The sequence below is a fragment of the Melospiza melodia genome, chromosome 1 (genome assembly GCF_035770615.1).
Source record: "Melospiza melodia melodia isolate bMelMel2 chromosome 1, bMelMel2.pri, whole genome shotgun sequence".
NCBI classification, from domain to species: Eukaryota; Metazoa; Chordata; class Aves; order Passeriformes; family Passerellidae; genus Melospiza; species Melospiza melodia.
In genome coordinates, this window is record NC_086194.1 from 149,277,610 (window position 1) to 149,348,388 (window position 70,779).

Sequence of the window (70,779 nt, forward strand, 5' to 3'; positions counted from 1 at the left end):
AAACAGCCTTCAATTTCTAAGGGAAAAATGTATATGTCACAAAAAATTCAAATGCAGAGGGAAGTGAATAGTGCTACATGCTGCTCATCTTCCTCCTGCTAACATAACAACTCTAATCATGCAAGCAAAGTAAACAAGATTACAGGATTTATATTAAATGGGTCAATTTTTCTTTTCAAATGTGTTGTTACTTGCTTTTAAAATAGCAGAGGAGTTTGCTAGAGTTTTGTGTAAGAGTCCTGCTCCTTTCATGCTAGTGGGAAAATCCTCTGCCTTGACTTGTGGTTCTCTCAACCCCAAAATGTGTGAGACAACATTGTCAGTGAGAGAGAAAATGCAGGCACACATTTGGCAGCATCTCCAATGGCACTGGAGTGCAATCTCAAGAGACCACTTCCCTTCTTGCTGCTCTTGGATAACAAGGGGGAGATCATCACCACCTCTCAGAGCTAGGAAGGTGATGAAAGACATTGACAAGTAGAAAGTGCTTCTCCAGGGGTTAGCTGGATATCTTTCCTTTGAAGACTGTGAGTCTTCACTCTTGACAAAATGCCCTAGCAGCCTGGGGAAGCTCAGCAAAACTATCAGGGGATGCTGTTACTAGAAATCATGAGACAAACATGTGCATGTTCAGAAAGCTGAAATGTGACTGTCACTGAAACTAGGAAGCCAAACAGCCTGAAAAAAACCTCTTAATCATTGCACAAAGCTAGGATCACATTTGAGGAAGACTGCTTACACAAGAAGTACAGGGCTGAGAATAAACATCTGGGAACAAAAACTTCTTGCAAATGCTGCCAATGATGACAGAGAGAGTATTCATTCCAAAAGAAGTTAATAAGAAGAGCCTCCCCATTCAGTAACCATCACTCACAGCACATGATATGCATACTTTTGACCTCCTTGCATGGTATACAGACCACTTCATCCTGCTTTAGTGTTTGGACTGTTGTGTTTTAAAGTTGATTTATTGCTGCTGTTCACTCTTCTGGGAACCAGTGCCTCCTGTTTATCTGCACAGGGCAACTCCATGCCACTTCTCCAATTCAGAGATACTTGCAATGAGAAATGATAAATTCCACAAAGGCATAACCTTTGGTCTTCAGCTGACCCTTCAGGTATTAGTGATGATCCATTGCACCTGGATAACAGGAACTGGAATGGGTGTGATTAATAGCTCAAAATCTACCACATCATGAACCAAAGGAACCTAATGAACCCTAATTTCTAACCTGATTTCAACTTGGGCACATTTCCTACAGTAAAAAGTCCATATCATGTTGCAGATACTTAAAACTTTCAAGTTTCCTTTACTACTTAAAGTGGAGTAGGCATGAAGGTGGCTAGACTTTCAAGTAATGCTCATATCTGAATATTCTCTTAAATAGGCCTCATTTAGTAGCTTGGATTGTGCTGTTTTGGCTGAGGTAGAGTTAGTTTTCTTCACCATGGCTGATGTGGGGCTATGATCTGGATTTTTGCTGAACACAGGGCTTCAAATATAGTGATGTTTTTGTTATTGCTGAACAGGGCTTACACAGAGCCAAGGGCTTTTCTGCTTTTCATGCTGCCATGCTGGCAGGGAGGCTGGGAGATTGAGAGAAGACACAGCCAGAACAGGTGACTCAAACTGACCAAAGGGACAGTCCAGACTACATGATATCATGCTCAGTAAAAAAAAAGTGGGGGGAAGAAAGAGGAAGGATTTGGAGTGACAGCATTTGTCTTCCCAAGTAACAGTTATATCTGATGGAGCTTTGCTGTCCTGGACATGGCTGAACACCTGTCTGCCCCCGGGAAGCAGTGATTCATTATTTTCTTGTTTTGCTTTACTTGTGTGAGTGGCTTTTGCTTTACCAAGTAAACTGTCTTTATCTCAACCCAGGAGTTCTCCAGCTTTTACCCTTCTGATTCTCTCCCAGTCCCACTGGTGAGAGAGTGAGTGATGTGATGTGATGTGATGTGATGTGATGTGATGTGATGTGATGTGATGTGATGTGATGTGATGTGATGTGATGTGATGTGATACTCAGTTTCTGGCTGGTTCTTTTCTCTCAGTTTCTGCCCATCCAGTCAATATTTTTTGGTGCTGACATTGTTCTAGCATTGAACTGCAATCAGCTTATGGTAAATCACTGAATACTTCTAAACTGAGACTGACTTTTCTCTTGCTCTTTCCCTCTTTTTATTTGACCTTGTAAAACAACACAAATTTAATTTTAATTGCTTGTGATGTCTCTGTGTAGTCCTTTGAGCTGATGTTTCCATTAACTTTGTGTAAACAACTTGGTTTGAGTATGAGATCTATTCTGTATCTCTTCTCCATGGAAATTACACTCTTCTGAAACCAATGGAAAGGTGGAACCCTATTTTTGCCCCAGTTGTTTTGATTCAGAAAAACAGTCAGTAAATATAGGTGAAAGGTGACTGTCCCTGTGAGTTAAGGCAGAGATGTCTTTCCTCCCATTGCCTCTGAGCTTTTAATAATTATGAATCATCCTCCAACTGGTTATCAGCATTCTGTCAGCTGGCTGGAACACTAATAGCTCCAAAGTATGCAGTATCAAAAGAGGTCTGAAGATCAGAGTATCAATTGGTACTATTTCTACAAGGTCCTATTTATACAGATTATTTTACTAAAAAGGGGAACTACTGAAGTTCTAGTGTTTCTATGTCATTGCTGCTGTGAGGGATCCAGAGCTATCACAGCCTTCATTTTCTTTTTCTTGTAACTCTTCCCTTTGCACGGGCCTGAGCAGCTCAGACAAAAACGCACTTTGGACTGATTCTTTCCTCCCACCCCAAGAGCTGAGTGCTCCAGCTGGATGGCAACAGATTTTTAACTATACCCAGTGTCAACCACACCGAGTGACACCACATGTAAAAGGAGATGGAAGAGGGAACAGACTCTCAAGTCCAAGCATTCAGAAATTGAAGCAACCTTTTCCCTAGTTTGGGAGGTGGATCATTATTTGTATTTGTCTTCTGTTGCACTGAGTTTGCAGTAGCTAGGAACATTTTATTTTCAGTGGAAGATGAAATTCCTGCATAATCACGTAATTCCTGCACCTGAGGCTTTAAGAAAAAACACTGACCGCTGCAGGAGTTGGCAGCAGTGGGGGAAGAGGAAGAGGAGATGGAGGAGGAAATAATCTCATTCTCTCACTGCAGGAGTGGAATCCAACCCTGCTGCTGATGAGTGGCGATAGAGGGAGAGGAAATGGGAGAAACAGAGCAGAAAAGAGCCCTTAGGAAGACATCCTTAAGAGAAGGAAATACCTGGGATTAGCAGGGAAGGTCATCAGGCTGGGCAGCCCTCAGACATCTGTCCAAACCAATCTGGAGCTCCTGGCCACTGGGTTGCCTCATTAGTGAGTATTTTTTGCACTCCAAAAGATGAGGAGGGGAAGGATGTCTTTCCTGCTCTGGTTTATCTGCGTCATAGGGATAACACCTCATTTTGTCTACATCCAACTGTGAACCATACTCAAAAAATAGTGTGGAGGCAAAAAAACCTCCAAAAATGGTAGAAGTGCCTCACAGTTGGAAGTAAGGGAAACTTAGAGCCAGAGATGCATTTTGTGCTTTGTTCACTTTCTCTCTTTGGAGCAGAAAATGTAAATTTTTACTCTACTTAACCTATGAAATGTGGATATGGAGCCATACAATGTTAGGAATCCAAGTATTAAAACTGAATGCAGAGAAATGAGGTGGAAGGAAATTTTATGTATGCTTTTTTTTATATTTTGCCTCTCCAGACAAAACAGGACAGCTAAAATATGTACATATACATTGAGCTGTGCCATCAGTTTTCTAGTTCTGCATTAATATTATCTGTAGTAGCAGAAGCACTGTATAAAGCATTCATCCATCATTTTTTCTCATTTTGTGTAAGGTGACTACACAGTTCAATCTTGTACTCTCCCTAATAGTGTGCCACTCTTCTTTGTCCAGTAGATTTGAGAGGATGAAGTTTATGTTTCTGTTTTCAAGTGTTGCTTCCTTCATGAGCAGGAAATCCTCCCTCCCTCCATGCATTTTTAAAATAGTTGACAGATCCCCCAATTAATTGCATATCAAACTGAAGTTCTTTTTCCAGTCCTACGTGACTATGCACTCCTCTTAAATAGTCTGTCTGTTTTCTTACTCCCAATAAGAATATTAAAAACATCCCCTACCTACCAAAACAAAAACTCTCCTGGGAAGATGAATGTGGCAGTAACATGTGCCAATAAGATCACTCATATCTCACTGGAATATCTTTGAGTATTACCAACGGGAGACTCTAACAACATATATAAAATACATAGTAATATCTCCAAACTAGTCAAGTCCTTTTCCTAGTTTATATCCCTTCCAAAGATGTGTTTTGAAAAATCTACCTTTCTAATGAATGCAGCTTTCTGGGTTGCTCTTCTGTATATATCACTATAACCTTTGTCCTCCCCTCTATCCCTTCCTCCTTTCTTTGCCTGTTAATAATTCACAATTACTGTACCATAACCAAGCTCTGCTCAAATTTCTCTTCCTGTCTGTCTATAGCTTTTTCTGGTTTGGTTTTTTTTGTTTGTTTGTTGGTTGGTTGGTTTTGTTTTGTTTTTTAATATAATCTGATCCCTCATCCTGCACTTGCATTCTGGAATGGGAACTCAAAATACAAGTAAGTCACTGATGAAGGGTGTAATACAGAACACACCTGAATAAACAGCTGTAAAGCTGAATTTTTGGTCTTCAATACAGGGTTTGTTGCAAGTGTATGTAAGAGGTTTTCTGACTTTCTAATCAATGTTCCTGCTTTAACTAACTTCATCTATAACATACTAGTGCTTTTATCACAAAAAAGGAGACATGATAATGAGACTGCATATATTTCTCAGTTCTCTTCCCTCCTCATTTAAAATTATTTGCAAAACAGAACATGGTAACAGATGAAAAGAGTAAACAAACTCCATCTCTGTGCTGTGGAACCTCAATCCCATTCTTTTACTTCAGATATGACAGGTGTGTATCTATTCACTCCTTTTCTAAATTCTCTCTGCTATATAACTAAACAAACCCAAATTTGCTTTGGGAAAAAATGCAAACTGTACTAACATACCTTTTAAAAAGAACATAAATATGCCCTGAGAGGAAGAAGTACTTTTGGGAACAAGTGTATCTTTTGGTAGGTTTCAGTGAACTGCATCCCTACATATTTTAGTATCTGGGAAAAATTGTGATTGTTGGAATGAATTTTTTTAAAAGCAGCTCTCTGAGGTTTAGTAAAATTGACATAGCAGAGCCAGTCTGGTAGATAAGGGTTCATCCACAGCTCCAACATGAAACAGTTTTGTGACTTTTAACTGAGGCACCTCATCTCTGGGTGGCTCTTTTCTACTTGCAGCTGAGCAACGTCCCCTCATAAGGGCCTTGAGAGAGAACTAAAGGCTTTGAGGTGTGCTGAAGATGTCCCAGAGCTTCAGTGAAACTCTGTGTGAATTCTATGGGACAGCTAAAGGCTTCAATTCATGTATTTACTTACACGATTCTTGAAGGCCTGAAATTGCTGGGAGACTGAGGCTGCCAGCTATGCAGTGTAATTAGTTTCCTCTGCTGAGCATTATGAGCAGCTTATCAATGCCCAGGGAATCAGGGTGAGCTGTCAGGCTGTTATTAACTCGGTGAACGAGGCCTCTGGCTGAACATTGAACCCTGCGTTCTTTTTTCACCTTCTCAAAGCTGTAGTGACACAGAATAGGTCTCGAGTTAGCGGAAGCCATGACAGAAGCACAGATCCCAGATGCCGTGTGAAGACACGTATGGTAACCACCTGCCCGGGATCGCGGGGGGATGGTGACGGTGTCCCTGCCCTGGCTTGTGTCAGGAACTACCAAAGACCTGACCGCTCCTGCAGCGCTCTCGGTGCCAGCCAGGGCGGGCGGCCCGCCGCGGACACGCCATCCCCGCCGGGGGGACACAGAAGCCTCGCTACCCCGGCCCAGCGCGCCCCGGCCGCCGCGGCGGGGGAAGGCGGCGGATCCCGCCCCCGGTGCGGTGACGACGGCCCGGGTCCCGCCCTCCCCCCCGCCCGCTCTATAAAAGTGCTGCCGGCGACAGCCCCTTCTTCTTGCTCCGTGACTCCGCTCTCTCGCTCGCAGCTCATCAGCCGCGCTCCCGTCTCCGCTCGCCGCTACCGCAGCCCCCGGCCCGCTCCGGCTCTGTCTCTCTTCGCCTGTGCCCTCTGGTCCCAGCGCTGCGCTGCGCTTTCCCCGCCGGCCGCCCCCGCAGCCTATGGCCCTGGAAGGCGCTGCTGCCGCCGCCTGTATTTCTGCTGTAGGTTCCCACATCCCTCTTTAAAAATTCCGCCTAAAAAGAGAAGACGATTTACCAAATCTTTCGGGCCGTTATCTCACGTGAGTACCGGAGCGGGAGTCCTGGGGCTCTCGTCGCCCGTGGGGGTGGTGGTGGGAGTGAGGGAGGGAAGCAGTGGCGACGCCCACCCCGAGCTCCGAACCGGGCCGGAGGGTCCGTGGTCGCCGGCGGCGGGTGGTAGCGTTAGGGGCTTCCCTCTGCCCAGGCCTGGGGCTCGGGGCGGCGCAGGGACGGACGGGCAGCAGTGGTCGTGGTGCCCGGAAAGGGCGGAGGGGCAGCTGGCGGGCAGTACCGTGGCGGTGACTGCCGGGGAGGTTTGGGGTTGGGGCCAGTTCCTCCCGCTGCCCTTTCTCCGCCCGCCGGCGTGGGGCGAGAGCGGCTGCCACCGGCAGCGGCATATGGAGAACGGCGGAATGAGTCAGAGCCGGAGCTCCCCCCGTCCCCCGGCGCGCCGGGCGGTGCGGGGCCGCAGTGCGGGGACCGAGCTGGCGGGCAGCGGGACCCCCGTGCCCGGGAGGTGTCGGCGGCGGCGGGCGGAGGGTCAACGGCCGCCGCGCTAACATGGCGGACAGCGCTGCGTGCGAGCGGTGACGGGGCGGGAGCGGAGGCCGGGCACCGGGGTGAACGCTGCGGCGGTGCCGCCAATACATCTCTCCCGCAGTCCTCGGGACGCGGAAGGGCGGCGGGACCGCCGGCTTCGCGGCCGGCGGGGGCTCGGCGACCGCCCTAACATGGCGGATTCCTGCGGAGGGGGGCTGTACGGTGTCTTCCCCCTCGCAGCTGGGGCAGTGCCCGCGGCTGGAGACCCGCGCCCACCGGGCGCTGCTGCCTCTCGCAGGGCGCCCCTGCCTGGGAGTGGGGGCCGAGGGGCGTCCTCACCTGGATCCCTCAGGGCGAGGGGCTGCCCGATGCCCTGTGGCAGCAGCCCGGGCTGGCAGTACGGGCTGCGGTGCGGGTGCTGCAGGCTCCCTTCACGCGTGTGACCCACACGCCGTGCGCTCCCCCGAGCCCCCGGGGGCAGCCGTGTGTGACAGGCTTCAGCGCGGGCAGCCTGACGCGGGCAGAGGCAGAAGTGCTGGTGGCATGGCCGCGGCGTCTCCTCGCCTGCTTCTCAGGGGCCATGTTGTGCTTCTGTGAGCGTGATTATCCATCCGGGCTCCCGCTGCCATGCTCCACTTTTCCCCTCACCTGAGCTGCACGAGGCCTCCTCACCTGTCCCCTCGGCATGGTCAGCAGGGGCCACGCCGAGGAGCGGGGCGGCAGCGCCGGCTGTCAGAGCAACGCCCGAGCCGTAATGGCATTGCACAAGTGACGCTTTCCGGGACTGCCTGCACGCTGAAGGGCCGTGCGGTCACCCGGCATGTGGAAGGGGAAGCCTTCCCTCCCGGTAGCAGTCCCCTCCCTTTGCCCGGGGAGTAGTTCTCTGGTCATTTCACGGGTACACCCTTTACCCTTCCCCTTGGTCCGACCCTTAGTGTAGCAGTAGCAGGTTTGGTGCCGCTGGTCCTTTTGGAGGTCTCTTGGTTGAGCTCAACCTTCTTGGCTTGGCTGTCTCTGCCAATGTATTTTGGTCCATTTGGCCACTGGTGTACTAGTGGCTTTTGGAAAGTATGGAGAAGAGATGCTGTTTCAGCTACCAGCTGAATTCTTGTGTGTCAAGTGTGTGCACCTGAATGTTCGGGTAGCCAAAGTGTGTGCATGTTGCCTGCAGTGCTGTTCCCTGTTTGATAGGAGATCAGCAGAGTTATTACAGTGGTGGGAGATCAGTAGAGGTGTCTGTTGTGGTGGTAGGGGAGCTGAAGGCATGGTGAGCAAGCGGGCTCATGCATGCAGAAGTGGAACGGTGCAAGTGCAGGGTTGTGATGTGGCTGAAGAGGATGCTGGTATGGCTGAGTACTGGACAGCACTGCAGATCTTATCCAGTCATCAGTCTGAGCCCATGAAGATGCCTGTGTGTGCTGAGGGTTACCTCGTTGTGGTGAAGAGGCAAGAAAGTGAGCTTAAACCTTTTGAGCCTTTCTGAAGGCATCCCCTGCAGTACTAAATCCTGCACGGCTGCCTTGTGCCTGTAGGCAGGAGAAGCGCTGCATTTCAGACCTCTGCAGCAGTCTCTGGTGACTAACCAGGATACAATTGTGTAGTCCCAGTCGGTTGTAGCCACCCTGAATGAAAACACGGTGTAAAGGCCAATAAAACAGTGTAGAAATGCCTACCATCTAGTCAGATGCGTGATTGGGTCTCTTGTGTGTGAGTGGATTGGGGGGTAGTCCTGCCCTACTTCTTCTGCCCTCCCCGGCTGCCGGATTTTTGTCTCTGAAGACGCTGCACTTGCCCATTATTCTTCCTTGGATAAACGTGGGAGGCAGTGGTGCTGGGGGGGAGGTGGGGGTTGTGAATAATGGTGATGGTAGGAGGGGTTTGTTCCAGTCTGGACTGGTCCAGTCTAGTTCTTTCCTTCCTGTCACCGTGTGAACAATGCTGCTGATGCCTGTGACAAGGCAGCCCCTTCCCCGCGTGCCTCTGGCTGTGGCAAGCTCCCTTCTCAGCCTCCTCTAGGCCGAGATCCCCGGCCTGCTCCCCCCCATCCCTCCCGCTGGGCATTGAGCTCCAGGGGAAGCTGTTAAACCCCAGAAAAAGGAGGCTCTTTGGGAGGGGGAGGGTGTTGTTTGCTGGTGAGCAGCTGTGGGAATGTTTCTCCTGTGGGCACAGTTTTACTGGAGGCCAGAGGCAGGATTACTGCCTTTCAGCACTGCAGGCGGCCCCTGGACCCGCAGTTCGTGCCTCTCTCTGCTCCCTGGAAGGCTGCTGCAGGTGTGTGATGGCAGCAGTGCTGCTGGAAACGATTCCAGCTCTCCAAATTAAAGGGGAGACAGAGTGCTCTGGGAGAGAATTAAGACTGTCCTTCCCTAGAAGCGAGGCTTAATCGTGTAGTGCGCTAATTGAGGTATAATGGTAGATTTCAGCTCTAGATGCTGTTGATGTATCACAGGAGCAAGAGTGTGGTTCATGGAGAACTCCTCAGGGACCTGTGCTTCCTTCAGGACCTGCTTCCCCCCAGGGATCCCCTTGCCACAGTGTCCTCTCCCTGCTCTGGAAGAGGCTTACTGTAACTCAGAAATACCTAGGTTTTTCTGGGAACCAGAGTAAGTTGGTGCCTTGGAGTCTGTCACTTGGTATAAATGTGCAAGGTCATTGTAATTCTAGATTTTTAGGGTTTGGTTAATGGATATTTTTGCTCAAGCCACTAAAGGGTCTCTTCTCAGAAACAGATGCAGTGGATTTTATTTTTTTTTTCAAGAAAATGGATTGATGCTTGGTTTTGTAGGCCTGTTGTTATCACACATAGGGAGGTGAGAGGGGCCGGTGAACTGGAAAAAGCCCAGCCCTGCTGGACACTTTTGGGCTTTCTGCAGGGGTGCAGGTGTTCTGCCAGCTGGGGGGTGATTTGGGTCCTCAGGTGAGTTGTGACTGTTGTTGCTTGAGCTGTAGTCAAACCTCAGGAACCTGCTAGTAGAGTATACCAACAGATGAGAGATAAACACGTGCATATAGGTGCCACTTGAATATTAAAAGGCAGATCTACCTTGCTAACTATTCCCACAACTCAAAGCTCACTGCTTAGCAAAGAATACTTTTATACCCGCTTTAAAACCCTTAAACATGGAATGTTTCATTGTGGTTGATAACACATGCAATTTTTTGTAAAACTGGGTTTGCCCATAGGGGTTATGGACATCTAACACACTTGTACTTAAAGTGGTAGCCCAGCTCTGCCACTCAACAGCAAAATCCCTTTCTGCTGGTTAAAATAGACTAAAGTGACTGCAATTGGAAAGGCTCAAATTGTTCCATTTTCCTCTGAATGTTTAGAAGTGGCAAAGCTGCACAGAAAGAGCAGTCAGACTATTTTGCTTGTGGAGATCCTTTACGTAAATATAATTTAGGAGAAGTTCTGAAAGACAGTTAGAACTTGGCACAACTCAAAGTTAACTATTGCTACAGAAAATTGTTGGGTTTCATTCCTGCTCCACAGGAATTTTCACTGTAAACTTTCCTCCTTGAGACATGGGAGAATATTTATTGGCATAATATTGCAGATGTTATTTGGCTGAAGCATTGCATTTTAAGTTTTGCACTGAAGGTTGTGTGGTCTACCTAGAAGCACTTGTGTTTAATGACTTGTTTGGCTAGGAAGGTAAACTTAATTCCTGTCACTGGAAAATTTGTATGTATCAGAATAGCAATAGGAAGTAGTGTAACTACCAGTTAATTTTAAATGTTGGCCACACCTTCCTGTTGTGTGCAGAACTAAATGTTACTAACTTCTTGCTTTAGTGAAAGAAAAGGATAAGCTTAAATGTAATACATATGCATTAATTCTAGCTGGCAAAATTCCGTAATATCTCAATTTTGAAGCATTGAGGTTTGTTTTTAATGTTGCATGCTAGTAAATGCTAATTTATGTGGTAAAGCTGCAGGGATTGCTCGGTGGGAGTTGCTGTGAAACAGTTACCCTCAAGTTGCATTACTTCTGTGTGTTATGCAGTGCTTCATGGAGTGCACTAGTTTAGTTTTCCAGTAGCAAGAATTAAGTGGAAAAGTGTATTTCAGGAGTTTAACCAACATGGCCATGATCTTTTGTGTTGGGTGATTCCCAAAAGTCAGGCTTTTGTAGTGAGCCCATGCAGTATTACTTAAATGATGAAGGTAGCAAAGGTTCATTTTTACAATAGGTTGGTATGTTCTGTGTTTCATGCCATATGTCACAGTGAATTTGTAGAAACTTTATTGTATGTTGGGCTTACATGTGATCAGTTCGGTAGTGTATTTAATTGAATGAAAATTATTGTTGCTTTTAGGAGGAATAACTTCTCAACAGGCATAATAAATGTTTCCTTGACTGCTTTTATGCTCATTGTTCTGTTTGTGTGAGTGCTTTACCTTGAGTAAGCTAGCGTTGTACTTTAAAATGCTGCTTTGCTGATGTGTGTAATAGCCCTTAAGGGCCAGCTGAAATGTTTCCTCATTCCTAAAGGCAAGCATAAGTTACTTTGTTTTTACTGTCTTGCTCATTTCTGGGTTTGTCTGTGTGGTGTTCAGTTTCACTATATAAAGCACTATTTTTCACCCACATAGCTTTTTCACCCACATGCCATGTTCATTCACAGCAGAGGGAGTAGGAACGTGGCAAGGGAATTCTAAAATAGAAAGGAAGTGGGGAGGGGAAGAATGCAGTGGTTACAGGGTTAAAAACACTTCTGGGAGAGTAATCCAGTCTTAAGGCATGCTTACCCTACAGTAGGATCATGTAGAGATCTTTGCCATTAGTTTTGAAAATCTTCTCATTCAGACTGTGAAAGATAGGTAAAATAAGCAGTCTCATGTGTTTTAGCAGTTCTTTGTACGTCTGCCTTGTTCTGGCTCAGAGTTTATATTAACTCTTGAAAACTGGGTGTTTGATGTGATTATAAACTTTCATGGTGGGGTGTTACAAGCCTCCTTAAAAGCACTACTGAAAAGGCATTTGTTACATGTTTTATGATAAAGATTTTATTCTGTTCTGGCTATGAAATTTATTTTTGTGTGCATTTTTCTCCCTACAGGGCAAAATCTCTGATCAAGTTTACAACTATCCAGAGGGCTTAGGAGAAGTGCTTTATAGAGAGCAGTTCGACTTCAACGCTGAGCCACCTTGGGAACCTAGCTGATGATAGTAGGGTTCCATCTCCTAACTTGTCCATGTAAGTCTCTCTTCATCTGTATGCAGGAGGATAAGCACTTGCAAAAACACAGCTTGTTTTTTGATAAGCAAGGTCTGGGTGTAGATTAACAAAATTACATAGGACTTTCATTCAGGATGGCGAGGGGGACTAAACTAAACATTTTACTCACCTAACACATTTCTCAGTGCAATTATCTGATGAAATTCTGCAGTAAACTTGGTAAATAAAGCTACTTTTCTGAATTAGGGGTGTTGGCTGCAGAAATCCTGAAATAAAATGCTGTAACTTCAGTCTCAGTGATAATTCTGAAGTCAAGAATTGGTCTGCATGATCGTTAACATCAACTCATGACTTGCTAAGTACAGTATAGTTTAAGTAGTTTATACTGAAATAGTTAAGATTTGCTATTGTGAACAGTAACTCAGGCTGATCATGAAGGGTGTGCCTTCCCAAATGCCTGTCTCCATTATTTGTTAATTACTATCCATTTCCACTAATAGTTGTAGTGGGGTTACAGTAGAAGGTGGAATTTAATGTTGGATGGAAAATGTGTACAGTTATAAATGCCTTTATATTTTGAAGTGGCAAATAGGTATTAAAGGAAAACAGGACCATGATAATGGAAAACAAATGAATGCACTTAGCTGATCTTAAGGAGCACAGAAAACTCTGAAATGTATGTGGTTTTCATGTTCTGTTAACTTGAAATAGTTTTATGTGGTTTTTAACAATAGTCTTAACTCAGATATTACAAATGCATTCAAGCTGACTTTATACAGTATTTGTACAGTATTACTTTTTTTCCTGTCTAGCTGAAGGCATTTTTGTTTGGCTTACTACCTATAAATTATGGAATGCTTTTTAATGTAGAACTTGCAAGTGGTTAAGTACATCTTAGTGAGCCAGGTACTTTTTAAAGACCACAAAGATTCCAAATGCCAGTTGTGTTAGTATGCATCCTAATAAGGTACTTAATGTAGATAAACTCGTTCTTTGAAAATACCACAATTGCTGAGGCACAGGATGAGCTTGGTTTATCCTGACTTTTGGCTCTATCTCCTGAGGTTATGTTCTTTGTTTTGTTTGAAACTTACTGAATTAACTCATATATCTGGTTCTTTGTTCTAGTCAAGTAAATTCAATTAACACTGAGAATTTTCTGAATATCACTGTTATGTTTAAGGTGTGGTTTTTATAAGCAAAATAGCTGAAAAAATTGCCTCTCCTGTTCAGTTTAAGTTTTGGTTTGCTCTTGTATGTGGCTAAAACTCTTGCATGACATTTTGCATTTGAACAGGAATAAGTAAAGTAGTAAAAAGCTAGGAAAGGCAGAAGAAGTGTTAGAAGGAGTGAATAAAGTATACAATCTTAACGTACTATACATGCATCTTAATTTCTAAAACTGTTCTAAAACTGAAGAGAATTTTGGCTGTGTCAGAAGTTCTTACTCTTGAGATGAAGGCTGTTATGGTACCTTCTTTGAAATATTCCTTCTCTAACTGGTAGACTCCTGTGCTGTGACAAATGATACAAGGTGTAAGTTGCCCTAGAATGGAAATGCCACTGAATTTGCTTCATTTGCAGCTGAATGTTCAGATAATGTGTATTTATTTTGAGGTTGGATCTATTTAGTGTTCAGCAATTATGTACTGTACACAAATAGAAGTGATTCAGTACTGAATGTAGTGGTGATGTAAGTAGCAGTGGTGTTTGCCAGGAAGTCTGCACCTGTTTTGGTGTGCTGAAGCACAGGTCATTGCCTCAAATCACAGAATCACACAGAAATTCAAGGTTGGAAGAGACCTGTAAGATCATCAAGTCCAACCCATGTTCTAACAATTCAACTAGATCATGGCAGCAAGTGCCACATCCAGTCTTTTTTTGAACTCTTCGAGGGATGATGACTCCACCACCTCACTGGGTAGATGATTCCAGTATCTGACCACTCTTTCTGTAAAATACTTCCTTCTTAATTCTAACTTACATCTCCCTTGACGCAGCTAATGCAGCTAGCATGCAAGTTAAAGAGCTAATTGGTACTTTGTCTTGTTCAACTTGCAAAGTGATTTAATGGGAAAAAGGTCAAGTGAGCTTTTAAATATAACTGTAATGTTATATGTTAATGTTCCAGTGGAATTAAATAAAAATCTTCTGTCTGAAGGTGTACTTACATTTCCATTAAACTCACTTCCTTTTTATCATTTTCTCATCTCACTTTTTTCTTGTGTTGCACTGGCAGGGGAAGACTTGGGGTTTAGTTCTGTCTGCTCTTCAAGCTCTCACTCCCTGAGCAGTCCAGCAACTGTGGCCTGAAGTCTTGCTCCTTTAAAACCTCTTCTATTTATTCCCCCATCTGATTGGCCAGAAATGCTGGAAGTCTGATGTATTAGCAAGCCCTGTCTATGCCAAGTGGAAGCAGTAGCTATCTGGAGTCACTAATTGCCAGTCCAGGACACTAATTTTGAAAGCCTTAGTAACTTAGTGTAGATGGAGCTGGTGGCAGCTGGGGAGCAGGAGGGCTGGGAGTTCATAGCTTAGTGTAGATGGAGCTGGTGGCAGCTGGGGAGCAGGAGGGCTGGGAGTCATGGAGGCAGTGGGGAGGCCAAGCACTAACACTGGCTGAGCAAGTAAGGAGCTGGAATAGGGAAGTGAGTGTTTGCACTGTTATAAAAGAGAAGTGCTGGTCTGCTGCCACGGAAGTATATGTGCACTCAGAAGAGTAACCATTCTTTTGTAAGCTCTGTGAGCTTCTTGGGTCTGAATAATGTATTCAGACTTGAGGAATGCAGAAGGAGGTTTTTGTTCCTGTACAAGATGCTGGATGGGCCATTGTTTTTTCAGTTTCTATCCCAGTTGCTTGCTTCAGCAGAATTGTTCTTTCTACACTGCTCACTTAACTGTGTGCAATGCTGCTGAGAGAACAGAGTAGGCTGCAACTGACCTAAGCTGTGCAGGTATCCTACTTACAACCTTCAGTGGATTTGTGCTGAGAGGTAACTTGAGTAATGCAAAAAAAGACACCTGTTTCAGCATTTCCATCAGCTGGTTAGTGGTGGTGTTCAGATAACTCAATTACAGTTGGTGAAATGGTGTCTTGGATTTTTTTTAAAAGATACTCCCATTATAAGTAGGTATTCCCTGCACTGAAAGCAGAGGGCTCATGTATAGGGAGTATATATATGTAATATATATACTTTTCTACTATACCTGAATTGCTGGTGACTGTACTGAATTGCTGGTGACAGTGACAAAATTTCTTTTTTTGATTTGTTACCCCTGAAGAACCACTATTGCAAGGAATGAGAAAATAATTTGGTTTTAGCCCTTTTTGATTTTTGCATCAGCGTAATTTTTATTGGTCATAAATACTTTTGTTTTATAAGATGTGGTTGAGAGGCATTATTTGGAGCCCATTTCATTTGCAGAGACCTTTTTTTGCAGAGGAAGTTTTTAATGAAAGACCCAAACCTATAGGTGTTTGGAGTTTTTAAAGTTCTTTTCTTAGGCCAAACAATACATAGTTTGGACAATGTAAAGAAAAGAAAATTGTGTGTGTTTGGATGCTTATATGTGACAAGCATGTGTTTAGACTCTGTTCAGAGAATTTTAATTTTCTTTTATTCCAGATGTCTGCAGTAATTGCAGTGTTTAAATATGTACACTTTTATCTTTGAGTTCTTCATCTGGGAAGCCATTGTGTTAAAGAGCCTGAGGATGTAATGCTTACTTCAAAGAAAGCAATTACATGCCTATGTAGAAGTCTCATACCACTTGACAGCTTTTGTTTGACTTAAAATATATGTCCTGGAGCATTGTGCAGACTAACATTTCAGGTGTGAGAATGGGTGGTGTTACCACACCAAGTCTGTCAAATAATGACTTGCAGTAAGTCAGCATTTCCAGCAAGGAGTGAGCTCTGTGCTCTAATGAGTTCTGGCTCATCTTACAGACATCAAAAAAGTCCTAAACCATCATTTAGATTTCCTTCTGCAAATTTTATCATTGATTCTCCTCATCCCCCTCAGGAGGGAACCAGTCAAGACAGAATAAGGTGACAGCAGAGTCCCAAATCCTACTGTGAGATATTAACCCCTTAAAGAATTGTTTCTCTAGCCACTGTCTTGTAGTGGTGCTGTAGCAGTGCTTCTAGGAATTTGTTTTTTCTTTGCAGAATATTCTTCCTTTCAAGACTGAAGAGATGTAATTTAGTCCAAAAAGGGGACATTGGACAGTAGTCAAACATTAGCTTTTTTCCTACTAGATTAATTTTGTTAAAAGGAGAAGCTTCCATGTCTTGGATGTGCTTAGAAAAAGCAATCACTGTTTAGCATGCTGGGAGAGAGGATATATCAGGTTGTTTATGGTTTGTTGCAGTTGTCATTGGATCTGTACTGGCATATATTCCTTTTGGTACCTGCCTCTTGGCCATAAAATGCTTTTTGATGAATGAGCAGGAGACAAGTCTTGTTTAGGAAATAACCTTTATCAAAACTAACTTACTAGATAATTGTTCTTTTTGTTGGTGGTGGCTTTGGGAGTTGGTGTTAAAGAATCCTCCCCCCATGCTTTACTTGAACTGAGTCTCCCCAAAATTAAAGGGGCAGCTTTTGAAGGAAAGTATACTTCTACACCATCTGTCTGAAAGCTGTGGACACCACAGTCATTAACTATGGGAAAAAAAGCCTCTCTTTTAAGACTACTAACAATTAGCTTAAATCTACTCCACTGTAACTCAGATGAACATCCACACTCAGAGAGGAAAAGTGTGTAGTTGGTTAGATTGGGCTGCTTCATTTGAAATACAAGGTACAAGCAATTAGCTATGTGTGTCTGGTGAGTGTAAAAATCATTCAGGGCTGTGACTGGTTCCACTGGGTGTGCTGAGACCTTCCAGTAGGGTAGATCTGGGGTGGAAGGGACTCTGGACTGTCTGCAAGAGTGTAGGCAGTGGCTTGTAGCATGAAAAAAACTTCAACCACAATTTAAAAATCTAGCTAAGTAGCACCCTTATATATACAGTAATTCCTTAAAATGTTTCAGTAAAAAGCTGATGCCAGCATTTCTTTCTGGGGGGAGAAAAGATAACTCAGCTTTTTGGTCCTCTGCCTCTGAAAACCATGGATATTTTATGAAGATGACTGTAGTGTCCATCTTTGTTGGACTGATTCTAAGGCAAACTTAGTTCACAAGCTTCTTTTGTTCAGTGGTGGTATTTTTTTAAGGAGGTTTAGCTATTAGTCTCATAGTATATATATATAATATATATATAATATCTTCTGAGATATGACTGACTAAAGACTTTTCTGGTTATTATAGTCTACCACCTAGTCATTGTTTTTATAACTCATTAAGTCCTTACATCAATGTGATAATTATCTTGCTCTTCTGTGATTTGGATCTTCAGGATTCCCTTAAATAATCATAGGACTCACTATATATGTGTGAGACAACTATTTCTTATCTGCTCTACTTGTCTTTATCATTCAGCTTCTGAACAGACCTGAATATTCTTGCTGCCCCTGACTTAGCTCACCTGGCAGTAAATGCCTCTTGTAACAAACATAGGGGGCATGTTTGAGTTGTGCAGAAAGCATATAAAAAACCCTGCTGGCTCCTTTCCCATTATTTGGCATAATGACAAGCAGGAGCAACTGCTGCTTAGTTGTGGTAGTATTGAACTACAGCAAAGTAACTTTGTTCCTATTGTTAACAACATTAACCAAACCTGTGTTGCAAATTGTGAAGTTTTTTTTACTGTATGGAGGTGGTGGATGAAACATGAGACTGAGTTAATACCATGGCCCTGTGACAATTTGAAGCCAAAATTATCTTAATTTATATAGTCTTAATGAAGTATTTTTGGCTTTCAGCTACAATGGTTGTGGTTTCTATAAATACTTTTAATTAGAAAAGTCATTCTGCTATTGTAAATCTAAGTGCAGGTGGCTTTAGAAAACAACCATCACTTTTTTTACAAGTACTATGCAACTTCTGTTGAGATATTAAAAAGCCTTAGGTCTTCATATAGAGAAGGAATCTAGTTAGCTAGCTGGTTTTGATCAATCTTGTGTTAGTCATAAAGATGACAGTTGAAACAAAAATGTGGTCAGTGGGTTGATGTAAGCTAAGAAGCTGTTTTTAAACAAGACCCACAACTCTAATGGAATGTGAACTGCAGATTGTTCTATTCATCAAGTAAAGCAAATGAAGGTATATAGTCAGCTGTTGGTAATTGTCTGCTGATTTTTACTTGAGATTAGTCAATCTGCATTCTAAGACTATATTTAACAGTATTTTCAGTGTTTTGACTTTGTTGATTTAGATTCTTTTGGAAAACACTGTATAAACTACTAACTACCAAGCTAATTTGCAGTGAAGAGCTGAGGATAAGCAAGATGCAAATAAAGTTAGACTGTAACTATTACTTTATTTTAATAACAATTTTACATGCTAAGATTATCACTTTTTAAATTACTTCTAGCCTAGTGGCTTCTTTATGTTAACCTCTGTTTTGCAATTAACAGTTTGAAATGTTGTAACCAATGTTATAAACAGAACAACAAAATAAATGTCTAATAAATACAATATGTAAATGAAGTGCTTATAAATTAGCATCAAAAGAACTAGAACATTAGTACAAATATATCACTGCTAACATTTCATCAACAAGGTACAAGTTTTCTATAACAAATTCAGGAATGTTCTGTTACAGGCAGTCTTCCAGTTGCACATTTGAATGCTAGCATTGCTTAAGATGCTTTACTTGAAGAGAACTGAGCTGAGGCATTTGTACAATTATGCTGCACTTGCAGTATTTTCATTGTTTGCATAAACTCAGTGCAGATCAGTGTGCATATAGTGTCAGATTTAAAGTGCCCAGCTTCTGTTTTATTCTTGGCTTCAGTGGAATTGTTCTATCCATATCTCTGACAAAAAACGCAGGGTGAGCACAGTAAAAACATCTTTGGTCTTTGTAGAGGGTGTGTTACTGTTTGTAGGACATCAGGTGTAGAAAGCTGATTTTTAAGCAGCAGCATGGTGTGCTTTGTGCCTCTTTTTCCATTGACACATGTCTTCTTTCTGCAGTTTGTTGCATAATTTAAGGACCCGGATTTAAGGCTTGGAAGCCCATCCCTTGTGTTTCTTGGTTTATGACTGTCGGCTTTGTGGAATACGGCTGAGATGAAAGGATTTATTGAGGATGCAAATTACTCCATTGGTCTGTTGGATGAAGGAGCAACTCTTGCAGATGTTATTGACAACTGTATTTATGAACATACTCATGTAAGTTTGCTTTCCAGATCTTTTGATTTAGTTCCCTAAGTCTTCAAACTAGGTCAAAGTATTATAGAGCTGATGAGCTGACAGCAACAGAGAAAGTCAGCTAAGCCTCACTCACCTTATTTATAAAGTAGTTTCCTCTTCTAATTCTGCTGCTTTGCTGTTTTCTTGCTTTGGGCAGAATTCTGTTGGGGAAATTTGGGCATCAGCTCTTACTGCCCTGAGTGTCACTATCAGGAAAGTAGTCTGGCCGATGTAATTAAATACAGGTTCCCATCTCACTGTTTGAAGAGATTTTATTAGCAATGGGGTTCAGAACAAGCACCTAAAATTATCCAAGTGGATATATTCAGTTAGAACCTTTTTGTTATTTCCTTGAAAATATGGTGGAGTTCTGAAAAACATTTATGCTGAGCCTGTTTAAAGCCATGTTTAAATTTTTTGAGGGCCATCATGGTTAATATTCATACATCTTCCTGTTACCCTTCTCCCCTGTGGAAACTCTGGTACAAGTACATTGTGAGGTTCTCTCAAGAAAAACTGTAAAAGCTACTGAAGTTTAGCAGCCAACTGGAAAGAAAGTTGAATAATTCTGTGTATACAGTAGTCATTTTTTGAATAAGGCTTCACTCATTTCTTAGGAGGCAGGAAGATGTAGCTTTTGTTCTGTAGACAAAATTGTAGAAAGAGCAAACTTTAAAAATGTTTCATTAAGCAAATCCTGTGTTCTTCATATGCCATACCTGTGAGTTGCTCACTCTTCCCTTGGTTTATCAGAACTAATATTCATGTGCAAGTGGTCAACTATAGTACATCAAATAGCTAAATTCCATGGCCTTCTGAACTCAGGTGTAGGATTCCCAAATCCTGATTCCTAATATTCTTTTTCTGTCTAGCAAATAAATAGGTAAACTACTGGCAACATGTCATGTCTCCAACCACTGGCTGGCTCACAGAGGATAGCTGCCTCCTGCTGCTTTCATTTACTCCTTTAGCTCAAGGGGTAGAGGCCTGTGCCATGGATCTAAAGCTCCAGATCCCAATCCTGCTGGTGACCCGTACAGGGGGTCAGTATGCTTCCACCCGATGGAATTTCTATTTGTGTTTTTTAAACAGAAATAAAGACTTTGTATAAAATAAGCCACAACATGTAGAGTTTCAGATCTGCAAAAGTCAAGTGCTAGAATTGACATTTGATGTACAGTCTTGATTCAGATCCATCATGTGTATGTGATGGTCTTTAATTGATTTACAGTAGGGCATTCACCTACAGTACTTTTACTGAGTGCACATTATGGACAAATCTGGAATGATCTGTTTGCAGTTTGATCCACTACACCTGCATCATGACTCCATAGTGAGAAAGACTATATTGTAACAGATGTGCAGAACATAACATTCCAGAAAAGTCTGTGCATTTTCTTAAAGATTGTGTACTTGATTCTGTCACCTTTAACATGAAGTCTAGTTCTTAAAATTCCTTTTGAACTTCATTCTTCACAAGATGTGGAGAACAGTCTCAAACTTGACTGCCTGAACAGACAAATTTTCAGTAAAACAAACTATTAGATGTTAAAATAATGTTAGTGCATCAGATTTTATTCCATTTATAATAAGATATAAATTCATTGAGACTGTGGAAGCTTTCATCCCAGTGGATCTTCTTCCTATAAATAGCTGCAGACTTCTGAAAATAAAAAGTTGAAAAAAGTGTGTAACTTGATCTGTGTTTTTTATAAAATCAGCATTTGGCATTTAAGTAGAATCTTTTATTCAGGAATCTCAGAATATTGTCAATAGCATTCATAATATCTCTGAAGTGGTAGGTATTCCCTTTGGTTTTTTTAAACTAGTTCAAATTGCTAGTTGAACAGAAAAACATTATTCAAGGTCAAGTCTAAAACTTAAGAGCAGGGTAAAAAAAAGGTACATAGTTCTTTAAGACTTGGGGTTGTTTGTCTTGACAGCAAACCTACAGGTTCAGACATTTTATTTTCCTATTCTTCCTTTTGCAGACTGGAAAAAAGGCATTTTATGTTGGAGATCTTGGAAAGCTTGTAAGGAATAACATGCAATGGCAGAACGTGATGGCACCAATAAAGCCATTTTACCCTGTAAAATGCAATTCTACTCCAGGTGTACTCGAAATTCTGGGGACCCTTGGTGTTGGTTTTGCATGTTCCAGTAAAGTAAGTTTTCCTTGCCTGTGTGCCTTATTTTCTTTCATATGTCTGCTGGTGTAAATTCATCTTTTTGGTGCCAGGTGCCATGTTTATAAATAAAATTTGAACTGTGAATTCATTTGTAACTGGCTGTTGAAAATCTGTACTTCTGCCCTAGAAGCAGTAGGTAGTTTTCACTTTAGTGGGGTAATAGAGCACATCTAATAAAAATTCAGAAAAGATGATGCTGTGCACTTTGTCAAACTCTGGTATGCTCCTGCTTTTCAGTCTGAAATGGCATTGGTACAAGACCTGGGCATTTCTCCTGAAAACATCATCTACACAAACCCTTGCAAGCAAGCCTCTCAGATCAAGTATGCAGCAAAAGCTGGGATAAACATCATGACTTGTGACAATGACATTGAGCTGAAGAAAATTTCACGTAACCATCCAAATGCCAAGTAAGTGTCAAAATCCTAGTTTTGCTTTTATTGTGGGGGGAACTTTTTGCCTGTATTCTGGGTGGCTTGAGTTGCAAGCAAAGTACATGGCTTCTTTAGTACAAATCACTTGTATCTGTTCTTCTTCTGTCTCCTTGAAAATAGCTTTTTTGCATCTTTTCCTACTGAGTCTTGGCTTCCTAATACAATGGCCCTTGGTTTGGGAGAAATCTTGGAAGAAAGTTATTTTTTAGGGCAATCTTCATGTAAAGGTTTCAGGGATTAAAGTTCAGAAGGCTAGTATTTCATCACCTGCAAATAACATCTTCCTCCTGCTCTGTTTTGGCTTCAGTGTTATCTTCCAGGGAGTTGTATGTGGATATTAGTGGCTCTGGCTGAAGTCAGGGCTGAGCTACCAGCAAATGACTGTGTGCATTGGATCCCAACTGGGGTTTGGGCACACTCTGCAGGTCTATTAAATACACCTACAGGCATTTCCACATAATTAAGACAGTGAGAATTTTTTTCAGTCACTTTGGTATTAATTCAGCTGCTCTGTAGAAAAGTGGTCAAAGCTGATAATCTGGCTGTTAAATATGGCTACTTTATTGCTGGCAATGTATAATGGTCTCTTGGACTGACTGGCACTCCTGTCATTTCACATCACATCTCTCACATATGAATGCTTTAGCTTTGGGCCATGCCTTTAAGAAATATGGAGCCAGAGTGAAGTGGATGTTACAGTGAGCCTAAGTGAATGTTACAGTGCTTTGCAGTGATTGAAGATACAGCTTTCCATAAATGTCATTGGAGAAACTGAATTCCTGATATCCTTAACAAATTCCTTGGTTCTGAACAGTCATGATTATTGTGTCGTCTCCCAAAACTGTGACTTGTTTTGGTGCTTTTTTTGGGGGGTGGTGGTATTTGAGAGAGTTTTTTTCTTTGTTCAAGACTCAAGATTTAATATTGTTGTTGCTGGTGATTATACTTCATCCTCATGGAAGTCTGTCTGTGCTTTGCATACTGGAGAGAAATTTCTGTGCAAAAATGTTATGCATGATAAGTAAACGTTTCTGTAACTGCTGGCCCTGGTATACTTAATGGATTCGAAAGCCTTGGCAATGCTAAAACTGACTGTTGAACCATTAGTGTTTTACCAGTTATTCACTGGTGCCTTTAGAGTTCTGTTAGTTTTTATGTTGATTTATTTCCATGATTCTAACAAACTCTTAGATTTCTAGAAGTCAGATTTAGTGGGTTTTGCTTGAAAATACCTTGATTCACATAAATGCTGCTATAACAATTTGTCAATTTAACATTGGATGTCTTAAGGAGGGGTTTTGACTAATCTTAATATGAGGTTACAAATCATAGTATGGATTTGAAATTTTCTACTACATTTTAAAGAGTTTGACTTGTAACAGTTTTTTGCTTCAGTTAGCACATTTTTCCAAATGCTTCACAGACTATTGTTTGACTGCAGATTTTTTGAACACAGTTTTCTGTGCTAGTGAGAAGCGGGAAAGGAAATGCTCATCAGTTTCTCAAGATGAAATGGTATAAATTAACAAGGATTGCAGGGCAACCTGTTTGAGAACTTAGGACCTTTTGCTCTTTAGAAAATGCATGTTAAACACACCAGGAAACATTTGGAAAGTACTTGTAGAAGTCATGGTAGATGTTAGGCCAGCTGTAGTGGCCAGGCTGAGTTCTGTTTGTTGCCTGTCTTGTTTCACTCCATGTGCAGAGTTTCTTCCACTCATTTACACTTCCCATCCTGGTTATCTGCAATGTGCTCTGCCCAGTCTGCATGTATGCCATGACACCACCTCTGTTTAGTTTACTGGATGACTAAATTACTTGATCTTATGGGGGTGTGGCTTTCTCAGTGAACAGCAGTTTGAATTTGGATGGTTTGGGGGTATGTCTCTAGAGGTTTGGATGTGACCATGCCTTTGCCCCTCAAATGTTACTTTAACTTAGAGACAGGTCAGCATTGGCACTGCAGTTTGCCAAACCTACCCAAAATGAGGCTTTGACCAGACAGAGGAAGGTGTTGCACTGCATAAGAATGTAAGAAATGGTACCTGCTGCCTCTGTGCCCCACAGTGTCCTGGAAGAAGGAGCAGGGAATGGTCTGATCACCCTACCCCCTCATCCTGAGTCCATGTGCTCAGCCACAAGGGGAGGTTATGTGATATGGCCAGGGTGCGCTTGCTTTCAGCCTGGATGCTGAGTTTAACTAAATCTGATACATGTCTGACTGAAGGGGAACCTCTGGGCTGGGGAGGGGTACAGAGATGGGAAAAATCATCTTAGTCTTACTGATGTTATGAGGAACTATGCTTTATTAGAAGGTAACATTATTTTTTATTACAGCACTCAACAGACTCTTGCTGCTGCAAGAGTCTTAGTTGCTGCATTTCGAAATCCCTTGTCCTTGTTGGCTCCATGTTTTAGCCCCTAATTGCTAGTTTTTTCTCTGTACAGGATTGTTATTATTAGGTTGCCTTGATTCATCCATCGATGGAGCTGGAGTACTGACAACATAATCAACACACTTCTGACAATCTTCAGGCTTCACATGTGCTGATGATGTAAACCAACTGCCCCAATCATCTTCCCCTTCTCTTAGGCTCTTACTGCACATTGCCACAGAAGACATTACTGCTGGTGAGGAGATGAATATGAAGTTTGGCACCACCCTGAAGAACTGTAGGCACCTTATGGAATGTGCTAAGGAGCTGGGAGTCCAAATAGTTGGTGTCAAGTGAGTAACTTCATTGTCCTCTGCTGGCTGAGTAGATATTTGTATGAGGTACTTAAGATGTAAAAGAGAAAAGGATTTTTCCCTGGTGATACTATTTTACAGGGTTTTAAAAAAATCAACAAAAACCCCAGACAAACAATATCATATTGATTTAGAATCATGAGCTTTTGCTTGCAAGCACAAACTAGTATGAAACAAAGTAACTATTACAGGCATCAAAGCAATAGGAAATGAAGTCTCATAAATCCTTCTGTCAGCATGAAAATTAAGTTTAGAAGCCTCTCCTATTCTCTAACTGTACTCTTGAACTTCTTTGGTAACTTGATTTGTATTTTTCCAGCAATAAACATCATAACAGAAGTGCTAGTACAGCATGGAATAGGTTTGAACAAGATGAACATGGGGTCAGATTTTGTTAGGAGTTAAGGTTCTATATCACTCTTTGATCACATCAAGACAAAATACTCAGATAAGTTGTTGGCTTGCAGATGGCAGGAATGAATCCTAGAGTTCCAAATTTGTACAAATCTGTGGTATTTTACCTGGAAGCTTGATGGCTATTTTACTGTATCTGAGAAAAATGCATGCACAAGTCTGCTCTGTCTGCCTTCAGCTACAAATCCATCACATGCTCATAACTGTTTAGGAAAGCAACCAAGCAAATAAATGGGTCATCGAGACAATAAAAAATGTTAAGCCAGATTTTGATGATTTAAACCACAAATGTCTTGTTGTGTATCTGCTTGAAATGGATGTTAAAGCATAAACTGCAAATATCTTAAAAGAATAGATACTACTGAAAAAAACATTCCTCTTTGTATAGTGTCTTAACCAGCTTTTATAAAAACAACGTGGGTCTCCTGCATTATTTTTTATTCAAATAATTTTTAAATCCACACATGTATTCATGCAAGTAAGTTTGAAAAGTGACCTTTGCTACTCCAAGTCTGCTTCCTTAAAGGAGTAGACTTGGAGTAGAGAACACTGTGGCTCGGGTGTGTGTATGGTCTGTCTAGAACCAGTGGACCATATGCCTCTTGAGGAATCCCATGGGAATGCTGGCACTTGTTTTAGCACCTCAGTGACTAAGTGCATATGGCAGTACTTGAATCTCTTGAACAAGGAACAAGAGGGGATTCAGGAGCTTTTGGTAGGCATCAGTACTTCTCTGCAGCTTTGGCACTACTGAAGAACAACTTTCAGCCACTTTGATAGTGAAGACTGAAAAATTCACTAAATCAGTTGTTTCTCAAAGATGAGAATATTGTGGGACATTCTTAGGATTAAGAGAAAGACAGTTCTCAAGTACAAATTCAATAGCAGGCAGTGGTGGTCTGAGCTTCTTTGCACAGTTGCTGTGTATTATCATTTAAGCTTGTTTTGGGGCATTGGGGAATGAATTGCTTCTGCTGCTGTTTTATATGATGAAATTATTTGTGTGGTCTGAAAGCTGCACGGTTCAGTGTATTTACTGTGGTTTTATTTCTTTCAGATTTCATGTTTCAGGCTCTTGCAAGGATCTGCAGACATACATTCATGCTCTGTCTGATGCTCGGTGTGTGTTTGACATGGCTGTAAGTACCTCTACACTCACATGCAATTGCTACAGTAGAGGAGCCATTCTATTCCAATTATATTAGCAAACCAACTACATTCTTTCCAAAAGAAATCCTTGGAAATTGAACTTTTAGTAAGGGACTAAATACTGCTTTGTGATGTGTGATAGAAGTAAAACCAACTTTGTCCTAATTATGGTAATGAATACTGTTCCACTGACAGGCAGTAGCCTTACATTCTGATTAAATTAGTTTCCCACTTTGGGTCAAGCCTTTTTGATATTCAAATCTCAGTCCTGTAAATACACAACTGTTGCTTTTAGGTTACATTGAAGTTGAACAATTGTATGCTGGCATCTGTTGTGGTGTGAGGAGTTTGTAAACTACACAGAGAAGACTGCAAGTCTTTTTACTCTTACTGCAATGCCTTAGCTGTGGCTGGTAACATATGGGGGCAGTAAAACTGAGGATCTCGCTGATCTTTGTGCAAATTTGTTGCAGTGGTTTTGTCACAAAATTTGTGAAATCCTAAAATTTTGTCAGAATACACCACCTGTTCAGCAAATACTGTCTGAATATAACAAAAGCCAGAAGATGGGAGTTGATATCGCTGCGGGGCTTGCAGAGAATTGTATAACCAGCCTCTATTGACATCCCAGTGCTTTGCTTCTAGATTTAAGGGAGCTGTACTATGCCCTTACTCCCTCATTAGATGTACTCAGCTAAATAGTTTCAAAAGCTTAAATACACAGAAAACCACAGTAAGGAGCAACAAAATCTTTTTGCATTTACTGTTGTTCGTGTACTTACATTCTGCTATGCATTTTAGGAAGAGTTTGGCTTTAAGATGAACATGTTGGATATTGGTGGGGGCTTCACAGGTTCAGAACTTCAGCTGGAAGAGGTATGCAATGTGTTGGAAATTGAAACTCTTACTTTTGAAGAAATTGAAGTGTTTAACCTTCAAACTGCAGCTTGAATTGATAGCTGAAGCATAGTTAAGTTCCATGTTAGACTGTAACTCAAGATCTCACTAGTTGGGTTTGTATTCTTGATTGATGGATAGTGTAATCCCTTCTTGGAGGTGATTGTGACTTCTTTTTAATCCTGTTCATCTGGGCTGAATGCTCATTTAAGTGTGCTAGAGATTAAATTGCTATCTGAAGCAGCCTTAGCAGTAATAGTTCAAGGTTTTTCTTGACTGTTGTTGTCCAGCCAGTGACTCTTGCATGGTTTGGTGCAGGGTGCCTTAGCATGCTTTGGATCATAAACCCTGTTGCTACTGGATGAAAATTTCCAGTATTTTGCTTAGGAACAGAAAGCTAGAGGTCTTGATTTGGCTGGCCTCTGATTTTGCCTAAATGCCACCTTTAGCATGAAGTGGCACATAGAACAGGATACCCAGTTTACACTGGTATGTTGTCTTAAACACAGGCTCCATGAATTCAGCACAGCGGAAGTGAGGAGTTGCTAACAGCAATCAGGGCTTTTCTCTCAATTCTAATGATTCTGTTATGCATCCAAAATATTTGTTAATCTTGACATATCTGTCCTAATATATGAACATTAGTATTAAATAATTCTGTTTCTATGATACTATTCAGAACTGATCATGAAAAGGTCCTTTACCCATTGTGTGGGTTCATATGTAATTTTACATTATCTGATGTGCTGGATGGGCATTGAAGTTACTGGTGCACTTGTGAGTCTACCACAGCTTGAGCATCAGTTGTGAAAAGAGACTGTGTAGTACTCAGACTCATGGTTCTCAGTCTAAGTGTTTAGCAGAATGACCAGTTTTCTTTTTTTTTTTTTTTTTATAAATTGTGGACCTCTGTTAAAGGCATTTCTCAGAGATTGGAGGGGCAGAGTAAGCATTTGGTGTGCTGACTGGAAGTGTCTATGTGATACATCTGTAAGCTGAGTTCATTGGCCTTACCTCTGACTTCAATTTCCTAGGTTAATCATGTCATCAGGCCATTGCTGGATGTCTACTTTCCTAAGGAATCTGGTGTGAATGTGATTGCAGAGCCTGGATGTTATTATGTTTCATCTGCATTTACACTGGCAGTGAATGTCATTGCAAAGAAGACTGTTGAGTATGATAAACTTCTTCCTTCTGGAGGTAAGGGTTGGATTTGTTTTCTGTGTTATGTCTCAGTACAGGTAACTGCCCTCTGTTAGTTGGGATTGACTAGTTTGTTTATATGTTTGGTGCATCCCCTAATGCTTACACTGCAATATGCCTTCTGGATTCTGACCATATGTTATCTGTGTGTCTCACTGGTACTTTTGTGTGGCACTTCCTGTATCCTTACTAGGTTAAACCTATATTGGGTGCATCACAGATGCTGTGTTAGAAGGTTCTGTGTTAGAACATTAAAAATCATATCACAAAGCAAGCTACTTCCCTGCTTCTCTGGATTTATATTCTTACTACTGATTATTACTGCAAGTATTAATTTGATTAAGCCTCTCAATATTATAAATGAATTTATAATCTGATCTCATACAGATTACTCTGCTTGTAATTCTCCTATTCTAGTATATATGGAACCCCCTTGTCAGGAGACAGCAGCTGACTTAAGTTAGATTGCAAAAGGACTACTTATGACAAAACATGCATGCAAGACAACTTCTTTTTTTACTTCCAGTGGAGCAAACCAGGAATGATGATGAACCAGTATTTACATATTACATAAATGATGGTGTTTATGGTTCTTTTGCAAGTAAATTGTCTGAGAAACTGAATACTATCCCAGAGGTTCACAAGGTGAGTCCTTATATATTCTTCAGAGGTAGTCCTTTCTATCCTTGTCTATTGAATATATATTTAACACTTCATACATATATAATTGCATATTATTTATTAAATTAACCTTCTATATATTTGAAAATTCTTGTTCAATAAACTGAAGCCTGAATTGCCTCAATCATTTCCATATAGAAATACAAGGAAGATGAGCCTCTGTTTGCAAGCAGCCTTTGGGGTCCATCCTGTGATGAGCTTGATCAAATTGTGGAAAACTGTCTTCTTCCTGAGTTGAGCGTGGGAGATTGGCTGATCTTTGACAATATGGGTTCTGGTACCTTGGGTGAACAGTCCACCTTTAACGACTATCAGAGGCCACTGATTTACTACATGATGTCTTTCAGTGACTGGTAAGGAAACTGTCTTGGTAGTGGCAAGGTTGCTTTTGCTTCCTTCAGGAGTGTACACTTATGAAATCCATTCAGTGGCAAATACAGAGAAATGCTGAGTGCAAGAATGTGCCTTTTTAGTTTGTGGATTGTTTTTTTTTGGGTCTCTGTTGTTTTACTGATGAGACTAAACTGAGATCTCTGATAAAATGCCTACTTTGCTTTAGGGCTGACAAAAGAAAGCAGAATACCTGAGTGATCTCACCTGTGTGTTCAGTGGCAGTTGTCAAGTCTTGTACTGGCTTAACAAAAGCTGTTTAACATCAACCTTTGAGCTTTCCTAATACACATATCCACAGCTTGTGTGCAGTGTTGGCACCACCGTGGGAGGGAAGGGCAGTGATGCTGTTGTGGTGATGGGGAGTGTGGTACCCCATTCCTGCACCCAGGCAGGCAGGGCCCTGTGCTCCCAGCCTGGCGAGTGGCAGCGTTTCTGTGGGTGCCAGGCACTGGCACAGCTGGGCTCCCTCTGCTGAGCCAGGGCCAAGCCATGCGGGGGCAGCTGGCTGCACACACTGCGTGGCGCCTGCTTTCTGAAGGGAAATTGAACCTGAAAACCTGCTGTTACATCTCTTGACCTTTTCTGCTGCAGGGATGAGATGCAAGATGCTGGAATTGCTTCAGACACATTGATGAAGAACTTCTTCTTTGTGCCTTCGTGCATTCAGCTGAGCCCGGAAGAACGCTTTTCCACTGCAGCTTAAACAGGCATTAACGCTTCAGTTAGACCTGCAGTTGCAAGTCTGTAGTTTGTCTGGTCAACATTCCAATCTGGAAGAAATGGAACAATCTTCAATTCAATTCATTCTCTTCAAAACTTGAAAAAATAGTAATAGTAATGGGGACCAGGCAAAACAAGCTACAGCTACAATTCAGTGGGGGGTGGGAGGGTTAGATAATGGTGTCCAAATTTAAAATCAAGTTCATTCAACCCCTGAGCGTTAAATATGCAACAAAATGGATGACTTAGTGGAGATGGAAACCCATCACTTGGGTTCTTCAACAGTTTACATACAAGTACACAGTTTTTATACTAAGGATTCCTGTTAGAAAAGTCTTGTAAAGTTATTGTCTTTCGCCCAGATATATCAAATGTCAGTGGGAGACCAGTGTGACTTCATTAGATGTTTTAGTGTATTTAGAATGTGTAAATTTGTGCTTTGAACTGTAGTTTAATAAATGTAAAATTGCATCATAGTATTTGTTGTATTTGACCCGTGATGTATCCCTTGTATGATTGCAATAAAACTTTGTGTAGATTTTACTGTTTTTCAGGCTAACTTTGGGAGGAGCTAGGCAGATAGCTATAAAGTAGGTGTATATGTGATTGATTGGAGAAGCTTTCTTTTCTCAAGCCATTGGTTTGGCTTTGTGTTAAACAGTGAACATTTTAAGATTGATAAATCTGTATGAAGTGAAAGTCATGTAAGTTCCTGGAAGGCTAAAAGGCAATTTGTGGTGTGTTTTTAGAGCATGACCTTAGATTCAGTTTTTCACACCAACCAGCTAACCTGCACTAGGCATGGGTGTGCACGGAGAGGTTGTCCCAGCTTGTGTGCATGCAGTGCCCTGAGGCAGCATGGGTTAGTCCAATTCTGCATGTTGTCACAGAACCTTTGGCTCCTTTTTTAATAGCGTTTGTTTGAAAAGTCTTAACTTTCAACTTTAGTTCTATATAGTGCTGATTCTAGGGTAGGGCTGCACAAGACTACAGAAACCTCAAATGCTCTCTTGCACTGGACTTCATTTCTGTATCCATAATGTAAAGGTAAATCAGACTGCTGCAAGTATATGTGCATTGAGTAATGAACTGCTTGAACTGGTCAGAGAATTTATTTATTGTGTTACTGCAGCCTCTCAATTTCTTCAAGGTTCTTTGCTTGCTTTCTCACTTTAAGTTTCCCTACTTGAAGACTGGGGGGAGGAGGAGAAGGAGCTTTTAGGGTTTTGAAATAATGCACTGAGGCCTGGATCCTACCAATAGAAGGGACTTTTTGAACCCTTTAGTTGGAGGTAAAATTTATACCCTTTGGCTGCAAGTGTACTTCACATGAGTGCCAGCTAGGAGGAAATTTTATTTTCTACTCTGTCAAGGAAAGGCTTTATGAAACTTAATGAACTTTTACTTGAAAGTAAATTCTCAGTTTGGATTTGTCAGAACAGTTTTACAGGCCAGTTAGGAGATAAAAAATGTCTTATGTGTTGGAGACACAGTCTTAAGAAACACTCATTACTGTAATGAAATGTACAAGTGAAAAGGGAGTAAATTAAAGGGGGAATGTGTGGTTTGGTTTGGTTTTGGTTTTCTGGTTTTTTTAACCTGAAGTTACTAGCTGACCCATGTCAAGCAGTGATAAGCTCTTCCATTTACTGTTGAGGTCTTTCTAGACAAGACAGACTGCTGTGTGGTTTTTGACTAAATGCAACTACAGTTGCCTAAGGTTATATAATCAAACAGGATTCTGTCATACAGTCTTTAAAAGTTGTTTTATGTTAACTTACAGAGAAGTAGAAAACAATTTCTCTATAAATGCAGCAGTGGTCAGAGCAGAAATACTTGCTGTACTTGAAGACAGTCTGCCATTAAAGCCAACCTGGAGTCTGAACACAGTATGTATTTCAGTTTGATTTGCTGCGTGCTATTGTTCATGTTGTAACTGCAGTTGGGAATTTTTACCAGCTGTGAAAGCTGGATGGTTTCTGTAGAGTACCTGGAGGTGATGTGGCCCTGCTGTGCTCGCTGCACAGCTGCAGCCCTGAGGCTGTGGCAGGAGCAGGGGTGTCTGACACGGCCGGCACACGCTGCTCCCGTGTGCTGCGATGGTCCTGCATGGCCCAGCCCTGCAGCCTAAGGAAGATCAGGGCTGTGGTACTGGTGTTGCCAGTTACTTCTTAGGAACAGGAGGAAATGGTTCCAACTTTTCACTGTGTGCCCAAGCAGCTGCACGACTAGCTTACATTGGATATACTGGAGAATAAAAGTGGGTGCCCTGCATCCACCACTGGATATTTTGCTGCTTCCTATGTACTCTTGTTTCTGCTTTTTTTTTTTGGGGGGGGGGGAGGGGTGTGTGGAATTTATGTCTCAGGTTTGAACCCTTGGGGTTCTTTTAATTAAAAAAAAAATAAATAAAAACCCACAAAACTAAACTAAAAGAAAACCTGCTACCCAACCAAAAACAACACCCCCCAAAAAATACTCAGGCTAAAAAACAGCTTTTAATCCTTGACAGCCAGGCAACTGCCCTTGTTCTGGTCCAGCCTGATCTTGCTGAACCAGGATTGTACCTGGTGAGTCTCCTCTTCTGTGAGGAGAGGAGGGGCAATGCTATCGGGGCTTTGCTAAGGCCTTGGGCAACAGCTTGAAAGCAAATGCAGCCCTAGGAAGCAGCCTGGATGCCAGCAAGGGTGGCAGTGGCTGCCTGTAGGAGGGGTTCAGTGGGTGCTGGCAGTACCAGCTGACTGCTGCAAGGAGCCAGGAGAAGGAACAGGGTCTGTACCAAAGATGGCTTAACTGGCCTGATCATAATTGAAGGAGAAAATATCTGTGGCTGCCACATGTACTGCAGGAGTGTGTCAGATGTTACCTAATTTTTCCTTTTGCTGGAAGTAAAGTACTTGCCCTGCGTTTTAGGGAAAAGCATGATCTGTTGTGTCCATTGCTGAGGGGAGTGGGGGTGTCTGTGGCACTGGCAGAGGGGCTGCCAGGTGAAGGTCTCTAACCCAGGACTCCCGGGCTATTCCCTAAGAGCTGGTCCTTTCACAGATGTGGGAAGGGTGGGGACCCTTCCTATTACAGTCCTTATACTTGGAGTAGCGTGCATATTCACTTTATTTGCAAGCTTGTTTCCCTCTCTATTTCCATCTGTTTGCAACTCAGTCTCAGAGCTGAATTAGGGGCATTAATAGGATTACCCTCTTGGCTCACATGACAAAGCTAATTGTGTTTGTCAGCCTGAGTTTGGATGTGGCAGCAGGGACTCCCTGCTGATGCCCCCTGTCTTCAGCCGGCTGCTTCCCATAAGTTCTGTTAAATATAATCCTTTATTTTAATGTTCTCTTGAAATGCTTGAATGCTGCAGTGGGCAGTAATGCAGAGCCCAATCTGTCACATGTGCATCGTGTCCTGTCCTACTGTGCCATGTCAATACACGCAACTCCTTTGTATCAGTCAAATAGGGGAGAGAATTCAAGCCCAAGATTTTGCCTTTAGATCCTGGCTGTATTTTGCTCAACTACCTCCTCTCTGAATTCCCTTCTTCATACCCTTAAGCAAACCACTTAGCTATGCGTGTCAGCAGCTTATTACACCTTTCCAGTGGAAATCCCCGGGTGGAAGGTGATGAAGCAAGGAGAAGCTGTGCACTACAGGTCACTTGTCAGTCGCTTGCTGCAGCTGGGATGGCCGAGGGATGTTCTGGGCAGCAGTGCTGGGCTCGACAGTGGGCACCCTCCTGACAGTAACTCCCCTTTGGAGCACCAGCAACACCCAGCGAGCTCCAGTGCGAGTAGTGCCGTTCGGAAGCAGCCCCTGAAGCAGCGGCCTTGGGGCACTGCTGGCTGCCCCGGCCCCTCTCCTTCCCCCGGCGGCCGCGGGAGCTGTGGCCAGCAGGGAGCTCCCGCGCCCGCCCGGAGCCGCTGCGGGGGGAAGCGGCGCGGAGGGAACAGCCCAGCCCCGCTCCCGCCCGGGCCCTGCCCCGCTCCAGGCCCGGCCCAGCCCCGCTCCAGGCCCGGCCCGGGCCCTGCCCCGCTCCCGCCCGGGCCCAGCCCCGCCCCAGCCCCGCCCCAGCCCCGCCGCTCCCGCGTCCCGGCGGCGCCGGGGAGTCCCCGCCGCACGCTGCGAGCCGCCACGTCAGGCTCTAACGCGCTCCTTAAACGCCCCTGGAGCTGCGAACGGGGAAAGCCTCTGGATGCGTGAGGCAGTGCCAAGGGCTGCCCAGACAGTCTGTCGGGATCCTTTCCTGCAGCCTTTCCCAGCCCCGACAGGACGCAGCCCTGGGCAGCCTGGTCTGACCTAATGGCTGAACCTGCCCAGAGCCCGCAGTTGAACCTAAGATCTGCCGGGCCCTCTTCCCCACAGAATCACCCGGTGAGTCTGACAGCTGATCACAAACCCCCTTTGCAGTTTGTGCTGCACCACTGCCCTGGCTGAGCGCTGCTGGCCAACACAGCTGGAGCTGTGCTGGCAGGTGCTGTGGGCAGGGCTGGCTGGAAAAGCCATTCTTTTGAGCTGTCTGAGTGAGGATCCAAAGCCTTTCTGTGTGAGAATGGGGACTGACCTACCCACACTAGTACCAGACACAGGGGAAAGGTGGGAGATACTCCAGGACACAGGACCAAGGGACTCTGTCTCCCTTACACATACGAACATTCCCGTTGGAAGTTGCAACTTCGACAAATTACTACTCCTTTCCAACGACGAACACCTGAACAGCAAGTTCCCAGCCCGCCCTAGGTTTTAAAGAGCCTGATCCTGGAATATCAGCACTGAGGGGAAGGATGAGGAGCGGACGCTCCCTTCTCCAGCTGGGCTTGGCCGGGAGGCGCTCGCCCCCGCCGGCTCCAGGCCGCGGTCCCTGGCCCCGGGCGAGCTCCCCTGGCACGGTTTCAAGGCCGGCGCTAAGGGCTGTGCGGTCAGCAGGGCTGGTGACATGGCCCATGTTATTCCTGCACGACAGGGATTAGCCCCGCCAGACACCGCGCCCAGCGTCCCTGCCGCTGCACCGAGGGCAGTGGCTGCGGCGGGGAGACGGGACAGGGTGGAAAGGCAGCCCTGAGCGCCCGGAGAGCTGGCGCGGTTCATTCCCTGGCGGGGAGCGGGATCAGCGGCGGCAGCGGCCCCGCCGTTTGGGGGCTGCATCCCAGCCCTGCGCTCCCCTGGGCTCAGGTTTCCTTCCTCCCCACCGGAGCCGCCGCCAGACCCAGCCCTGCCCGCGTGGCAGGCACGGGCTCCTGTCCGTCTGTCCGTCCGTCCGTGCTGCAGAGCCAGCGGCAGCTGGGCCTCACCTCCCTTAACCCCGCTAGCTGAAATGAGTTCAGATGAAATTTTCCACTTGAGAATCGTGCAAGACCAGAATAGCTTTCCAGGGTATTCTTGTTTTTTTTCCCTGCTAGCTAGAGGAAGGCCGGGCAATGCTTTGCAATGTTTGCACTTAAAACACTCTCTAGATGGCTTTGGGGAGTCTCTACTGCATGGGCAGCCCCACAAGGAGGACCACTCAGGCTCCAGCATGCCAGGCTGTGGCCGCTGGCTCGGCTGCTGTTCCCCTGGCAGTCCTAGCCCTCCATCCCTTGGGACCATCAAGCTGGGTCCCACAGAAGCACAGTGCATTTTTCCACAGTGCTGCTGCAGCAGCTGTGGGGGCCCTGTGAGATCCTGCAAGGAGCTGGACAAGTGGGGAATGGACAAGCGGGCAAAGGCAGAAACAGAAGAGCCATTCCCAGCTTCTGCCCAGGCCCCAAAGTGGTGTTTGTTTGGTGGCTTGTGAGAAAAAAAACAATCCACAAAGCAAAGCTAGTTTAGCTTAGCACATTTATCACGCTGTGCTTCTGCTTCTGCCAAATGCGTTTTGCAATGTCCCTGGAGCAGGGGCTCTCCCATCGCTGGTGCTGCCAAAGGGCTGGAGCCCCTCTCCAGCGGCAGCAGGCACCCACAGCCCCAGCCCCACTGCACCCACGGTATGCACCCACTCCACGAGCCACTGCTGCTCTGCCTGCATGGCTGGCATGCAGCTGCTCTCCCCTGAGCCTAAGGCCTTGGAGGATGCCACCTGCGTGGGCATTCCTGTGGGGTTCAGCCATCTCAAACCTCAAAGCCAAGATAAGGGGAGTCACCTGCAGCTTGGCAATGAAGTGGCAGGCACATAAAGCCCAGAGCAGCCTTGCAGCACATGGCTCACACATAGCCTGGCTCCAGATCCTGGTGCTCTGGACAACCTTCTGGTGCCTCTCACCTGGCTGCAGGCATGTAGGGCTGTGGCTCCAGGCACAGCACACAAAGCTGCTGCTGCTGCTGGCCCAAGCAGTCTCTGGCAACCATGAGGTAACACTTCCAGCTCAGAACAGGGAGTTTCTTTGACATTAAACCTATTAAACTATCAGACTGGTTATATTGGATGCACCTTGGCAAGGATGAGTCCTGCTCCAGTGCAAAACCCTGGAGGACACCAGAATTAGAGAAGTTTTAGAGATTTCTATCTCACATGCCAAGTGCCCTATTGTGCACTCACACAGGACTAAAGCACTCAGGATGAGATGGTGGCCACAAGCCCCAGGTGCAGGAATGCAGACAGCCTGCATGGCACACCAGGGCCACACTGCAGCCACAGCCAAGCTGTGTGCCTGGCTGCTGAGGCACTGGCATCCTCCACACCCGCCAGCCAGAGCCTTGCACCTGCCAGGACAGGGCAGGAGGCCACTCTGGATGTGGCATGGCTAGCAGGGAGAGGAGGGAGGGGATATGGTGCCACTGTCACACCCTGTCACACCACAGCCCTCTGCAGTGCATCACACCCCCTGCCCCCAGCAGCACTGGTTTCCTAGGAGCTGGAGCAGGCTCCCCGTGGCACAGACTGAGCCCATCTGCCCAACATGCTGCTCTGGGCTTGGAGAGGGTGCAGCTGTGCTTGCTCCACCTGCCTCTTTCCATATGATCCCATTTTCTTTCTACCTGTGACTTTCTATTGCCTCTCCAGCGACTACTAACAATCCCTCAAACTCAGACTGACGTTGTCCCTTTGAGCTTCTGGGGTTTGTCTCATACTGCAGCAATTTCACCTTAAAACGTTGTCTTGTAAGCTTCTATTTCCACACTGTGCATGTTTTACACACACAGCATACTGGGCTTTCTGCAGCATGTCCCCAGGGTATTCAATAAACCAAAAGCTGTTTCTTTACCCAGTACAGTTCCCAGCTTCCCAAATAAATGAGATCTAAGGTGATTTGTTTCATTTTTAATTCCAAATGAAGGATTGCAAGTCCCAGGAGCAGGGTTTCAGATAAGATGCACAATGGAAAGGTGAAGCTGAGGACATGCACCATAACATATAAGGCATCATGGTCTGGAATAAGCTACACTCAAACCAGCTGAAGGCCCTGACAGCTACTCAGAAGGCATTGTTTCAGAATTAAGTAGATTGCTAATTTTTTTCCAAAGAAAATCAATTTCTGCACTAGGCTCCTTTGCCCATTTGAACAAACTGATAAAAGCAAGAGGCAGAACTGTAATGCTCCAGATGGAAGCGCAGTGTTTGGCTTGGTATCTAGTCTGTAATTCACACAGAGTGTCTGTAGTACTGTCTACAAATGGCAGGACCAGATCAGGAGACAGCTTATTAAATGATTGTGGCTTCTGTGGATGTTTTAAAATCAGTGATCTTGGGATTTCACAACAGATCTCCAAAAGGTTCTTTTGGATGGTGCACAGGCTGTCCTGTGCCCATGGAAAAACAGCAAAGGAGGAGGATGACATGGTAGTATGCCTGTCTCACTGTTAAGGAAGTTTCTTTGTCCATTTGGGAGCCACTCTGGGAGTCTCACTCAAATCACCCAAAGTGGGCAGCTCCAGTGAACTGCCAGGTGCCACACCTGACTCCAATCACACACCACTGACACGGTCACTGTCCCCACCCTGCCTTTCCCCTAGCAGAATTTCAAACATCTGGCTCCTTTATTAAAATACTTTAATTGTGGTGCAGCAACAACAGCTTGAGCGGGTGCCTCTGGGGAGGGAACCCCCACAAAGAGATCCCCGAGGTTTCGTACCTTCACAGTCTGTGCACCTGCTCTTCACATGCCTTGCACACATCTCTGGGTCCAGTGATGATCTTTGGTCTCAGCTGGGCTGGTCATGGGGCCCCGGGTGACCGTCCACCCCTGCTGGGTCCCCGTGCAGGTCGGTGTCCACACATGGCTCGTTCCCTGCAGGCAATTATCCCCCCCAAGGCATGATGAGCAGCGGGCACACCCAGCTACTGGCACTCAGTGTGCTCCTCAGGCCTCTCCCGAGCTGGCACGGCTTGTAGATGAGTAACTGAAGGATGATGATGCAGCCATGAGCTGTCACTCCCTGCATGTGCTGTAGGTGCTTTCAGCCCTCTCACCTGGAGCAGAGAGGAGCTGCTGGCCACTCCTCATGCCCCTGGCAGAACATGGGGCTGCTCTTGCTGCAGGCAAGAGGGAGCAGGGCCCTGGGGATGGGGCTGATGCCTCCAGCCTGCTCTGTGGCCACTCCTGTTCAACCAGAGTCAAACCAGAGTGTGTCTGCGAGTGTGCAAAGGAGGCACACCCTGAGCCTGGCCAAGCAAGCCCTGCAGGGGGGATTACACTCATGGCAGGGACCATAGACATCAGGGACAGCCACAGGCTCCTCTCCTGGATGCCAGTGGCTCCACGTGCCAGGCTACAATTAAAAAACAAAAAGGAGAGCAGAAGAAGGTGCTGGTGCTCCATGGAAGCTCTCAGCCCTTTCGGTCACAGGGACAGCCGCAGGGCTCGTGGTCCTTCCAGGGCTTGGAGTTTTGTCAGCTCTTGTTCTTGGGGCTGGAGAGGAAATGGGGAGGGAAGCACCTTTGATAAATTGTTGGGGACGAGTGAGTATTTTCTTTAACAAAACACCTACAGCATATCCATCAGTTGCAGACAACCCCAAATCTGAGGTCCATGGCATTTCAACATGTACAGGTAAGGCAAAGTAATGTTTAAAAACCAGTCTAAAACTATTGAGTTGTATCTTCTTTTGGGTGCACAGCCAGTCCCATGCTCTCTGAGAATAAGCAAATTCCCAAGTTGTGTTTATTTCAACATGGTACTCCCAAGGAAATCCTCTCCTTGGTGGGAGTGAAAGAGGAAAATGTTGCCCTAAACTAGAAGTCAGACCCAACAGAGTGACACCCAAAAGATTGGCAATGAGATCCAGGTCAGGTCTGGGGCTGGGCTGGTTTTCCCCACACTTGGGCTTGCTCCAGCACTCGGCAGTGCCCCAGCCCATCTCCATCATGCAGGCAGCTCAGAAAGGCATCACCCACCCTGTGCAGCCTGGAGCCGCGCTGGGCAGCCCCGCCCCTGCCCGCAGCCGCTTCCCCTGCTGGCACTGCCCTCCCCTGGGCTGCGGGCCGGGGCCTTCCTTGGATGGATGGATGGATGGATGGATGGATGGATGGATGGATGGATGGATGGATGGATGGATGGATGGATGGATGGATGGATGGATGGATGGATGGATGGATGGATGGATGGATGGAACACCCTGCAGCTGAGGCTCCTCCAGGCTTCAAGCAGCACCTTGCCAGATATGGAGCGTGGCGCAACGAGCCGCCTGGGGAAGCAGCACCGAGACAGGCCGTGCTTTCCTCTTCCTGCCCGGACAGAGCCGCCTGTGCAACACGAGCACTTCCCGCTCGCACGGTGTAAACAGAGCCCCCGCAGCCTTTCACCTACTCCGCTCTGTTTACAGATTCCATCCTCGCTCTCCTCCCAGCGCTGCACACAGCTCCTGTCTGCGTGCGCGGTGTTGCACTTGGCAGGGCCCCGTGGTGCTCTCCTGACACACATCTGAGGCCAGATATGTAACTGCACTGCTGAGAGATTTAAGATGAGAAAACCTTTCCAGGACATTTAAGCTGTACAAATAATGATAATAAAAGGCCTTTATAGATGTGTAGGCTTAGTCCAAACAAACCCTTTGCTACTCTGCTCAGTACAAAATATAAACAGAGTGTGATTTAAGAGCTTCCTCAGTAAACGAAACAGCAAATGAGTAAAATAAACTTATATGTCTAGAAAAACAAATGCCTCTTAAAATTCCACTAAAACACATTTTTATTTCATGGCAGCAAGAAAAGAGCACTTAGAAATTATTTTAACATGGAAAAGATCTTACCACAATATACTAAGATAAGCAAAGAATTATGGCTAAGATTTTCAAATCTACCTAAGGGATTCAAGATCCAATTAAAACAAAGTTTTAATCATTAAGCAGCCTTGAAAATCGTCCTATCTGTGTGCACAGGTCCATGCATATAAAAGTATATAGAGCTTCATGAGTAAAGATCTAGCATAGACCAAAGCAAGCAATTCAAAGCATTCTAAGAGTATAAATGCATAAAAACAAACTCTGGAGAGCTGCGGTATTTGAAAGAGTGCTCATATGATCCAATCAATACTCATTGTTTATTTAACAAGAGTAAATTTGATCCAAAATTTCTAAAACCTCAAGCTCTCCAACACCCAGTGTCAGCAGGATTATCCAAGGGCATTCACCCAGAGTTGCCACATAGCTCTTCAGTAACCAAACAGACCCACACACCACTTGAATTTGGGCTGTGCATGCAGGCTCACTCGTAGATCTGCACCTGAAAACATCTTTGCTGTATCATCTGTGTCATCCTAATTTGGATCCAAAAAGCTTCCTTCAGCATGGGTTGCTATGCTGTCTTTCTTTAATCTAGGAAATGCTTTCCAGACATGGTTTTATTTCACATACATGTACTTTAGTGTCTCAGCTTTGCCCTCCATGGGTGTGCTGACCAGGATGGTACAGCACTCATTTCTTTATGACAGCAACTCCTCCAGTTGCTTTTAAATGACATCTGAGCTTTTAATTAACTGAGCCTAAGGAAACAGACCCAAACTGTGACAGGGTGACAATATGTGACAATGCAGCTCACACCAGACACAAAACACTGGGGGGGGGGGGGCGGGGAGAAAGAGGTGTCACACTAGCTTTAGGAGTTCCTAGGACTTCACCAGAAGCAGGAAGTCTTGGGAACCTGAAGCTCAAACAGCAGGCCAAACTTTCTGGAGAATTGTTATGGATATTACATGTTCCAGATAAATTACAGCTTAGATCATTCACTGTCTCATGAGACTGACCTGGATTTGAGGTTAACTTTAAAGCTTCCTGAGGACAAAGGAACCCAAAGGGCTTCCACCTTTCTCCTTTTTTTCTGTACTCATGTTGCAGCACTGGTCCCAGACAGTGCTCACTGACTGTGAGCAGGACCCCTGAGAGCAGCATCCACCACCAGTGCATCCAGGTTTGTGCAGCTGAAGAATGAACACACCAGCAGAATAAAAGTGTGGGAAATGTGACTCACTTTATCTGACAAAGCCTTTTGCAGGCACAAGAACCCCCTGACCCTCACTTGCTGCTTTCTCTTCCTCCCACACCCACACTGATGCTGGGAATGCCCTTTTTTGGGGGGGCTCTGAATACTGTTCCTGGTGAGTGCATGACCCTGACTGCACAGAGCAGGATGTAACAGTTTTCTGATAGTTAAAATTGTTCCAGCTGCAAAACAAACACATGTGTACACACAGACATTACAACATCAGTGGGGTTTTTTACATCTGGTGACATCAAATATATGAAGATGGTCTTCACACCCATCTTGAAAACTTCTCAAAACTAACTAAGGCATCTTTAAACTAACCAAAGCATCTTGTTAGCTTCTGGAAACTAACAACTAGATGTAAGCTTTCTTCTGGTAGACACCTCTTTCCCATTGCCTTTTAGTCCTTACTCTTTACTCTTGATGCCAGTTCACTGCACTGGCATCAAGAGCTGCAGAATCACACCCTCTTTATTTCTGTCCAATATCTGCATTTTCAGTACCTGAAAAAAGGGAGATGAAACAGTATTTTGCAAGAATCATTTTGTCCTTCCACTACTGCAAAACAGTAACTTTTCAACAGCACCTGTGAAAACGCTTCCTGAAAGTTTGTGATGTAAATGAACACATCAGTCCATTTTCAGCCAATTCTCTTTGTGTAGAAATAGAGCTTGCCTTCAAAACCCACCTTAAGCTAACTCAGAAACAGGAAGATACTAGGGAAATGCTGAAAGAAAAAAAAAGCATTTTACAAAATCAAACGTTCCTGGAAGTAGCGAGAAATTAATGTCAACTCTCTCCTGGGAGAATGGAGCTACTTACACACAGGCTGTCTCCTGACTTTTAAAATTATTTTTCAATACAAAATATACTTGTGAAAACTGAACTGATAACCAAAGGGATCACAAAGCCTTTTACATCAGTCCTTCAGCTTCACCCAAAGAGACCAAGTCAGGGGCCAAAGAAGAGATTCACAATGGACAAGCACGTTCCTGAAAAACCTGGAGGAACAGAGCCACTGCCCCTCAGCAGAGCAAACTGCAATGACAGCTGCCATGCTGTGCAGCACATCCAGGGGGAATGGGCACAGTGGAGGCTTTTGGTGCAGGATAAAGGTAACCAAGCTTCCCCTGAGGCAGCCGCTCTGTGAGAACCTGGTTCACTACAGGATCTGAAACTCTCCTCTATGTGCCCCGTCTCAATAGATACACCATACCTTCTTCTCTGCTTCCTTGGTGCCCTTGCAAGTCCCTCAGCCTTTTCACCTCCTCTAAATCTGAGTGCCCATCACAGTGTCTCCTCTCTCCTCTCAGTTTTCCCCCAGGTCTCCTGGCAGCAAAGGGTGGTGTGTGCTCTGTTTGAGCTGCAGAGGTGGATGTGAACACCTGCACGCCAACAGCCAGCACACAACCTGGACCTGCTCCCACTGTACCTCCATGGGACTCTGCTCTGCCCAGCTGATGGCTCTTGTGGTCTTGTGGTGGGATCCACCTCACCCCACCTGCTTTGCAGAGTCACCCACTGAGGCTGCTGCCCAGATTTCCAGTATCATCAGGGAGATGGAGTCAACAGAGCTCAGAATGTAGTTCATTCCACATCAGGGAAAAACATAACTTGCTTGAACCTGGTGGTTTATATTTATTAGCACATCACTGACAATAAAAACAGCTATAAAACCAGATGCTTGTGTTATAAACACCTAATCTTAAATGAACTCAACCCACAGTGACTCTGGGTACACTTATATACACTTTGCTGTTGAAACCCAAGAACCACCGTGGGCCCAGGGTCAAACACTGCAAACTGGCTCAGTTCTCTGCTGCAGACAACAAGGATCCTTTGGAGTAGATGATTTGTACCTACAGAGAAGATGAAGGGGAAGATGTCAGCACAAGGGCCCAGCTGCCCAGGCCTCCTTGGCTTCCCAGGCCTGTGTACTCTCCATGCTCAAGAGCCTTCCATGGCTGTTTTGCAACACGTGTGTGCCCACATATCTACACCCTCTCAGACACTGACCTTATCCACTGTCCCTTCCTCCCCTCGTGGAGAGGAGACTTTGGACCAGGGCAACAGCAGTCAGAGGCAGGCTCAGGCTGATGAGCTCTTCAGAAGGCTGCTTGCCAGCCCTTTAATGCCAACACATCACTCACAGGCCCTGCAGAGTTGTGGTACCATAACCAGCTACATGGACCCAGTCTGCACCACAGATCCATTTGGAAAAATGTATCCTCCCTACTACAGACAAGACAGTCCCTCTTCTAGAAAAGCTTCCATTAGGTCAGGATGCCACTGTGCATGTCACCTCAAACAAGGCTCATACTATCCCTCTTCTTCTTACTGTTTGTCTCAGCTGGCAACTAAGGACCACATAGCTGTTTGCTCACTGCTCCCCCCACCCTGTGGGATGAGGAAGAGAATTGGAAAAAAAGGTAAAACACTTTAGTTGAGATAACAACACTTTAATAATTGAAATAATAATAATAATAATAATAATAATAATAATAATAATAATAATAATAATAAGAGGAGGAGGAGGAGGAGGAGGAGGAGGGAACAAAACGAGCTATAAATAAATCCAAGAAAGACAAGTGATGCATAGTGCAACAGCTTACCACCCCTGTTCATTACCCATCCCACTCCTGGGCAGTGACTGGCAGCTTCCAGCCAATTCCCCACAGTTTATGTACCAAACATAGTATTCTGTGGTATGGAATATCCCTTTGGCCAGTTCAGATCAGCTGTCCTGGCTGTGCTGCCTACTGCTTCTTGTGCAACTCCTCATTAGCACAACACAGAAAGCTGAAAAACCCTTGATTTTTGGCAAGCCCTACTAGCAACAACTAAACCATCAGTGTGTTATCAACATTATTCTTATCCTAAATTGAAAACACAGGACTGCACCAGCTCCTGGGAAGAAAGTTAACTCTATATCAGCCAAAACCAGGATACTGTGGCTCCCATAGAGTGGGATGTCTGTAGGACCAAGGATGAGCTGTGGGAGTGAGGTGACTCTCCAACAGTGAGCTGCAAGACCAAAGTGTGTATGTCCCATACAGAGCTGCAGGAATGAAGTGTGTGTTCCCAAAACTGAGCTGCAAGAGCCAAGTGAGACACACAGAGGAGAATTCAGGGAGCAGATGGATGCTGGCAGCCATGCAGGGTTTGGTATGCATAACCTGCTGCACCTGAGATCCCAGCTACACCTAGGATCTTGCAGACTGATGAAAATCTTTGGGCAAGTTTTTCTGGTCATGAGGGCAACCCCACTGACAGGGTTCCCTCCCTGTAGTCTCTGACCAAGCCAACACCATCCCTGCACATTGTGCATTTGGAGAATAAAGAGGGATCTATCTCCTTGCAGCCCCACATGCCAGCTGAGCTCACAGTGGACATACTTGCACTGAGGAACACCAGAGCTGGCTTTGACAAAGGCTCTTGTTTTAAAGATTTAAAGTAGAATTGCTTAGTCCTTATATTGCTGCTAAGAGACTATGTGAGCAGCAAAGGTGTGGCTCTTATGATGTCTCTAAATGGAACGCAAGGCCTTGATCTCCACAGGTCTCACAAGTGTGCCCCTTGCCTTAATTCCTGTGAAATCTTAAGAAAAATAAGGAAATCAATTACTAGTAGCAAGTGGGTGGCTTAACAGCGTGTCAGTGATGTGTTTTGTACCATGATGCCAAGGGTGTGGTATGTGAGCCAGGAATTTGGCAAGAGACAGCAGCAGGACATGGGAGAGCTCAAGGCCTGTGACACATACAGAAGGAGTATCAGCTGCAGGGAGCCAAACTGGATGCAGTTCAATCTGTATCAGATGAAGGACATGCTACCTGCCCTTTTTCACTTTAATTTTCCTATCTAGAGATTGTTTGTTTGTTTGTTTGAATATAAACTAAGGGGTAAACAGTGGGTTCGGGTATTACATTCATAAATTAACACTGTGGGAGCTATTAACATCTCTATCTCATTTGTCATATGAAGATTAAATTAGTCAATAGGCCAAAAATAATTAAAGGTAGATTTAAAGGAAAGAAGATCCTTAGATCCCATGACTTCTATCAAAATACATGTAATGGCTAAAGCCCTGCCAGCAACTAAGCACCACACCGCCACTTGCTTATTCCCTGGCAATGGGATGGGAAGATAATCAGAAAATAGAGAAAATTCAGGGACTGAGATAAAGACAGTCTAATAGGAACACAAACAAAACAAACCAAGGAATTTGGAATTCATTCACCCCTCTCCATGGACAGCCAGGTGTTTAGCCATCCTCAGGAAAGCAAGGCTCCATCACATGGAATGGTGACTTTGGAAGACAAATGTCATTGCTCCAAGCATCCTCCCCTTCCTTCTTCCCCCAGGTTTATATGCTGAGCATGATTCATAGGGTGTGGGATATCCCTCTGGGATATATAGCTGGGATCAGCTATCCCAGCTCCCTGTGCTCCTCCAGCCTCCTCACTGGGGGCATGAGGTGAGAAGCAGAAAAGGCTTTGACTCTGTATTAGTGCTGCTCAGTGATAATGAAAATGTTCCTCTGTTATCAACACTGTTTTCAGGACAAATGCCAAACACAGGCCAAACCTGCTACCACAAAGGAAATTAACTCTACTGCAGCCAATGCCAGCACCTTCTCCACCCCTTGTTCCACACCATGTATGCCATGCTCCGGGCCCACATGGTGCGGGAGTGTGACATTCTGTGGTCTGGAATATCCCTTTGGCCAGTTTGGTTCAGCTGTCCTGGCTGTGCTCCCTCCAGGCAGAGCATGGGAAACGGAGAAGTCCTTGACTTAGGGGAAGCACTACTTGGCAACAACTAAAACATCAGCATGCTATCAATGTTATTCTCATACTGAATCCATAACACAGCACTGTACCAGCTTCTGGGAAGAAAATTAACTCTATACCAGCCAAGCCAGGACAATACCTATAGTGGGAGGTCAGGAAATTCCTGTTAGGAAAAAAGGCAAAGTGTCCCTGCTGACTTTTATATTATAGTGCTACGTCCCAAACCACCACCATCTCATCTCCTTCATACCTTTACGATGGCAACTTAGGATTTAGCCCATCGGATCATCTTAAAATGAAGCAGCCTTTAGGTCACAGTGTAATAAGCAAATTCTGTTTTGGCAGGAAAAGGACACAAATGTGTTTCTAACACTTCCATTGGGAAAAACATTTATTTGATCATAGCAGGAACAGGTGGCTTTGTTAGCTACACAAGCTTATTCTGCAATGTTTACAGGCTGTCTGCTTCTTATTTTACTGGCTGACAGTTCAGCTTCTAAGGAACTGATTTTTGATAGCACAAATTCAAATTGATCATTTAAGTTTTATAATGAATAGTTAAATCAATCATGACACTGAGAAAACTCAAAATATATTAAATATACCTTTCCAAGTGGTGAAATGCACAGACCTGTATGTTATCCTCTCAAACAGAAAACATTCTCTGTTGTGTTTTCTGATATTTTCCAAGCTCTGTCTGCAACAAAAGCAATGTCACTTTGCCACACTCTTCCACAGCTCTCCAAAGGTACCTGTATTGTTGTGAAATCACAAACTCCATGTGACACAGCAGTGTTGCACTTCACTGGAGGTTATCAACAAACCCACCAGCATTGCACAAGTGAAGAAAGATCACACAAGATACTAAACAAAAATAAACACATGGTCACACCATGGGAAGGGAAATAGTAAGCACTGAAGGAATTAACAAATCATTCCAATATTAATTCCTGATTGCCACTGGACTCCCAGGATTTCTTGGGTCGAGACACCCAGTGAGTATGTGACTTGGCTGGTCTGAGCTGACCAGACTCCTGTTTTGGTTCACCTTCCAAAAAAACAGATGGAAGCAGGGCTGTAGCTGTGCAGGACCAACCATCCTGTACAGTGTCCTCAGAAGAAAACAGCCACAGGAGCCAAGGAAAGTTCTTGTTGGCATACCACCTAATCCCGCACTGAAACAGTTGAGTATAAAACCTCTCACAATTTTTAGTGTATATTGAAGCAATCATTTACTTACCTGGGTTCTTTCTGTGCTGACGAAAATAGCCATCTTGTCCTACAGTCTCATGTGAAATATGTACTCATCAGAAGTAAAAAATACGCCTTGATGTCCTGACGTGAGAAGTGGAAAACGTCTCTTGCTTACTCGTAGGTAGAAATCAAAGAGTTTAGGATAAAGGAACAACTTAAAACACCTTCTTAATTTTGCATGCCAAAGCCAAGATAAGCCACAGATAACAAAGTTGTTTTTCTGAAGTGAGGGGTGAGATTCAGGAGACTGTAGTTTCACCTGACTTAGCCCCTAGACCAGTTAGAAAGCTGGCCAGTACATTACTAGCTGTGTTCCCAATCTTCTTTTCTAATTTATTGTCCCAATCCCATGACAATTTAGCTTTTCAATCAGAATAATAAGGTACTCTATTCCTGGAAGGGTTCACAGCCAAGCTGGATGGGGCTTTGAGCAACCTGGTCTAGGGGAAGGTGTCCCTGCCTGTGGCAGAAAAGTTGGAAACAGATGATCTTTAAGTCCCTTTCAACTCAAATCATCCTATGACCTGCAGGATGGACAAGTGGGTCTTCTGGAAATTTAAACTTAAGATGTAGTGTAAGAGGCAGACATAATAACCAACAAGTGCTTAACAGTCAAAATCCTAAACATCTTCCTAAAGAAACACACATTTCCTCCCGGGTGGCATAAAACCACATTCCCAGCTTCTCTGGGAAACTGAATGGAAAATACTTGTGAATTGACAGTGATCCTTTAGCTGCTTCCAGTGCTGCCAGAGAAGATCAACTTCACTGGAAACAGCTCACTTGCTAAAAAGAAGTTTCTCTCACCTGCCCTTTGGCTTCACCAGGGATATTTGGGGTTTCCCCTGACCCCATGAGGCTGTCTCCTATGGCAGCAGTGCAAACATCAACACTGCTGACAGCCTCTGAATCCTTCCACTGAGCAGGCACAGCAGGACTGGAACTGCAGTGACTCAGGCACAGCCACAAATGCTCCAGAGACAAAGGGCCATGAGCAATAATCTGTAAAATGCACGTACACAGAAACCAGGGTGAGTATCACACAGAGCTGGGGAGGAACACGGCACTGCCAGGCAAACAGGATTTGCTCCATCTGGCAATCAGACTGGTAAAGCACAGTGAAACCCATAAACTGAAATCTTAATGACAAGTTCTGTTTTTCACTTGGTATTCCAATCAGCAATTGAAGAACAAGGATGAAGCAGATTTTTCTTAAGGTTAGGATATGTGAGGAAAATGGAGCATGAAGAAGAAGGAAAAAGGAGACAAAAAAAGCACCAAGCTGTCTTGTTGCTGGCTGTATGCTCCCTCTCCCCAGTTATCTGATATATCAAGCTTGGCAATTGCTGTCAGCAGCAGCAGAGACACTTTTCTAATTCAATAACTGAACGGGAGCAGTGGAAGGACAGGGAAAAAAGAACAGCCCCACACGGTACAACCCTCTCATGGCCTGGACTTGCTGTCTGCTGCCTCCGGCCTCCTTCCGCCCCTTCCCTGTTCTTCATTTGCTCCCTTCCTTCCGTCCTTCCTCTCATGTTCCCAGCTGCCATTTCAGAGCTGCCTGTCCCCGGCCACCCCCTCAGCCTCAGCTGCTTTCAGACACCCACTGCATCGTTCTGCATATGAAAATGAGCTGTCACATTTTCCAGCCTCTGAAGCAAGAGATTATTTTTGGGAGAGGTGGTTTTGACAGTTCTGCTCTGTAATTCAAAGGCAGAGCACAGAGCAGGGGGAGAAGATACAGTGTATGAACACACACACACACGGCTCCAGACTGTGCATTTAGAAGGGACTGGAGGTCTCTCGGCGGGGGGACACCAAATTCCTGTGGACTGTGGGAGTCAAGGAACTGATATGTCTCCTCACTTCTGAGGACTGCTCTTTCCTGAGCCAAGGCCAGCTGCTACCAACACAGCCACAGGACATGCCACTGAGATGACAGTCGAGCCTGCTTGGGGAGGACAGGCACAGCAAACCCCCTCTCCACCCTCTCACAAAGTCCTTCATCCCACCTGCATCCCGATCCCCTACACCACCAGGCAGTGTCTTTTCCAGAGCCCATAGTCCCTGCCAAACCCAGAACTCATCTGGAGATCTGGCCTAAAGGAAGGGAAGTAAAACAGTTTTTGACCTACCAGTCCAAGCCCAGTCTTTCTGTGTATTTTGACTGCAGCTGGTCAGTGCACAGCACAACACTTGCAGGCCCTGCACCTGGATGGCAGCAGCAGCAGACAAGCATTGACATGGTGAGAACAAAGCCCGGGGGTGAGAAGGATCTCCCACAGGGCAGAATGAGCAAGAGGCTGCCTGAGTAACCAGACAAGGAGAGGCGTGGCTGCAGAGGGCTGCTCTGGAAATTAAAGTTGAAACAAGCTGGTTTAAAGAAGCAAAGAGGGCAGCTGGGGAGGCAGGGCTGGAAACATCAGTGGCTGGAGGTGTCAGTGGAGGAGGAATACATTAGGGAGGACCCAGAAATGGAGGAGGAGGCAGCAGGATCTGAATGGCCATAAGTGATGCAGAGCAGGCTCTGGCAAGTGCAGCTTACTGGGAATGGTCACAGGGAGAGGCTTTCATGGAGCAAAAGCAGTACAGACATCATGGAAGGGAAGGTGCCCTAAGGGCTATTAAGAAACACGGGGTGTGCCAGGGGCACATGAGATTGGCAGCTGGGACAGGCAAGCCAAGAGGACCTGTGGAGAATCACTGCTGAAAGGGGTGCCAGGGCAGTAAGGGTGATCCTGCAGCACCCACAGCAACAAAGAGCTGAAATGGCTTTCTGGGAAGCCAAGAGGAGATGGGCAAGGAGGTAAAGCAAGGACAGGGCAGAGAGAAGTAAGAGTGGGAAGAGAACAAAACAGAACAGGCCACCTGAAGCATGAGCTGCCATTGCAGGTCAGCCTTTTATTTTCTCATGGTCACACCATAGCAGAGTCAAGAAGTACCTGTCAGTGTTGGATCCTAACTCACTTCACATCGCATAAACAAACAGATATGGACAAAACTCTAAAGTATTTACAAAGATGAAAGTCACCCTTATGACAAATCTGACATGCACATGATCAAGCTTAAACATCACTATGCTAATTTCACCTTTCCATTTTATACATTAAAATAATTGCATTCCCTCCAAAGAGCACTTTACTTATAGAAGATTACTGTGGAATCACTGTAACTTCTTCCAACAGTCCAGCACACACCTTCAACACATTGCCATAGCAAGCAAACCAAAAATTGTGAAGTAGTTCATGTTACAGACTTCTGTTCATGTTGGAAACTAGATTTTTAACACTAAAGTTCTTTATGTATCAGTAAAATATTTGTATATATGCATTACATGCAAGTAAGGGTGAAAAAGTGACAATTTTCTGAATGTACAGAGAAACTATTAGTTTTGCGAGTGGATTTATTACATTGGCTGGTGCAACTTTTACAGATTTAGTTTTAGTGGCAATAATTTGTTTCAAATGAGATTTTGGAATGTTTTAAATAAAACAACTTGCAATCACAACAATGACAGAACTTGCCATAAACAGCAAACACAGAATTTTACCAAGAACTACTGAGTATTTTTTCCACAACCTTTATTTCAGCCAGGGCAGACGCATTTGTGAGGCAGGAGCTCTCTCCCCAGCTGTGCCCTGTGCGACAGTAGCACCTTCAGGCAAAGGACAGCATGTTCTGGGAGCCAAGCAACCATTTTATCAACATTTTTCCCCGTTGCTTTCAGTGTGAAACACACAGTAAACACACCCTCCTTTCTCCACCCAGAGATGTGGGATCCAATGGAGTGATTTGCAAACAACTATTTGCTACTAGTAGTGAAAGGAGTTTGGATCATCCTGAAGTGAATTCTCTTTTGGGAATTCCCTCTAGATAAGGCAGTCAAGCCAGTGCCTGCAGGGATCTTATAAAATCTGTCAGAAAGTCAGGCAGATACCCAGGCTGCACAGCAGAGACAGGGGATGGAGATGCAGGTTTCCCTCTATGGCATGCTTTCCTTCAGGTGCCAATTGTGGCAGCTGTAGGAGCAAGGAGAAAGGGATCCCACCACTGGCAGCCTGGTGCAAGGGGGCATAGAGGAGAGCACATCCCATCAGATGTGTCTGGGGTACCACTGGTGAAGCCAAATAACAGAGACTCCACCTATACAATGTATCAGCTGAAATACTGGAATTAAAGCAATAAATAAATAAATAAGTAAAATTTAAAAGTGTATTCCTGGGAATAAAATGACCGCTTTACCACTCTTGTCAATACATGTATGTGAAATTATCAAGTATTACTTTAAATTACTTACATCTATGGTCAGGTTCTGCAATATTTATATCCTTTTTTATCTTCAGGCTGGAGAAAGTGCTCATTTCTTGCAGGTCGGTTTGGGTTTTTTGTGGTTTTGTTTGTTTGTTTGTTTTGTGTTTTTTGTTTGTTCTTTGTTTTGGGTCTTTTTTTCTCTTTCAGGCATAACTAAACTCTCTGGATGTTTCTTGTTTCCTTGTGTTCCAGCAGGTTACAGGAACACATCACCTGCTGCCAGATCCCTTCTGCCAATTGGGATTGGCTGACATGGGGAAGAATTAAGCAGAATGAAAGAATAGGAGCGTGACACCATTGAAAAGGGGAAGGACAGGAAGAATGACATAATCACAGAACAATTAGGTTTGAAAAGGCATCTGAGACCTTTGACTGAACACCACCATGCCAACTGGACCATGGCACTGAGTGCCACTTCCACTCTTTCCTTAAACCCCCCCAGGGACAGTGCCTCCAGGACCTCCCTGGGCAGCCCACTGCAGTGCCTAATCACCCTTTAAGTGAAGAAATTCCTGCTAATGTCCGACCTAAAGCGCCCCTGAGGCAGCTTGAGGCTGAATTCTCATCCTGTTTCTTGCTGCCTGGGAAAACAGCTCAACACCCACCTGGCTACAACTTCTCCTCGGGGAGTTACAGAGTGATAAGGTCACTCCCAACCCTCCTTTTCTCCAGGCTAAACACCCCAAGTTCCCTCAGCTGCTCCTCACAAGACTGGTGCTCCAGACCCTACATCAGCTCAGTTGTCCTCCTTTGGACTCTCCCCAGCACCTCCGTGTCCTTCCTGAATTGAGGAGCTGTACTGGACACAGCACTCAAGGTGTGGCCTCACCAGTGCTCAGTACATGGGGAGGGGCCCTGCCCTGCTCCTGCTGGCCACACTATTGCTGATGCAGGCCAGGATGCCACTGGCCTTCTTGGGCACTTGGGCACACACACTGGATGATGTTCAGTAGCTGTTGAGCAGCACCACCAGGTCCTTTTCTTCTGCACAGCTTTCCAGACACTGCCCACACCAGGTAGTGCTGCATGGGGTTATATGGACAAAAGTGTAGGACCAAGCAATTCTCCTTTTTGAACCTCCTACCACTGGCTTTGGGCCATGGATTCAGCTTGTCCAGATCCCTCTGCAGGGAATTCCTACTCCACAGCAGACTGACACTCACTCAACTTGGTGGCATCCACAAATTTATTGGATCCCCTCATGCAGATCATCAGTGAAGACATGAAACAGGACTGGGCCCAACACTCATCCCTGGGGGACACCACTGGTGACTGGATGCCAAATGGATGTAGCACCATTCACCACCACTCTCTGGGCCTGGCCATCCAGCCAGTTTTCAATCCAGGGAAGAGCTTGCCTCTCCAAGCCATGGGCTGCCAGCTTTTTCAGGAGTATGCTATGGGACATGGAGTCAAAAGTTTTCCTGAAGTCCAGGTAGATTACATCCACAACCTTCCCCTTATCTACTAGGCAGATCACCTGGTCATAAAATGGCAATCAGGTTGGTAAGGCAGGACCTGGCTTTCCTAAACTATCCTAGCTGGGACTGATCCCATGGCTATCTTGTATGTGTCAAGTGACTGCCCTCAAGATGATCTGGTTCATAACCTTGCTGGGCACTAAAGTTAGGCAGACAGGCCTGCAGTTCCCTGGATCCACCTTCTGGCCCCTCCTGTGGATGGGTGTCGCCAGCTTCTAGTCATGTGGGACCTGCCTGGTTAGCCAGGGCTGATGATAAATGATGAAGAGAGGCCTAGTGAGCTTTTCCACCAGCTCCCTCATCACCCTAGGATGAGTTCAATCCAGTCCCATGGACTCGTAAGCATCTAAGTGGCACAGCAGGTCTCTGACTGCTTCCCCCTGGATTGAAGGGTGTCCATTCTGCTCCCTGTCCCTGTCTACCAGCTCAGGAGACCCACTGGCCTGAGGATAACTGGTCTTACTGTGGAAGACTGAGGCAAAGGTGTTAGAAAGAAAAAAAAAAGAAAGAAAATGCAAACAGTGCTGGACTGCTTAGGAGGAGAAGGAGGGGAAATCTCTTAAGTGAAGCTAAATAAGCAGGAGGAAAGAAACTGAACCATAATGAAGCATCTAAGCATTTCTAGAGCCCAACAGCAGTCACAGCTGCAGCCTGGCCTGGATCTGGCTTCTCAGCTCCTGACACACACAGTCGCTCTTTCAACTCTCATTACAGCTTTCTGACGGGAAAGAGCCCGCCCTAAAGCCTGCACGGAGCAGAGCGGCTCACACGGCTCCCGCCCTGCAGGCGCGCCGCAGCCCGCGGGGTACCGCGATCAGCGGTGACCCCGCTAAGCCGCAGCTGTTCGAGCCGCCGGGCGGCAGCAGCCGCGGAGGCAGCGCGGCCAGACACGGCCGAGCCCCGCGGGGCCGACCCGCCCGGGCTCTGCTCACGCTGCGTCTGCCTCGGGTCCCGCCAGCAGCGGCGCCCGGGGCTGGCACGGACACTGCCGGTGCAGACCCGGGTGGTCCGCGTGGCAGCGACCTCCCCCACCCCGAGGGTGCTGCCAGGACACAGCAGCGGCTCCCCCGGGCGCGCCCAGCCACGGGCACGGGCCAGAAAGGCCCGAGGAAGTCGGAACGACCGCGCCGCTCTCTCCCCCCCATCCCCCGCCCGCGGCCCCGCTTCACCTCAGCCCTGCGGGGAGCGGGAGCCGCACCGGGGAGGCTGCTCCCTCCCCTGCCGCCGTGTGACCTCATGCAGGAGGAAGCGCCGGGCCGCCCCCGCCGCTCCCACACGGATGCCGGGGAGGGAAGGGCACGGCAGGGGGGGCGGGGGCGGCCGCCCTGACTCAGCCGCCGCCGGGGACACGCCGCGCTGACACTCCGGCCACGCCGCCGCGCGGCCGCCGATCACGCGCGGCAGCCCGGCGCCCATTGGTCACCGCCCCACACACCTTTGCCGGCGATTGGCCGGCGGGCGGCCGGGGCCCCGCCCACCCCCCCGCGCGCGGGCCCGGGGGCGCCGCCGCCCGAGTGGGGAGCGGCGAACAAAAAGAGGAAAACCGGGAGAGCGGCGGCGGCACCTTGGGGCGAGCTCGGCTCCTCCGGTGAGCGAACCGGGCATCCCGGGGGTCCGGGCGGCTGGGACGGAGGGAGTGCCCGGGGGTGGTGCGGCACGGGGATCCCTGGAGCACGTGCGGGAGCGACCCCCTGAGAAGAGGGACGGCGGGCGGGAGGTCAGGCTGGGGCAGCGGCTGGAGGGGCTGAGTCGCGGTGGGGGACTGGAGCTGCTGGGGTGGGCTGTAGGAGCGCCGCCCGCGTGGAGAGCTCTCCGCGGGGCAAGCCGGCGAGAGAAGCCGCGGGAGGGACAGAAGCCGCCGAGAACCTGTTGGCAGCGCTGGTCCGGCGCTGTGCAGCCTCTTGTGCCTGCGTGCCCGACCAGATGCGGGCGCTGGCCTCGGGGGCTGCGTGTACCGGGTGGCAGCGGTGAGGGAGGAGGAGAAAGCCGGGGGGATCCCGGCGCCACGCGGGGTGGGCGGCGCGGCGTCAGGGAAGCGGAGCGGCGCTGCGGGAAGAGCCGGCCGTCGCCCCCGTAACCCGCTTCCCGCAGGGTCGCCGCTTCGCTTCCCTTCCCCCGCGGCGGGAGGCATCGGGTGTGGCGGCGCTGACCCCAGCTCGGCCCCCGCCCGCGGTGACGGCTCCTCCCGCCCGGGCTTCTTCCCCCGCCCGCCCTCACAGTCGGCCGCCGCCGCGCGCCGGAGGCGGGGGCGCCGCGCGGGGGAACTGGGGGAAAGGTCGGCGCGCGGCGGCGCCCGATCACGCTTTGTTCAGGTGCCCCGCCCCGGGCCGCGCCTTGCTCGGTGCGGACCAATGGGCGCCCGGCGCGGCTCTGGGGGAACCAATAAGGGAGGGCGGGGGCGGCGCGCGCGGGGGCGGCCGGCGGGGTGCGCTGAGGTGAGGGTGGCGCGCGCCCAACAGCCGGGGGCGGGGCCCGTGCATGAGCCCCGCCCACAGCCCTGCGTGAGGGCCGGGCAGGGAATGCACAGTGTGGGGGTGCGGACGTGTGTCCATGTACGTGTGTCCGTGTACGTGTGTCCGTGTGCGTGTGTCCTGGTTCTCCAAGCAGGTGATTTCCCTTGCACGTACGTGTGTGTGTGTGAGAGAGATCCTTTGAGTATTTTCTAGAACGTTTTTTGTTGCTAATACCTTTCGAAGAAAATGTGAATCAGCCCCAATGCGGTCCTTTCTCATGTGCCAAAATAAGCACAATCCTGAGGGCTGTGTGTTTCCAAAGCAAAAATAGAAGGAGGGTGGGATGGTGGAGGAAGCTCTGATTTACTTTTTTTGGGGGGGGTGTGAAGATTTTTCTTAAGTTCTCAGACACAGCTCTTGCAGTGTGGAATAACTTCAACATACTTAAGATCCAGAGTAGTTCTTTTGTCTCAAGTAATTATATAATTTTCATGTCATGGTCAGATTTCCTCGCTAGCAGCTTCAGAAAAATATTACATAAATAAGAAAGGCAGGAAAACACAGGTACACGACATGTATTTACCTTGTTCACATTGCCCCGTTTTTTTTTAGCAATGCCTTCTTACAGGCAGCTGCAAAATACTCAAACTTAGCATCAGATTTTAAGTTTCTCTTCTTTTGTCTAACCAAAACAGGAGTAAGAAATGGAGATGATGACTGAAAAACAGAGAGATATGAAGTATTTCTGGAACAATACGCCTGAAAAAAGTGATTATGAGGCTGTAGAAGCCCTTATTTCTATGAGTTGCAACTGGAAATCAGACCTCAAGAAACATGCAGAAATGAGACCTATAACTCCTGCATCTGACATGTCGGAAGAAAGCGACGAGGCTTTGCTTCCTGGAGCAGCAGATTTCAATGCCATACCAGCATTTGTAAGTTTTCCAATCTGCGTGTGTGTGTTCTTGTTTTTAACAGTTAATGTGGTGATGTCGTGTTAGCATCCCCCCCTTACTGTGTCTCTCTCTCCCTCACAGTGCCTGACCCCTCCCTACAGCCCTTCTGACTTGGAGATGTCGCAGGTGATCCATCCTCTGGGCAAGGCGCTGCCCGAGGCTGCCAAGCCTCCTGTGGCCACACCTCAGAGAGAAGCAGAGAGGTCTCCAGCAGCCAGGCCTCTGAAAGCTCGAGTGACAAGTGTTATCCGCCACACGGCTGATGCCCAGCTCTGTGACCACAAAACCTGCCCTGTGAGAGCAGCCAGTGTGCTCCAGTACCAGGACAGTGCTTGGAGGGCAGCAAACAGGAGGCCGAAGGCCAAGGAGGAGCCCTCCGTGTGCTCTGCCGAGGCGCCGAGTGCAGCCAGCGCTGAGGGCAGCGAACTGTCCGAGGCAGAGGGAAGAACTGCAGAGCCAGCTGCTGCTCCCGTGCCCTTGACAAAGCCCTCGCTGAGCAAGGAGGAGCCTGTCCCTGAGCCAGCGGAGCAGCCAGCGGGGGCGGCACTGCCGTCCCCTGCCCCAGGCAGCGGGGCCCCCCCTGTGCCGGTGATTTGCCAGATGGTGCCGCTGCCCACGAACAACAATGTTGTGACGGCCGTGGTGCCCGGCGCCGCGCCCAGCCAGCAGCCTGCCCTCTGTCAGCCCATGGTCTTCATGGGCACCCAGGTTCCCAAGGGTGCCGTCATGTTTGTTGTGCCCCAGCCGGTCGTGCAGGGCACAAAGGCTCCCATTGTTAGTCCAAATGGCACGAGACTCTCTCCCATTGCCCCCGCTCCTGGCTTTGTACCTTCTACAGCAAAAACCACTCCTCAGGCTGATTCTTCAAGAATAAGAAGTCACATTTGCGGCTACCCAGGATGTGGGAAAACGTACTTCAAGAGCTCCCATTTGAAGGCTCATGTCAGAACACACACAGGTTGGTTGCTGCTGCTGCATGCTAAAATCTAATGTACAAAAGTGCGGTTGTATATACAGCTTGTTATAGTTGTAGCGATTTCTGGGTCTGTTTATTGGACAAATGGTGGGCCAGCAATGAAACACTCTTTTTGCCAGCGTGCATTATAAAGCTGCCTGATCTCTGACGGGAAGTCTCCCTGAGGGGGAAGTTGACTCAGCACTTTGTTTGTGCTGGACTCACTTTGGGTCAGAAGGTGTTCAGTAATGCATCTGTGGAAGCAAGGCCTTGCCCAACAAGGAGTATGCTTTCCAGAGTTAAAGATGCCTCAGTAGGCTTTTCCTCAGGAATGCTTTTGCCAGAAGTGGGTGAAACTTGGATATTGTTTTATGAGAGGATGTGAGAATCCACTCCAAACTATTCTTGCCTTGGTTATTCTAGAGTAACTTCTCCTCCAGGCTCAGCCCTTAACTGCAGTAGCAGAAAGAGTTCCATGTATTTTCACAGAGGCTCAGAGTGCACTTCTGGAGCTCAGTTACATAAAGCACCACTGCAGGCTGCGCTTCAGAGGGGAGTTTTGGGCGTGCTGAGTCATCATTATCTGCAGTTTACACCATGCTGAGTGTTAAAATCAGCTGCCTTGAGATGTGAAGAGCATTTCAAACAATTTGGTTCTGGAGAATTTTTAACCTTTAACCCTTTTTAATCCCTTACCCATACTACTTAGCCTCGGAGATAGTGAATCTGCATGTTTAAATGTTAGTATATAAACAATTTTCCACATTTTGTGTGTATAATGCTTACTTAGGTTTTTGGCTCAGCTGCCTTAATAGAAACTTTCCTGCCAATTAAGTGAAATCCTGCTAGTTCAGGCAGCGGTGTTTATTGCTCAGTACTCACCGTGGGTTTTTCCCTTTGTACTTTATCCCTTCCAGGAGAAAAGCCGTTCAGTTGCAGCTGGAAGGGCTGCGAGAGGAGGTTTGCCCGCTCTGATGAACTGTCGCGGCACCGCAGGACGCACACCGGCGAGAAGAAGTTTGCCTGCCCGATGTGCGAGCGGCGCTTCATGCGCAGCGACCACCTCACGAAGCACGCGCGCCGCCACTTGTCAGCGAAGAAATTACCCAACTGGCAGATGGAAGTGAGCAAGCTCAGTGATGTGCCCGTGCCACCAGCCTCTGCGACCGCCCAGTGAAAGGACTTGATCTGGAGACGGTGGAATTAACTGTTGTTGCTGGGATGGGCTGGCTGAAAAAAGGCTTTTTCTCCCGGTCTGTGGTTCTCCCGCACTGGCTGCTGACAGCAGTACAGAGAGGCAGAGGCAGCCTGAGCTCAGTCACAAAAAAATGCTGCTGGGAGAACCAGTGGCTGACTGGAATAGCGGGTGTCTTTTGCACTGGTGAGGAGAGAAAGAAAGGGAAGGCTCTAGAGCAGAGCAGCCACATCGTGCCAGTTTTCAATTTTGCAAATCACTTGTGTATGCTCTAGATCCAGTCCCATGTAAGTGTTTCTGAGGGTTTGCTGCTCATGCCTGAGACCAACTCCAGTTTTAGCTCTCAGTTGTCTATCTTCAGTAGGTGCAGATAAGGACAGCGGCAATGTTCAGGCACAGGCTTGGAAGCCCAGGACCCACCTGCGTAAGATAATCTAAATCTGTTTTGCTACTTCTGCCACCTTTGCTTGGTAGGAGTCTTTTTCTCCTAACTGTTCTCCGGCCCCATCGTAATCGATGACTTGGTGCCGGGCTCCTGGAGATTTTGGACATCTCCTTCTGCATGAGGTAGTTAACACACCCAGCTTTACACTGCTGTGTCCGCAGGGGCGTGGGATGGGCATGCAGGGGCAGTGCATGGGCAGCCAAAGGGCAGGAACATTTCTGAATCGTTATTAGCTTTGTCATGTTTTCCCAGCTGCTTTGGCAAGCTTTGTGATTGTTACAGCTGGTTGTAGCTGGGCATCGCATGATGCTTCTGCTTTTGTGTTGCTTATGGTTTCCTTTCCACCTCCTCACTGCGCTTGTCATGAGCGGATAACGGGCACCTTGAAGACAAACTTGGTAGCTGTAAACTACTCTGGTTGATTAAAGAGGAAAACCAAGAATCTTAGGCTTCTTGATTGTGTTATTCTTTGAAAGGCAGTTTATGCTAAAATTGAAAGGGATATATTATATATTGTATTAAATTAGAAAGTTGTGATTCAGAGAAGAAAACAAGGCAGTAAAGACCGGCCTAGAATTTAAACCAGCTTTTGTGACAATGCATCTATTTTCACTATTTGTATTTTATCATATTATGTTGAGGACACATATCAGAAAGTGAATGGTTTGAAAATAGTGTATTAGATCTGCTTTTTGTGACTACTTTAAAGATTTGCACATTTCTTACGTTGTACTTTATACTTTGTTTACAATAAACCAATTTTCTGTAACGTTGACCTTTTTATTAATTCATAGTGGAACTTATCCCTTTGCAAGGAAAATAACCTCAAAATAAAATTGTCCTGACCAATGGAACACTATCTCTTAATTTTTAAATATTTTTAAAGCACTATAAAGCCCACAGGAATGCAGTTTCAAGTCTGTGCTTACTACTGTGCATTTCTTTTGGATTGATTTTGGGTTTTTTGTCCCAGCTTTTCATCCCCCTGCTTTTCTTCAGCACCCAAAGCTAATCATGCCTATGTGGGCCGCTATGACTCTGTTGAAAAGTATTTCCTTTACGTTGGTGATTGCACTGGCTTCCCCAGGAAGGAACCTGCTCGTGTTCCTGATGGCCTGGCAGTTGGGCAGGGGTGGTGGCTGCCCCCCCACAGTGTGGGATCTGGGTCCCTTGTGGCCCTCCCCAGGGCCACTGGGCATGAGGCGCTGGCACCGAGATGGGCTCCAGGCTGGGGGCTTGCCTGCCCTATTGCAGGTGTCGCTGCAGGAGTCCCCTGGCAGGAGGAGAGCAGGGAATTGGGGTTCTCAGGGCAGAGGCTGAGCAATGGCTGGGCAGTCTGGCTTCTCTGGCTGCTGCCCTGTGTGCCAGCAGTGGCCATTGGCACTGCTCATGTGGGCTCCTCTGCCTCCCGCTCAATCCCTGCGTGCAGGGATCCCCACATTTCCCAATCCCACGGATGCTGACGCAGTGCCCTTCCCTGCTGTGGGTTTGGGCACTCCTTGCCTTATCCTGTGTGGCACAGGGCCCTGCGTAGGGAGCCTCTGAGTCATTGCCCTTCTCGTTCCAGGTGGGATATGCCATCACAGCCCAATGCAAAAGAGAGGCTCCTTCCTCAGAAATGTGAGATGTGAGTCCCATTCCACCATCTTGCTTCGTGGTATTTCTCATTTCATGGCCATGAGATAAAATATTTTAACAGCTCTGGGTCTGAGACCTTTCCATATTTGCAAGTAGTCACTGGACTGGGAACGAGATCCCCTCACCAGCTCTCCTGTCATGCTGATCCTTGAGTGCCATTTTCTGCTGCAGCCCTGCAGAAGAACGTACAGAAGGTGCCACCTCCCCACTGGTACTGTGCCCGTGCAGTGTCACTGTCACATACAGAAGGTGCCACCTCCCCACTGGTACTGTGCCCGTGCAGTGTCACTGTCACATACAGAAGGTGCCACCTCCCCACTGGTACTGTGCCCGTGCAGTGTCACTGTCCCTCTCCTCAGCAGTGCCTGCGGTGCGCTTTGAAGCCCCTCTCTCTAAGCATGGAGCTGAACACAAATCTGACTTTCCAGGCAAGCACCCTCATGCTGCCATGCAGTAACAGAGGAAGAAAGTGGGTTTTCATGCCGTGATCTCCGCTGCCTGTGTTTTCTGAAGGAAAAGCAGCTGCTGGTGCTTTCTGAGTAGCAACGCACTCTGGAGGTATGCAGGGGCTGTGCCCTGGGACCACCCACTGGCTGCACTGCTGGGAGGCTGCTGAGGGAAGCTTGTTCCTGGCATGCTGTGAGCTAAATAAAATACAGCTTCTCCCTCTAAATACAGAACTTAACAGCAAGAAGTGCACTTCTGGCTGGTTCCAGCTGAAGACAGAGTCACAGTTGTGAATTTACCTCATGCCATTTTTAAAGCTTAACTGGGAAAGCCAGCTGGAAATTACATCAGCTATTTTGGGGTTTAATCCAAGGTTAACCTGAAAAATGTAGTTGAAAGGGCATTATTAGACACCTTTTCAATGCTAGCTTTATTGTGCAATCAAATTTGGCTGCATAGTAGGAAGATTGATTTTTATGGATTTTCTACAGATTGCTGTGAATAATTAGAACCTCCTTATTCCTGTATGTAAAACACAGGCACACCTCGTATTTTTTCCTCCTGTTTAGGTTCAGTGATGAAGCCAAACAGAAATACAAACCAAGATGCTCCCAGCAACGCCCACAATTAGTGCTTGGATGCCAACACGGGCTGGCACTGGCTGTGGCAGGGCTTGCCAGCGTGGCCACGGCTGTCATTTGCTGTGCAGGCATGTGCCTCTGGGGAGTTAATCCAAAGGGAACCAAGAGATAGCATACACTCTTGGTAGAAAATTTTGGAAGTATTGATAAACCCTCCAGCTTGCAGCTTAGCACTGCACTCTGGAGTGATGCACACACAGAAAAGTTGATGGTGCAGGGCTGACAAGGATTACAGGAGCTGGAGTGAGACACATTCCGTGTCTCAGCTTGCAGCGGGGAAGAGCAGTGGGGGTGTCACAACAAACTGTCCCGGGAAAGGAGGGAGCTAGCCCCTGTGTCCACAGCAAAGCAATACAACCCATGCTCGGTGTCCTCTCCCTTAGGGGAGAGCAGGAGAGGGAGGCTGAGGGTGCCTGCCTGCCCTGCGTGTAGCACATTCCAGCCACAGGAGCGGCATCAGCAGGATAGGTTAGGGGGCTTGAGGTCTGCTTATCCCACCCAAACAGATCAGCAGTAGGAACTGCAGTGCCAGAGTACCCTGCATATGTCCTGAGCACTCTGTGAGTGTTCAGGGATTTCAGTCTCCAGAGAGGATGGAGAGAAGGCTGGAAAAAGCAGGCATTTTTCCTTGTGGTTTGGAAAAGAATGATTTCCATTACAGCAGGAGTATTTATGGGAGACTTAGATGCTCTATGAGTGAACTAACATGTATTTTAAAAGAAGAAGGGTCCTGAGCTGGGTCAGCTTGTCTGGACCCCCAGATGCAGCTGAGACAGGAACCAGGGCAGCCTGTCTACCCCTCCTTCCTGGTGAGTGCAGCTCTCTGAGGCTTTTCCTCCTGAGCTTTACCACTCAGCAGCGCTATTTCGAGACACCCTTAAGCAGCCAGTCCTGTCATCCTGGCACAGGCTGTCCTCAGCCTCTGTGCCAGGGTGGGTGCCACAGTGCAGATGGGGCTTGTGCCCAAAGAGCTGAGAAGGAGGACTTGATCATCAGCTGGCCTGAGACTTGCATGCCACATGCAGCGACATCAGGTATTCCCTTGGCAGTTCCCCACTTTTACTGTAAATGGATGATTCATTTGTCTGCTTTGGCAACAAACTTGGACAACCAAGGAAACAATCTGTTGGAAAAGCTGGAGCATAAAATCAGGTCAAGAGAAATGATGAATGAATATGAGCATTATGGGCTCAAGCTTTTAGTTCTGTATCGCATATTTTCTGCAGGAAACTTTGCTTCTCCTGGAACATGTGGTCAGGGAGAGTAATATTCAGCTAGAACAATTGGGTTTGGGTCTTAGAATGTAATTTAACATGTCACACAGAGCTTCCATGTGTAGGGATATAGGGATCTGGAATGCTTTCTGTTGTGCCCAAAAGAAAATGTGATACTTTGGCAGTAAGAGAACAAGAGCAAAACACATCTTTAGCTATCTTGTTATATTAATGAGAAGACAGGAGATAAACTTGCTAATTCACTTCCTGTGCTGTGATATAAATCAGGTAATCATAATATAAAATGCATTAAATAATTCAGAAACTTTTTTAGGAGAACACAGTTTTGATGAAACTTCATACTTGATTGTGTAGCCTACTCTGAAAGTCACAGTTGTCTGAGGAAAAAAAAATTCTGCTGTTATCATGACTTCATTTCAACTACTCAGAAGGTTTTGATGGATGTCAAGGTACTTGCGTGGCAACAACTTCCTAAAAAAATGTACACAGCTGTGGTGGGGACTGCCCTTGCACTAACAGCTGTGGAGAGGCACAAGCACACCCTGCCTTAGCCAAGTATTCCCCAGAGCCTCAGCAAAACATAAATGGCTTTGAATAGCTAGGACATACAGTCTCCTCTCTGCCCACCTCATCTCCTGACTGCTTCCAACACATGCAAGAGGATTTGATATTTGTCAAGTCTACCTTAAAAAAAAAACACTAACAAAACAACAAAAGCCTTCACAAACTTCTCTTTATTGCCATCCGGGCTGAATTCCATACAATTGTCTTTGTTTAATGGTGAAGGCTGGGATCTTCTCAGGGATAGCCAGGAAACTGGCATGGGGTTCTTATTGTGAGCAACAACCTCGGGCAGTTAAAACCCTTCTGCTCGTGAAACAGAGCCTTTAGTGCTTAATTGCCTGGCAGTCACTTGGAAAGAGCAACCCTCACCTCCCCCAAATCAAAAGACAGAGTATCGCATGCAACCTGCCTGGAATGAAAGAAAAACAGGGTACAGAGAGTACCTTAATGGCCTAAAATGCAGGGTTATCAAAACGTGAATGAAGCTGCCATCCAGCAAACAAAGCAAGTCCCCTGAGCACCCATCAGCCGTGATGTAACATCACCAGTCGCTGCACAGCAGAGGAACAGCTGCTAAATAAAAAGGCGTTTGGGAGGCACAGCATAACAAGAGGACAGAGCAGCCATCTTCAAAGAAGCTGTGCAGTCAGCCCAATGAAGACAGAACCCTTATCAGCTGTAATCAGTATTCCTCAGGTAATCCTGACTGAGGCAGTAGGGGCTGCAAAAGCAGAAGTGAGGGCTAGGAAAACCAAAGGGATTCCCCTGTTTGCAGCTGAGTGTGTTGTGCTGCTTCTGGCATCTGGTTGCTATGCAGGTTTAGGGAGTAGCTGCCTCTAATGCTCTTGGTTGAGCATAAGCGGTTTTACTTTCTTTTCTTCTCTCCACCATGACCTGCCCTCACAGTGCCATGCAGGTGCTCTGAGATGTCAGGATTCCTGCTTTCCTGGAGATGAGAGCCCCTGTTCCTACCTGCAAGTGGCTGAATGCAGTCCTGGGAGGAGGGGCTACCCCACCCTTGGGCCGTGGGGCACCTTACCAGAACTCCCACCACAGGGAATTGGGTTTCCCACTGGTACCACATTCCTTCCACCCGCAGGTGACAGTCACCCTGTCACCCCACCTTGTGGCACCGCTCTGCTCCTGGTTCTTCACCAGCTTCTGCAGCCCAGAGCAGGGCTTGGGGCATGGGAAACCAGAAGCAACTCTATGGCATGGCAGCCTTGCTGGGGGCACTGGAGCAGCTTGAACCTCTCATTGATGCTGCTGGCTGCATCCCTCGCTGGCCCTGACTCATGGGCTCACCTTCCCTTCCAGCACTGGCACCCCCAAACCCCCAGCCATCCAAAACTGGGGGCTCTTCTTCTCCTGAAGCCTGGGAGATGTTAGTTAGTGTCTTTGGGTCCTCACCTCCTCACCTGGCTGCAGCTGAGGTGTCCCAGGAGCTTCCCAGGCTGCCAGCAAAGCTGATGCTGCTCAGGAGGGTGGTGTGAAACCTCCATGTGCTTTTGCTAGGAAACCATGCTGGCAAGAGAGTCATGCAATTTTTTGAAATAAAGGGAAAACCCTGCCATCCATGCGAAATTCTCAATGCAGTACACGAGTCAAAAACGCCAGTCGTTGAGCTAAGGAAAAGAAAGAAATTGTTACTGTCTGGAAGTACCCAAAGGGAAGCAGGGCAGGCAGAAAGGAGGAGCACTCACAGACTGGCTGGCCCAGATAGCATCGCTCTGCCTCGCACTGATTCATCTCAGCACGAACCTCCCAGCCGTGGGACAGCAGGAATTACTTCAGGGCTTTCAGGATGAAGTGGTCAGTTGGTAATCTGCAGCTGGGGATTTTTCCCCCCCCCATTTAAGCAAGGGACTTTTCAATGCCCTATTTAAGTGAAGCAACAAGTATGATGAGTCGATGATGAGTCACCAGGCCAGGAAAAAAGCTGTAGGAAGGCTGGACTATTTATAAAATGTAAAAGAAAGAAAGGAAATACATTCTAGATGCAGTTAGATCTGGACGGTGACTCCAACTTCTCTTGTGGGACAGCATATTCCCAGGCGCCAGACGGCAAACCTCCCGGGAGGGAGGGCAAGCGCTGCCAGGGCGTACACGGATTTTCCGAGAGGATTCATCGGCGCTGCAGGGATGGAGGCGCCCGCAGAGCCGCCGCCTGCTGCGGGAGAGCTCCGCGGTCTGCCCTGAGGGGCACGGCCGGGCAGCCGGGCTGCATCCATGGAGGGGAGGGACATCGGGCAGCCGGGCTGCATCCATGGAGCGGAGGGACATCGGGCAGCCGGGTTGCATCCATGGAGGGGAGGGACATCGGGAAGCCGGGTCCCCAGCGCCACGGCACAGTCGTGGGCTGCGAGTGCCGAGGCGGCTCCCGGCGAGCGCAGCCCGGGACCCCCGTGTGTCACTGCTCAGTACCACCATGTGAATCCCCTCCCGGTACTGCCGTGTGTCACTGCCCGGTACCCCCGTGTGTCCCCTCCCGGTACCCCCGTGAATCCCCGCCCGGTACCCCCGTGGGTGTCTCCTCCCGGTACCCCCGTGGGTGTCTCCTCCCGGTACCCCCGTGGGTGTCCCCTCCCGGTACCCCCGTGTGAGTCACCGCCGCGGCCGCGCAGGCGTCGCGCTCCGCTGGAGCGGCGGCGGAGGAGGCTGGAGGGGATTCCATCTCCTCGTCCTCCTCCTCCTCCTCGTCCTCCTCCTCCTCCGCCGGGAGGCCCCGGGCCCGAGCCGAAAGCTCTCTGTAGCCCAGCCCTGCAGCTCGGCTCCTCAGCTCACACCAGAGTACCACAGGGAGGGCTGCGGAGGTGCCGCGGGAAGAAAACCCGACCCAAAGAGCTCTTTGGCAGCAATTGTGCGGGGCTGGCACGGCTGGCAAGGGCAGCAGTGCGTGTGCAAGGCGGGATCCCACAGACAGGAGACAGCGCTGCCTGACGGAGCCTGGGCAGCGGGAAGCAACGAGAGCTGCACCTCCGGCAAGCACCGCCCGAGCAGACGCCAAGGGCACAACGTGGCACGGCCTCCTGATGCCGCAGATATTTGTGTATAATGTACACATTCCTTGGCCTTTTGACACTTAAATTCTGGAGAGTTGTAGCTGTTCTGGAATACAGCTGGGCAGGGTCGGACGGAAGGACCCATTGCTGGGAGGCAAAGAGCATCTGAGAGCCTGAAAGTCCCACCTGCAGAACAAGATCCGTACCTGTGGGAAGGGCTGGGCTGCAGGAACGCCCCGTGCTTTGGGTGCAGAGGGGCCCTGAGCACGGGGCAGTCCCGTGGCTGACACAGCTCTGCCCTCACATCCCTGCCTGCGCTCACATCATCCCTGCTTCTGGCACTGTGTCAAAACCCAAAAGCCTGTCACAAAACCGTGTCATGGCGCGGTCAAAGAGGTGCTTAAACAGGACAGGGGGACCAGAAGGTGACAAGCTTTCTTTATCACTTTAGACACGGATTATGGGCTGCTGGCTTGATCCAGTGTGATCCACAGCTCTGATCCAGGACATGGCTTGGTGCTGATGTTCAGCACGCCCCAGTTTGTGGACACCTGCGCACCTAATGAGATTAATACCTTTAGGAGTTTATTTAGGCTCTAGTTTCATAAAGCACAGGATCTGGGGAAGAAGGAGGACACATCTTGAGTGTTTAGGTGACAGTGTCTCTTGGCTGACTGAGTGTACTCAAGGTGAAAATATGGTCAGTGCTGTTTCACCCACTTCAGGCTTTGAACGGGCAGCAGCAGTCTGGTGAGTGAGTGGTGTGAGCTGTGGGCAGCTCCTCACCTGCTGTATCTCTAAAGAAACCACCCAGGTCAGTGTGTTTCTAAAGAGAAATCAAAGTGATGCCTTACTGGGGAAAGTTAGTTTTTTTTGCCATAGTTAAGAAAGTTGGCTGCCCTTGTTAGCTACAGCCTTTAAGGAACAAAAAGACGAACCCAATTTGACGTACTTACAGTATTTTTGGTGTTAGTAGGTAGCAAGACAAAATGTGCTCCTGTGAGGCTGTTTCAGTGGCTTTTACCACCACCACCACCACCATCAATAGAAGCTTTGTAACAAAAGATTAACAGATTTAATTTTTCAGTGCTGCTGCTGGGGAGGACAATTCCTCAGCAGTACGACAGTGCTGTCTTGTGTTCATCACATCCTGTCCAAAAAATACAGACCCTGCCTCCTGAAAAAACTTCAGTCTATGTTGAAGACCATTTCAACACTAAAGCAAAAATTAATTGACCTGAAATATGTTGTTTTCTTAAATTATTTCAGTAAAAAATATTTTTTATTACTTACTCCCAGTAAGGAACTGATCTGCTTTATTTCTGCATGTTGCTGATGTTGGTTGGCTCAAATAGACTGTAAATAAACAATTTTTTTTTTTTTTTTTTTTGCTTGCATTGTTGCAGCACGCAGTCTGTGTTGGTTTGGAGCTCTTGGGAAGGCACTGTCTTACTCCACAGAGGCTCAGCAGGGCTTGCAGGGTTTGGCAGCTTCAAAGCAGGTTTTAGATGTTACAATATCTGCTGCTCCAGTTTAGTGCCAGGTGGGACAGCCTGAAGTGTCTGCAGGCTGGAGACACCTCTCAGTGTCAGTATTTGGATGGCTGTATGTGGTTCTGGGTGTCTTTCCCCTGGACTCACCTTCCTGTCTGGAGCTCTGAGCCTCTGGTCGTTACTCCGTGAAATCTTTGGTTCTTGCCTTACTGGCTCTGAGGTAGTTACTCTGTGAAATCTTCGGTTCTTGCCTTACTGGCAGCTGCACTGGCTGTGCTCGGCAGAGGGGATTGCCTGTGCTGTGTTGGAGAGGAGTCAGGAGGGCCAAGCACTGCTTGGGCTCAAGGGCAAAGGGTGGTTTTCATTTCCCTTCTGTTTTCCTCTGCTGGGTGTAGATTGACTGGGGAGAGGGAGGTGCACTTTGCCCTCCCCTTGGTGAGCCTCTGCATGGGTACAGATGGTATTGGTGTATTGGTACCTCAGGAGTGGGGCTGGGGGGAGGAGAGAAGCAGGCAGGAGGAGCAGAGGTTTGGGGCCAGCCCTGCACCCACCTGCACCAGAACCACAGCTGAGGCCGTGCCACTGTGAGTGTAATTAATGCCCGGGTTACAGGGGCACTTTGTAACCCTGAGCACTGACTGCAGTGTCATTTCAGGGCTGGGCTTGACATCACAAGACTCTCTCTAAGGGTCACCAAAATAAAATAAATTGTTGCTGTTAATTAACCCTTTTGCCTTTTGGCCTGTTTTTTTCCCTGGTACTTTTTGTTTACACACTGATGTTCTCCTTTCTGTTTTACTTGCTGCTGCCTACTTTCTTCCCTCTTTAACGTGTATTGAGCAAATTTAATTTCCTAGCCTCTGCACAGTTGATTTGCCACCATTGTAATTTGTCCCCAGCTTTGTGGGTGCACAAGTGGAAGTGGGATGCTTTGATACGCTGGGCTGGATTTTAAAGTTTTGACAAACACTGATATTTCCCATGGCAACAAGCTCCATACAATACTCAGCACAAACCTTGCTCTTGCAGAAACAAATGCAGCTCTGCAGTGTCAACTGCTTTCTGTTTAATTGCAGATGGGTTATGAAATGGGGTTCTGTGGCTCGGGTAGAATGGGGGAAGCCCCAGGGCTATGCTGGATACCACAGAATTAACCACACAAATTTACTGGATGTGACCTGAAACTGTGCAAGATGAAGAGTCTTTGGCTTTTGCTAGGACAGTAGTTGGTGCAAAAACTTCTTCCTGTAAGTCCCCCTTGCTCTGGCACAGAGAGCAGGCACCAGTACCCCCAAAGCACATGCCTGAGTGTTCCAGGTCTGGGCACTTGCTGTTGACATGTGGAACTGAGCACCCCTCTGACAAGGCATTTCCAGAGCTCGGGATGTGCCCCTGTGGAGCCAGCTGGGCTCACCCAGCTCTCTGGCCTTGGTTTCCTCCTGGCTGGCCAGGCTTGGAATGCCACTATGCCATGCTATTTCCTTTGCATCCAGTTTCAAAGGACATCTAGGAAAACCCTCCTGATCCTGAGGCCACAAGAAGATAATTAAATCTGTGGTGGAGCTCCTTTAAGCTCTCCCTTTTTGTACTCCCAGTATACCAGAGCTAGGACTGAACTACCTTGTGTTTCAGAGAGAAACATACAGAACTCTGTGTGTGTGTGTGTGTGTGTGTGTGTGCGTGTACTCACTTTTTCTTCCTAAGAATGTCCAAAATTGTTTATTCCTGACATTTCATTCTGAAGCAGCACTTGCACAGCTGCTTGCTGAGAGGTTCCTGAAAGGTACAGCTTTCCTACAGGACACATCATTTGTGTAGGACACACCATGTGTCTTCTAAGGCCTCATAAACCTGCCTGAGCAGGGGAAGCATGTCACAGGGGCTGCCAAGGCTCGAGCAATGGGGGAGAACTCCTGGGAGGAGGCAGCAGTCAGGGGAGGGCTGTTGCAGAATGTGTTGGACAATATGTTCCACTGGGCAGCACCTGTGCTGTGAGCAGCGGGGGCTGGCTGGACACAGCAGCCCCAGCCCCAGCTGTTCTGGCCACTGTGGTGCAGCAAAGGGAGCTACAGAGGAGGAGGTTGTCAGTGTAATGGGCCAGGGCCAGGTAAGAAATTACATAGACTCCATGCTTTTATAGAAGGCTGAATATTTTTATTAAAATATTTTTTATTAAGAAACCCAGGCTTTTATACCTTTGTTTGTTACAGGCCGACCTAATTGGTCCTTCAATCAAAACACTGTCACCATTGACTAATTAAAAATCCACCCTTTGCTAAACAAATCTCCATAACACAATCCACATGTTCACAATACCAGGTG

At 46.6% G+C, this 70,779-nt stretch overlaps 2 protein-coding genes across 2 annotated transcripts; both read left to right on the forward strand.

Annotated features, from left to right (window-relative positions):
- Positions 1 to 6,099: 6,099 nt before the first annotated feature.
- AZIN1 (antizyme inhibitor 1) lies at positions 6,100 to 32,093 on the forward strand. Its single transcript, XM_063171513.1, has 12 exons — positions 6,100 to 6,392; positions 11,955 to 12,092; positions 19,161 to 19,358; positions 21,371 to 21,544; positions 21,806 to 21,978; positions 24,596 to 24,730; positions 26,223 to 26,304; positions 27,116 to 27,190; positions 28,246 to 28,411; positions 28,941 to 29,059; positions 29,234 to 29,448; positions 30,080 to 32,093. Exons 3-12 carry the CDS (start codon positions 19,257 to 19,259, stop codon positions 30,189 to 30,191), a joined length of 1,353 nt encoding a protein of 450 aa, XP_063027583.1. The 5' UTR covers positions 6,100 to 6,392; positions 11,955 to 12,092; positions 19,161 to 19,256; the 3' UTR covers positions 30,192 to 32,093.
- A 22,822-nt stretch (positions 32,094 to 54,915) lies between these two features.
- Positions 54,916 to 60,291, forward strand: KLF10 (KLF transcription factor 10). Its single transcript, XM_063171527.1, has 4 exons — positions 54,916 to 55,021; positions 56,582 to 56,821; positions 56,924 to 57,800; positions 58,715 to 60,291. Exons 2-4 carry the CDS (start codon positions 56,591 to 56,593, stop codon positions 58,972 to 58,974), a joined length of 1,368 nt encoding a protein of 455 aa, XP_063027597.1. The 5' UTR covers positions 54,916 to 55,021; positions 56,582 to 56,590; the 3' UTR covers positions 58,975 to 60,291.
- Positions 60,292 to 70,779: the final 10,488 nt, after the last annotated feature.

Coding starts and splice junctions, on each gene's coding strand:
- AZIN1 (XM_063171513.1), top strand. CDS start 19,257: ATGAAAGGATTTATTGAGGATGCAAATTACTCCATTGGTCTGTTGGAT. Junction 21,979..24,595: donor CGTAACCATCCAAATGCCAA/GTAAGTGTCAAA, acceptor CCCTTCTCTTAG/GCTCTTACTGCACATTGCCA. Junction 24,731..26,222: donor GTCCAAATAGTTGGTGTCAA/GTGAGTAACTTC, acceptor TATTTCTTTCAG/ATTTCATGTTTCAGGCTCTT.
- KLF10 (XM_063171527.1), top strand. CDS start 56,591: ATGGAGATGATGACTGAAAAACAGAGAGATATGAAGTATTTCTGGAAC. Junction 56,822..56,923: donor TCAATGCCATACCAGCATTT/GTAAGTTTTCCA, acceptor TCTCCCTCACAG/TGCCTGACCCCTCCCTACAG. Junction 57,801..58,714: donor TCATGTCAGAACACACACAG/GTTGGTTGCTGC, acceptor TATCCCTTCCAG/GAGAAAAGCCGTTCAGTTGC.